Source organism: Lithobates pipiens, unplaced genomic scaffold (assembly GCF_037356315.1).
Source record: "Lithobates pipiens isolate NorthernLeopardFrog02 unplaced genomic scaffold, aLitPip1_a1.2 Scaffold_24, whole genome shotgun sequence".
Classification (NCBI taxonomy): domain Eukaryota; kingdom Metazoa; phylum Chordata; class Amphibia; order Anura; family Ranidae; genus Lithobates; species Lithobates pipiens.
This window is the reverse complement of record NW_027507786.1, coordinates 15,455,524-15,527,612: the sequence shown is the minus strand read 5'-3', so window position 1 is coordinate 15,527,612 and position 72,089 is coordinate 15,455,524. Positions and strand designations below refer to the sequence as shown.

Sequence of the window (72,089 nt, the reverse complement as noted above, 5' to 3'; positions counted from 1 at the left end):
ATAGATTCATGCTATGCATGAATCCATCCATTACATATAGGGGGGTGGTGCGGAGAAAGGGGTCAGAGTCTGGGGCACCCCCTAATGGATGGACCAATGGATGGACCACTGCCCCTGGCTGATATTCCGTGTATGACTACTGGCCTAGCTCCTGAATCTACTCTTGGCTGTCCCTTCCACCAAGTCTCATCTGCTACTTCCGAGGGACTCCTGCCCAGTAGTACACCCTGCTCATCAGCCATCATCCAGCAGACATCTCCTCTACTCTTCAGCCTGTCACAGCTGGCAACCCCTGGTTCTTTGAACATAGCACTCCATGTTACTGCCTTCAGGGGCGCTCTGCACTCAGCCACAAGGGGAGCCCTTTCAGCACTTCGGCCTCCGACCAGGTAAGTGGCAATATAACTTTGACATTGACTGTCCAATCATCACAAAATGGATTGACGTAGCTGTCAATAATTCTGATATTGTTCACATTGTTTTTTATGTTATGTTTTTATTATGTTTTGAACTTTTAAGAGCATCAGGTGAACAGAGACAAAAGAAACAGAACAAAGAAGTATAAAAAATAAAGAGAGCAAATAAAGCCTTTAGGACAGGCATGTCCAAAGTCCGGTCAGCGTGCCAATTAGTGATGGACGAACTTCCGATGGGACGTTTCGCAAAAGCGGATAGTTCGCAAACCGGAACGTTCGTGGTGGGCCCCATTGACTTCAATGGGAGGCAAACTTCGCAAACCTATAGGTCAAATTTGCAGCCACAAAATAATTATTAGCTGTGCAAACATAGTCCCACCACATGACCAATGACATAACACATGTATGAGGTGAATCTGGGATCGACAACTACAAGCATTCTTTTTTTATATGGGAAATTGTTCTGACAATTCAGGACTGTGGAGCGCATGAAGGCAATGGAGGACAGGAAAGGTCAGGGACCAGGGTTGGCAAAGAAGAGGGTGCAGGAGATGATCACCAGCAGCGTCACATACAGCAAAGACACCTGCACCATGATAGAGTCATCTGACAACAGCACCCCGTGATAGAGCACTGACATCAGCAGCGTGACATAAAGCACTCACACCAGCACCGTGATATACAGCACTGACAGCAGCACCGTGATAGAGAGCACTGACATCAGCAGCGTGACATAAAGCACTCACACCAGCACCGTGATATACAGCACTGACAGCAGCACTGTGACCGAGAGCACTGACATCAGCACCGTGATATACAGCACTGACACCTGCACCGTAAGCAGCCCCAGGAGGAAGTCAGCATAGCACAGGGATGGTGGGAGCCCCTCATAATGAGCATAGCACAGGGATGGTGGGAGCACCTCAAAATATGCACAGCAGAGGTACAGCCCCAGGAGGAAGTCAGCACAGCACAGGGATGGTGGGAGCCCCTTATAATGAGCATAGCACAGGGATGGTGGGAGCACCTCAAAATATGCACAGCAGAGGTACAGCCCCAGGAGAAAGTCAGCACAGCACAGGGATGGTGGGAGCCCCTCATAATATGCACAGCAGAGGTACAGCCCCAGGAGGATGTCAGCACAGCACAGGGATGGTGGGAGCCCCTCATAAAAAGCAGCCCCAGTAGAAATATGACACCACTCAACCTCTTCAAAGAGGAGGGTACGGGCATATAGTACGGTGTGCTTTTTTTGGACAAGGAAGTGAGCCAAATGAAGAAAGAAGGTCTGTGTGCTCGATTAAAAAAAATGTTTATAGACATATACATGGTCTACTGGTCACATGTGTTGAATTCCTCTGAGATCCATGCCTCATTCATTTTTAGAAATATGAGGTAGTTAACACTGTCGTGAGCTAGGCGAGTACGCTTATCGGTCACAATCCCCCCTGCTGCGCTGAACGTCCTTTCGGACAGGACACTGGATGAGGGGCAAGCCAACAGTTCCATTGCAAATTGGGCAAGCTCTGGCCAGAGGTCAAGCCTGCCCACCCAGTAGTCCAGGGGTTCATCACTCCTCAGAGCGTCCACATCAGCCGTTAACCCGATTTAGTCGGACACCTGACGGTCTAGGCGTTCCCTGATGCTGGATCCAGATGACACCTGTCGATGGGTTGGCTAAAAGAATGACCTCATATCCGAAGTCACCAACACATCTTCAAACCGGCCTCTTCTTGCAGGCGCTGTTGGATTGGTACCCGCAACTCCTTCTCTGGGAGTGGGAATTGCTCCTCTGCCAGCGCACGCAAAAGCAGAATGCAGCATTTCTCGAAGCAAGGCCTGGAAGTGCTGCATTCTGACAGCCCTCTGCGACGGCGGTAACAATTCCGCCATTTTGTGATTGTACCGGGGGTCTAAGTACGTTGCCACCCATTACTGGTCCTTGGCCCTTATGCTTTTTATACGGGGGTCCCTATTAAAACACTGATGCATGAAGGCCCCCATTTGCACTAAAGTGGAAGCGGTGTGCTGGCCTGGCTCCTGCTCATCATCCAGGATAATGTTGTCCTCTTCATTCTCCTCTCCCCATGCACGCACAACAGGGATCCCAGAAAGGTTTAAAGCATGCTCTTCTTGCTCCTCCTCATCCGCCCCGGCACCATCCTCCTCTGACTCCTCTTCAGAGTCCTGTTGTTGACTTGTCTCAGATAGAGTAGCCCCCCTGGGAATTCATCCAGCATTGCGACTTCCTCATCTTCCCGCTCCTGCTCCTCCACAGCTTGATCAATGACACGACGCAATGCATGCTCCATAAAGAAGGCATAGGGTACCATGTCACTAATGGCGCCATGGCTGCGACTGACCAGTTTGGTGATCTCCTCAAATGGCGCGGTGAAAAAAACCCCAGCTTCCCAGATCCGGTTCTGCCACAGAGTTCATACAGGTAGACGTTAACTGCACGTTTCTGCTGGAGCAGCCTATCAAGCATATAGAAGGTTGAGTTCCATTGCGTCGGGCAATCGCAAATAAGATGTCTGACCGGCAGATTGTGTCGCCGCTGAATGTCAGCAAGGCGAACCATGGTCGTGTAAGATCTTCTGAAATGGGCCGATATTTTTCTTGCCTGCCACAAGATGTCCTGGACCCCAGGGTATTTGACAATGAATCGCTGCACGACCAAGTTTAAGACGCGTGCCATGCATGGCACGTGCGTGATTTTGCCCTGTTTCAATGCGCTAAGCAGATTGGCACCGTTGTCACACACCACTTTTCCAACTGTCAAATTGAACGGTGTTAGCCACTAATCTGCCTGTGAATGCAAAGCTGAAAGGAGTGCCGGGCCAGTGTGGCTCTTGGCTTCCAGGCACAACAGACACAGCACGGCATGACAACGTCTCACCTGGCATGTCGAATAGGTTCTGGGGAGCTTGGGGGGCGCAGCGGAAGAGACGCTAGCAGCGGAAAAGGAGGAGTCAGCTAAGGAGGAGAGGGAGGAGGATGGAGTAGGAGGAGGAGGAGAAGAAGAGTCAGGCCTGCATGCAATCCATGGCGGTAAAACCAAATCTACACGGGTGCCACGGGTTACATGCTTGACGGCCGTCAGAAGGTTCACCCAGTGGGCAGTAAAAGTGATATACCTTCCCTGCCCGTGTTTGCTAGACCACGTGTCTGTGGTCAGATGTATCTTGGCACCGACACTGTGTGCCAGAGATACATTCACTTGCCGCTGAACATGGCCATATAGCTCTGGGATGCCCTTCTCTGAGAAATACTTCCTTCCTGGGACCTTCCATTGTGGTGTTCCAATGGCCACAAATTTGCGAAAGGCCCCCGAGTCCACCAGTTTATATGGCAGTAGTTGGCGGGCTATGAGTTCTGACAAGCCAGCCGTCAACCGTTGGGCAAGAGGGTTATCCGGCGTCATCATTTTTTTACGCTCGAACATTAGGCCCACGGAAGCCTGCCTTTTTGCAGAAAAACGTGAGCTTGGCGTGATGGAAGGTGGAGTGGAGGACAATTGTGAGGAGAGAGGAGAAGGAGAAGTAGAAGACGAGGCTGGACGGTGAGAGCCTTCAGTGTGGCTTTGTGTGTTCCGTTGCTCCCACTGGGCTCGGTGATGGCTGCTCATGTGCCTTCTTAAGGCGGTCGTCCCTAGGTGAGTGTTGGGCTTACCGCGACGAATGCGTTGACTGCAAAGATTACAGATGGCAACGCTATTGTCAGCAGCGGACACGTTAAAAAAAGCCCACACTGCGGAGCCATGTGCCGGTGTCCTGGGAGCACCAGATGTGACCGTACATGGTCGATGACTCGCTCCTGATACATTTGCAGTCTGCTTGGTCCCTCCTGTGCAATGTAAGTTATTCCTGCTTCTTCTCCCTATCTGCTGGTCCATATCTCCCTCTGAACTCCCCTCCTCTTCCTCTCTTGTGGGCACCCACGTGACATCACTAGACACGTCATCATCAACTTCACCTTCCCCACCGCTATAAGTAGAGATCTCAGAGTAGGAAGCAACACCGGGGACCAACCTCCTCCTTGGGCTGATCTGGGTACTGTCGTCAGACTGCTGAGTAGCGGTTGCTGCTACCTTCTCTTCCTGATCCAATACCAAGAGTGGCTGAGCATCAGAAATGTCCTCTTGATATGGATCGGAAAATAATTCCTGTGACTCAAGCGGAAGGTATGTGGTGGTGGTGGTGGTGTTGTTGGTGGTAGTGTCTTTGGGGGTGCACATAGCAGAGAGTGAAGAAGAGGGTGCAAATTGAGAGGATGAGGAGGGTGCAGAACAGTAAGGCTGAGAGAGCCACTCAACCAAGTCTGGTGCGTCCTTTAAAGTAATTGAACGCACCTTCTGCAACTTCCCAATTTGGTTCAAGCCTGTTGCTCCTGCCCTACCCCTACCACCCCTGCGGAAGGGCCTGCCTCTTCCTCTGCCTGTCATTTTTTAAATGACCCTGTGACAAAGCTCTCAGTCCCTATACCAATGAAGGACTGCTGCAGTATAGGGCAGCGGTCAGTCAGCAGTAGTGCACCTCAACCCTATGTATTGTGGACCGATAACAGTCCTTATAGAATAGCAGACTGTACCTCACTCAACCCTATGTACTGTAGCACCCTAGACCAAGTTACCAGTCCTTATAAGGACTTTTGTGCATAAAGTAGGTTGTGTGTGAGTGATTAGCAGACTGTACGTCAGTCCCTATACCAATGAAGATTGCTGCAGTATAGGGCAGCGGTCAGTACTAGTGCACCTCAACCCTATGTATTGTGGACCGATAACAGTCCTTATAGAATAGCAGACTGTACCTCACTCAACCCTATGTACTGTAGCACCCTAGACCAAGTTACCAGTCCTTATAAGGACTTTTGTGGATAAAGTAGGTTGTGTGTGAGTGATTAGCAGACTGTACGTCAGTCCCTATACCAATGAAGGACTGCTGCAGTATAGGGCAACGGTCAGCAGTAGTGCACCTCAACCCTATGTATTGTGGACCGATAACAGTCCTTATAGAATAGCAGACTGTACCTCACTCAACCCTATGCACTGTAGCACCCTAGACAGACCAAGTTACCAGTCCTTATTTATAAGGAGCTTTGTGGAACAAGTGAGTTGTGAATGATTAGCAGACTGCAGCAGAAGGGCAGCAGTCAAGTATAATATTCTTTCTATATTTGGAAGAAAGAATATTATACGTGTACAAGCCTATTACCATACCACTGATACCAGTCCTGAAAAGAACCTTTGTGGAACTAAAACTAACAGCTACTATTTAAACTGACCCTCACTGTCTGACACACTGCTTCCTGCCTGTCCCTATATAAACTGACAAAACAGAGGCTTCTGGAACAAAAACTGGAATAGTACTTTTGTGGACCTGATAGTAACAGCTAATGATGATGACTAAACTGACTGTCCCTACAGCAGACACAGCGTCCTGTCCCTTTCTCTAAACTGACAAAAGACACTCAGGCTGCTGCAGCAATCAGTAGCACAGCAAACCTATATACACCTAACACCTATACCAGTCCTGAAAAGAACTTTTGTGTACCAAATAGCTAGTGATTTATCTCGCCCTGCTCCACACAGCAACCTTTCCCTATAGTGACAGAAGAAAGAATGTAAAATGGCCGCCGGATCGGGTGTATTTATAGGTTAGGGGGAATGTCCAAGTGTCCATGTGCTGTAATATCTCAATTGGCTGTCCTGTACCCCATGATGGTTGTGTCATCATAGGTCAAATTTCTTTTACACAGTAAAAACACGGAAGTCCGCCGGGCGAACGGCGCCAATAGTCCGCCGAACGGGCGGACCGCGAACAGCCGAAATTTGCCGCGAAACGACCGCCGGGGCGAACCGTTCGGCCATCACTAGTGCCATTTGCGACCCACGTTCTGGTTCCAAATGGCCCCACTGGTAATTTGGCTATTTATGTCTTTTGTAGACCCTAACGAATCCCCGAGCACCGCGGGGGCCAAAAAATATATATACATGCATTTATGCATATATATGTGCCTCGGTGGGTGCGGAATGAGCGCCGACACAATACATACAGTGAGAATTTCCTATTTGCACGGCGGCCTCTATAATAGGAAGTCCCATCTCCTGGGCTGCCATTGGACGACTGTTCTGCCCATCATAGGAGGCAGGACTTTGTATTAAAGAGTAATCTGTTGGCACTCGTCCCACCCCCCCCTTTCTTCTCTGAGGCTGAAGATGGGCATCGATCATGTTGCACTGCTAATGGTGAGCAGTGGTCGACCCGCGCACTGTGGGTGCACAGGCGCCACCACCCATCCATGCACCCAGCCCCTTTCAGGACACCGGACACATGGATTCCTATGGTGGGGGTGAAAGAAGGTGGTACTTTTTGAAACACATGATTACAGCCAGAGGCTCTAATAGGCTTCAAAATAGGGTTGGCTAGGGGCACAGAGACTGCACCCTGATCCCACCCAAGTGTGTGATGATAGCCAATTAATTTTCGCTATTTTCACACTAACCTTCCCCTCCACCAATCAGAAGGCAGGACGGCAGACCTGTTTCCTGATTAGCCAAAGCACCAGGCCACCCTATTGGATGCCTGGTGCTTAAGAAGAGAAAAAGAGGAGACACACTGGAGGAGCTGCTGCGGTAAGTCCGCTCTGCCAGAGCCGCATGCAGGGGGGTTTGGTGCTGCCAGAGCCACGCATGCGGGGGGCGCTGCCAGAGATGCGCAGTGGGTGGGGGTTGGGTGCTGCCAGAGCCACGAGTGGGGGTCAGTGAGCACATTGGCTGCATATGATGGGAACAGGTGGTAGCAATTGATGGGCACAAGTGGCTGCATTTGATGGGCACAATGGCTGCATATGATGGGCACGGGTGGCTGCATTTGATGGGCACAAGTTGCTGCATTTGACGGGCACAAGTGCCTGCATTTGATGGGCACAAGTGGCTGCATTTGACGGGCACAAGTGGCTCCATATGATGGGCACAAGTGGCTGCATTTGACGGGCACAAGTGGCTGCATATATTATGGGCACAAGTGGCTGCATTTGATTGGCACAAGTGGCTGTATATGATGGGCACAAGTGGCTGTGTTTGATGAGCACAGTGGCTGCATATGATGTGCCCAATGGCTGCATATGATAGGCGCAGTGGCTGCATATGATGGGCACAAGTGGCTGAATTTGATTGGCACAAGTGGCTGTATATGATGGACACAAGTGGCTGTGTTTGATGAGCACAGTGGCTGAATATGATGGGCACACTGGCTGCATATGATGGGCACAGTGACTGCATATGATGGGCACAATGGCTGCATATGATGGGCACAGTGGCTGCATATGATGGGCACAGTGGCTGAATTTGATGGGCACAATGGCTGCAATTGATGGGCACAATAGCTGCATTTTATGGGCACAGTGAGGCTGCAATTGAAGGGGGGGTTAAGTATATTTCAGTTTGTTTGCACCCCCCAAAAATTGTGAGCACCAGCCACCACTGATGGTGAGGCTGAATTCATGCAATGGTGAGGCTACATTTATGCATTGGTGAGACTGCATTCATGTCAATGGTGAGGCTGCATCCATGCAATAGTAGGCTGCATTCAAGTCAATGGTGAGACTGCATTCATGCAATGGTATGGCTGCATTCATGCAGTGGTAAGGCTGCATGCATGCAATGGTGAGGCTGCATTTGATACTCCATTTATGTCAGTAGTGATCTGCATTTGAGGCTTCATTCATGTCAATGGTGAGGCTGCATTCATGTTAATGATGGGGCTGCATTCATACAATGATGCATTCATAAAATGGTGCATTCATACAATGGTGAGGCTGCAATGGTGAGGCTGCATTCATGGCAATGATGAGGCTGCATTCATGGCAATGGTGAGGCAGATTTTGAGGCAGCATTCATGCAATGGTGAAGCTGCATTCATGTCAATGGTGAGGCTGCATTCATGCATTGGTGAGGCTGCATTCATGTCAATGGTGAGGCTGCATTCATGCAATGGTGAGGCTGCATTCATGTCAATGGTGAGGCTGCATTCATGCAATGGTGAGGCTGCATTCATGTCAATGGTGAGGCTGCATTCATGCAATGGTGAGGCTGCATTCATGGCAATGGTGAGGCAGATTTTGAGGCAGCATTCATGCAATGGTGAGGCTGCATTCATGTCAATGGTGAGGCTGCATTCATGCAATGGTGAGGCTGCATTCATGGCAATGGTGAGGCTGCATTCATGCATTGGTGAGGCTGCATTCATGTCAATGGTGAGGCTGCATTCATGCAATGGTGAGGCTGCATTCATGTCAATGGTGAGGCTGCATTCATGCATTGGTGAGGCTGCATTCATGTCAATGGTGAGGCTGCATTCATGCAATGGTGAGGCTGCATTCATGTCAATGGTGAGGCTGCATTCATGCAATGGTGAGGCTGCATTCATGTCAATGGTGAGGCTGCATTCATGCATTGGTGAGGCTGCATTCATGTCAATGGTGAGGCTGCATTCATGCAATGGTGAGGCTGCATTCATGTCAATGGTGAGGCTGCATTCATGCATTGGTGAGGCTGCATTCATGTCAATGGTGAGGCTGCATTCATGCAATGGTGAGGCTGCATTCATGCAATGGTGAGGCTGCATTCATGCAGTGGTAAGGCTGCATTCATGCAGTGGTGAGGCTGCATTCATGGCACTGGTGAGGCTGCGGATGGCAACTGATTAGGCTGCATTGATAGGCACTGACCTTTATTTTTCTTCACAGTTCTTTATTTAAAATATTTTTTTTTTTCCTGAAACTCCCCTCTTAAAGTGAGGGTGCGTGTTTTACACTGATAAACAGTATATCCAAATAATACGCCCAAGCTCATCTGTACAGTAGTTCAAGTGATGCTCAGGAATTCATTGGGAGCCAGAAAAGATGTGTGTGTGTGTGTGTGTGTATATATATATATATATATATATATATATATATATATATATACGAATAACACGCCCAAGCTCATCTCTTCACCACACACCAACACAAAGGCAAGAGAATTCTTGTTGGGCAATGTATTAGTGCTCGGACGAACACACTTAGACCGAATTTTAATGGTTCAAAGAATGTCAGGCAAAATGGTCGGCCCTCAGGCATGTTCACTTCATCAAAACTGGCCCTCTTTAAAAAAAAGTTTGGACACCCCTGCTTTAGGACATTACGTATTTTAAACGAAAAAAAAAAAAAAAAAAAGCTTTAACTTATTTTATTATGGTAACTTTGAAGCAATTATGTGCTTTAATAAAACGGCCTATTTTCCTCTTTGCTACGGCTAAATAAACTTGAGGTTCTAAATCTCTGCACTTCACGTCTTTATAAACCGAGCACAGAGAGCTCCGACCTGCTGCACCGACAGACACGGCATCTCACACCATCCAGTGTCATGCACAGATTTATTGCTCTGCATTTGTTCAGATTTATGGAAATATTTCCTTTGATAAGAACTATATGGCTTATTTTACTTGTGTGCTTAATGTTATGCCCGATTGCTATCTGCAGTCCATCTCCAGCTTGTCACCTCCAGACTGTACCAGTGTATGAGGATTATGAATATGTTCAGGATGGAGACATCATCATCGGAGGAGTCTTCACCGTCAACTGTCTCATGGGAGGATGGAGCGTCCCTGAGAAGCCGAATGTCACCGGCATGCTCTGTTTAAAGTATGTAACTTAAACAAAAAAATAAAAGGCTATCGATACTCATACTTGTAATGCAATGTAACAAATAATGATAAACTGAACAATTACAATAACTCCTAACAAACAGATCACAGCTAGTAATAGCCGGATTAGTGAATGGTGGCTTCAGATCGATCATCATGTCATACATACTTTTTTTTTTATTCAAATAAATTAACTGTTTTGCTTTTACTGATATAAGTTGGTTGTAAATTCTATATATTCAGGAGCAACCACAATTGAAAGCGCTGATTGGGACAGTTTTGAAAGGACAAAACAGTCAAATAATTAAAACGTTCAATGAGATAAAAGCATGTGATTTAATAATAACATATGATTGGGTGAACAATTATCTAGACATCTCCTTGCATAGATGGAACAACTGCAAAGCATGCTCCTCACTGTGACAGTACCTTAACCACTACAATACAGGGCACTTTCGCCCCCCTTCCTTCCCAGCCCGATTTTCAGCTTTCATCGCTCTCGCACTTTCAATGACAATTGCGCGGTCGTGCTACACTGTACCCAAATGAAATTTTTATCATTTTGTTCGCACAAATAGAGCTTTATTTTGGTAGTATTTATTCACGACTCCGTTTTTTATTTTTTTGCGATATAAGCGAAATTTGGAAAAAAAAACAATATTTTCTTTTTTCTATTTTAAAAGAAATCCAATAAAATCAAAATTTTGCATAAATTTAAGCCAAAATGTATTCTGCTACATGTGTTTTCATACTCACTGATCACCAGCCGGCTGCAGCGATCTGCTCTCCTCTCCTCAGCGATGACTTCTGTGTGAGGAGAGGAGGAGCGATTGCCTAGCAACCGGTTGTTTGTTTACATCACATGACGGCCGTGATTGGACACGGCCGTCATGTGATCAGGAGGGCCAATCACAGAGCCCTCCTGCCGATCCGAGATGCACCGTGTCCGGGTGACACAAGCACATCGGGATCGCGCGCAATCCCCCTCCTTCTGAAGGATGTTCCTGAACGTCTTATCAGAAGTAGAGAGCTCCCACCCGGCCGTATATGTACATTGGCCGGGTGGGAAGTGGTTAAGCAGCAGTCGGTGGTGGGCTGACTCGGTGGGGCAGTGCTGCGATGGCATAACCTTCATGTGCTCCTGGATGTCACTAAGAAGAGGGAAGCTAGCATGTGCAGAGCCGGGTGGACAGTGTGGAGCCTCGATCGGATCCCCAATGATGTGTGGTGGAATGATGGGGCAGCCAGAAAGCAAAGGAGGGACCGAGAGGCAGCCGGAGCAGCCACAATGGCATGGCTGCGCAAATGGGCGTACCTGTACGTCCCCTTTAACCACTTAAGGACCGCCGTATTGCCAATGTACGTCATTGCAATGGCATGTAAAGGCACAAGCACGTACATGTACGTGCTTGTCTTCCAGCGGGTGGGGGTCCGATCGGACCCCCTCCCACTGGATACGGCGGTCCGTTCCGTCCCAGGAGTGATCCGGGATGAGGGGATGGCCGTTGGTTTCTGGCCAACCCCTCTCGATCGCTCCTGGCGAATGACGAACTTCCTCCCCTGTGTATTGTTTACACAGGAAGGAGGAAGTGATGTCATTCTCCTCGGGGCGGTCTTTTTGACCGGACTACGAGGAGAAGACAAACAGTAAGTGCACCAAAACACTACACTGACACATAGGTACACATAGGTACACAAACCCCCCCCCCCAGTCACAGTGTCACTGATTGCATTGGTCATATATTTACTGATCACTGCATTCAGTGTCAGTTGTAAAAGTAAAAACTGTCAGGGCAGTTAGTGTTAGGTCCAGGGTAGCCCCCTATCACCCCCCCAATAAAGATTTAACCCCCTGATTGCCCCTAGAGTTAATTTTTTTTTAGGTTCACCGCCAGGTTTTTATAGCGCTAGGTACCCCGATATACTACCCAATAATGGTTTTAACCCCCTGATTGCCCCTAGAGTTAACCCTTTCACCCGCTTTTGCCAGTGTCACTAAGCGATCATTTTTCTGATCGCTGCATTAGTGTAGCTATTGTCGCTAGGTAGCTAGTTATTTTTTTAGGTTCACCGCCAGGTTTTTATAGCGCTAGGTACCCCAATATACTACCCAATAATGGTTTTAACCCCCTGATTGCCCCTAGAGTTAACCCTTTCACCCCCTTTTGCCAGTGTCACTAAGCGATCATTTTTCTGATCGCTGCATTAGGGTCGCTATTGTCGCTAGGTAGCTAGTTATTTTTTTAGGTTCACCGCCAGGTTTTTATAGCGCTAGGTACCCCGTTATACTACCCAATAATGGTTTTAACCCCCTGATTGCCCCTAGAGTTAACCCTTTCACCCGTAGACTCCCAAAAAATCCCACATATTTGGTATCCCCGTACTCAGGAGAAGCAGCAGAATATATTTTGGGGTGCAATTCCACATATAACCATGGCATGTGTGAGCAATATATCATTTAGTGACAACTTTTTGTAATTTTTTTTGTCATTATTCAACCCCCTAGGACAAAAAAAATAAATATTCAATGGGCTCAACATACCCATCAGCAATTTCCTTGGGGTGTCTACTTTCCAAAATGGGGTCATTTGGGGGGGGGGGGGTTTGTACTGCCCTGCTATTTTAGCACCTCAAGAAATGAGATAGGCAGTCATAAATTAAAAGCTGTGTAAATTCCAGAAAATGTACTGTAATTTGTAGACGCTATAACTTTTGCGCAAACCAAAAAATATACGCTTATTGACATTTTTTTTACTAAAGACATGTGGCTGAATAAATTTCAAACAAATTTACAATCAAATACAATCAAAAGAAAGCTCTATTTGTGGGAAGATTTCATTTGGGTGCAATATTGCATGACCGCGCAATTACCAGTTAAAGCAGCGCAGTGCAAAATTGGAAAAAGACCTCTGGTCCTTAAGGTGTTTATTGGTCCGGGGCTGTAGTGGTTAAACCGCGGTCTAGTGGGCGCGGGCGCTGCCATGCGCCGTGTGAGCGTACCTGCGGGTCCCGTGGACTCGATGTCCACCAGTGGCCTGCGATCGTGACATGGAGAGGCAGAACGGGGAGATGCCTATTTAAGCAAGGCATTTCCCTCTTCTGCCTATCAACATGACAGGGATCTACTGCTCCTTGTCATCAGGAGTAGATATCTCAGTTATGTTCTAGGGAGCCCATCCCCCCTACAGTTAGAACACAGTGAGGGAACACACGTAACTTCTTGATCGCCCCCTAGTGTTTAACCCCTTCCCTGTCAGTGCCGTTTGCACAGTAATCAGTGCATTTTTATAGCACTGATCTCTGTATAAATGTCACTGGCGCCAAAATAGTGTCAAAAGTGTCCGATGTGTCTGCCGCAATGTCGCAGTCACTATAAAAGTAATAAAAATTATAAAATGAGAAAAATTGCAGATCGCCGCCACTACAAATAAAAAACTGAATAATAATAATGCGATAAATCTATCCCCTGTTTTGTAGACACTATAAATTTTGCGCAAACCAATCAATATATGCTTATTGCGATTTTTTTTTTACCAAAACTATGTAGAAGAATACATATCGGCCTAGGAAGAAATTCGTTTTTTTATATTTTTTAGGGGGGATATTTATTATAGCAAAAAGTTAAAAATATAGCTTTTTTTTCAAAATTGACGCTCTTTCTTTGTTTATAGCGCGACAACTAAAAACTGCAGAGGTGATCAAATACCACCAAAAGCTCTATTTGTAGGAAAAAAGGGCATACATTTTGTTTGGGTGCAACGTCGCACGACTGCGCAATTGTCAGTTAAAGCGACACAGTGCCATATCGCAAAAAGTGCTCTGGTCAGGAAGGGGGTAAATCCTTCCAGGGTTGAAGTGGTTAACAACAAACCTGTTATTCTTACCTTCTCCATGCATAGGTTATGCACAAAATTCCCCCATCCCTCCTCTTCATTGGGTGCCCTCACAGAGAGCCGATTTCGCGCGGGCGCTCCCCCGAGTCCGGCTGCTGCGTCCACAGGCAGCAGGACTTGGCCCCGCCCCCAGCTCCTGTGTCACTTGGATTTGATTGACAGCAGCCTGAGCCGACGGCTCCTACTGCTATCCATCTATCCAATGAGATGGCTCATGCTCGTCGCTGGAATGATTGGGTTCAGGTAAGTAAAAGGGGGGCTCTGGGGGGAGCTGCACTACAGAAGGTTTTTCACCTTAATGCATAGAATACATTAAGATAAAAACCATGAGACTTTACAACTCCTTTAATACTAAGTACGACATTAGAATTCCAGTGTCTAGGTATAATCGGGCCGTGGCAAAAATATAACATGTTAGGACATTTTTGGCCCCAGTTTTAATCTACTTTGACTCATATCCATTTGATCTGTTATGTATTGTTTATCTTGACTATGTACTACCTGTTCCCTAATTATATACAATATTAATGTCACCAGAAGGGTGACCATAGACAGGAAGATGAGTTGACACATACAAAGCAATGCTGGGACCAAACATGATCTGCTCTAAGCTTAGCCAACAAGAAAGTACAACCCAGACATGGAAACAAATGAATCCCCTTCCCTCCATAGAAAAGGGATCAGTGCCTGCTTATCTCTATCCAGATAAGAATCATAAATTTCACTATAGCTAACCTGGAAAATCAAAGAAAAACCCCCTTCTGCTAAAAACCGATTCAGTATTACATATGGTATATCATTACAATGTAATGTACACATTTTACAAATTATTGTTCTTAAAAATACAGCAGCTTGGGAAGAGCTTCAGGTTCGGGTCTACGGTGAGGTCAACCAAACTAGCTGTTTAAAGAGGAGGTCCACCCTAAAGTGGACCTTCAGCTCATTGGAATCCTCCCCCCCTCCGGCGCCACAATTGGCACCTTTCAGGGGGGAGGGGGGTGCAGGTACCTGTACAGTACAGGTATCTGCACCCACTTCCGGGATAGCTCTCTGCGGAAAGGGGCCTGAATCTAAGCCCCTTTCCGAAAGTCCCCCGCTGCCTGCTGGGAAACACACAGATCCCAGAGGCAGCGGGTCCACGCTTATTGCGCAGCGCGACTCACGCATGCGCAGTAGGGAACCGGGAAATGAAGCCGAACGGCTCCACTTCCTGATTCCCATACCCAAGATGGCGGCAGCAGCACCCGAGAGACGATCGAGAGATCGGCTTCGGGTGCCGACATCGCGGGCGCGCTGGACAGGTAAGTGTCACTATTTTAAAAGTCAGCAGCTGCAGTATTTGTAGCTGCTGGCTTTTAAAAAAAAAAAACGCGGACTCCCGGCGGACTCCCGCTTTAAGGTTCACTGAATGGGCAAGCTAAATGTTCAGATTTAGGCCAGTTTGCCCACCCACCCAAGCTTCTGGCTGCTGTTGCTGAAAGTCATTAATTTAATGGCAGCATCACTACAACCACTAAATAAAATGACTTCCCGCTTGACCACTGGCTTGTTTATGTCCTGGGAAGTTATTGACAATGAATAATCATACCATATATGGTCAATAACATCACTTCCCTGGCCGTTTTTTTTTTTTTTTGGACATTTGGCAGCTAGCTGGTGAAGTGTGATTTGCAACGAGAGTCTACACAGAGAGGATCATTGTGGGTTGTCACGCATTGTGATTGATGATGGATCTACACGGAGCTGAATTTCTAGGGACTTCCTTATTCTAGGGGCTTACCAATTCAGATAAGTCCTCTGCAGACCTCAGCATTCACCAATTTAGCATGGGGGGCCCTACGTCTTTTATTGGAGGAGTTGTGTAGGGCCTCCCCCCTAAAAAAATTGTCACAATACAAAGAGCTAGCAGAAGAAAGAAGATACAAGGCTGCATCCTTTATTGCAAGGCCTTGCATGTTATTAAAGTAGGGGGAGTTCCCTTGTAGTTCCCTTGTAGTTGTGTTCTACCTTATTTGTTATTTTCATTTCTGTAGTAACCAGAGTGTGCTGGAAGTGGGAAGGTGCCCAGAGTAAGGTGTAGTTGCTCTGAGCACTAGTCCCAATTGGAGACACATTCTCAGGGATTAAGGCAACTGTACATGTGCATACTGTTGTGTGTTCCTACTGTGCTGTCACATTATGTTGGCGTGACAGTGCAAATGCTGTAATTACTATTTCACACTAACCTCAGTAAAAATACATTTCTGGTTAAGCATTATTGGTGTGTAGTGATGGACGAACTTCCGACGGGACGTTTCGCGAAACCGAACGTTCGCGGCGGGCCCCATTGCCTTCAATGGGAGGCGAACTTCGCAAACCTACAGGTCAAATTTGCAGCCACAAAATAATTAATAGCTGTGCAAACATAGTCCCACCACATGGCCAATGACATAACACATGTATGTGGGGAATCTGGGATAGACAACTACAAGCATTCTTTTTTTATATGGGAAAATGTTGTGACAATTCAGGACTGTGGAGCGCATGAAGGCAATGAAGGAGAGGGAAGGTCAGGGACCAGGGTAGGCAAAGAAGAGGGTGCAGGAGATGATCACTAGCAGCGTGACATACAGCAATGACATCTGCACCGTGATAGAGTCATCTGACAGCACCACCGTGGTAGAGAGCACTGACATCAGCAGCGTGACATACAGCAATGACACCTGCACCGTGACATACAGCACTGACAGCAGCACCGTGATAGAGAACACTGACATCAGCAGCGTGACATAAAGCAGTCACACCAGCACCGTGATATACAGCATTGACAGCAACAATGTGATAGAGAGCACTGACATCAGCAGCGTGACATAAAGCACTCACACCAGCACCGTGATATACAGCACTGACAGCAGCACCGTGATAGAGAGCACTGACATTAGCACCGTGACATACAGCACGGACATCAGCACTGTGATATACAGCACTGACACCTGCACCTTAAGCAGCCCCAGGAGGAAGTCAGCATAGCACAGGGATGGTGGGAGCCCCTCATAATGAGCATAGCACAGGGATGGTGGGAGCACCTCAAAATATGCACAGCAGAGATACAGCCCCAGGAGGAAGTCAGCATAGCACAGGGATGGTGGGAGCCCCTCATAATTTGCACAACAGAGGTACAGCCCCAGGAGGATGTCAGCACAGCACAGGGATGGTGGGAGCCCCTCATAATAAGCAGCCCCAGTAGAAATATGACACTGCTCAACCTCTTCAAAGAGGAGGGTGCGGGCATATAGTACGGTGTGCTTTTTTGGACAAGGAAGTGAGCCAAATGAAGAAAGAAGGTCTCTGTGCTCGATTAAAAAAATTGTTTATAGACATATACATGGTCTACTGGTCACATGTGTTGAATTCCTCCGAGATCCATGCCTCATTCATTTTTAGAAATGTGAGGTAGTTAACACTGTCGTGAGCTAGGCGAGTACGCTTATCGGTCACGATCCCCCCTGCTGCGCTGAACGTCCTTTCGGACAGGACACTGGATGAAGGGCAAGCCAACAGTTCCATTGCAAATTGGGCAAGCTCTGGTCAGAGGTCAAGCCTGCCCACCCAGTAGTCCAGGAGTTCATCACTCCTCAGAGCGTCCACATCGGTCATTAACCCGATGTAGTCGGACACCTGGCGGTCTAGGCGTTCCCTGATGCTGGATACAGATGACACCTGTTGATGGGTGGGCTGAAAGAATGACCTCATATCCGAAGTCACCAGCACATCTTCAAACCGGCCTCTTCTTGCAGGCGCTGTTGGATTGGTACCCACAACTCCTTCCCTGGGAGTGGGAATTGCTCCTTTGCCAGCGCACGCAAAAGCAGAATGCAGCATTTCTTGAAGCAAGGCCTGGAAGTGCTGCATTCTGACAGCCCTCTGTGACGGCGGTAACATTTCTGCCATTTTGTGTTTGTACCGGGGGTCTAAGTACGTTGCCACCCAGTACTGGTCCTTGACCCTTATGCTTTTTATACAGGGGTCCCTATTAAAACACTGGAGCATGAAGGCCCCCATTTGCACTAAAGTGGAAGCGGTGTGGTGGCCTGGCTCCTGCTCATCATCCAGGATAATGTCATCCTCTTCATACTCCTCTCCCCATCCACGCACAACAGGGATCCCAGAAAGGTTTAAAGCATGCTCTTCTTGCTCCTCCTCATCCGCCCCGACACCATCCTCCTCTGACTCCTCTTCAGAATCCTGTTGTTGACTTGTCTCAGATAGAGTAGCCCCCCCTGGGAATTCATCCAGCATTGCGACTTCCTCATCTTCCCGCTCCTGCTCCGCCACAGCTTGATCAATGACACGACGCAATGCACGCTCCATAAAGAAGGCATAAGGTACCATGTCACTGATGGTGCCATGGCTGCGACTAACCAGTTTGGTGATCTCCTCAAATGGGTGCAGAAGTCTGCATGCATCGCACATGAGCAGCCACTGGCACAGTGAAAAAAACCCCAGCTCCCCAGAACCGGTTCTTCCGCAGAGTTCATACAGGTAGACGTTAACTGCATGTTTCTGCTGGAGCAGCCTATCAAGCATATAGAAGGTTGAGTTCCATCGCGTCGGGCAATCGCAAATAAGACGTCTGACCGGCAGATTGTGTCACCGCTGAATGTCAGCAAGGCGAGCCATGGCCGTGTAAGATCTTCTGAAATGGGCTGAGATTTTCCTTGCCTGCCGCAAGATGTCCTGGACCCCAGGGTATTTGACAAGGAATCGCTGCACGACTAAGTTTAAGACTAGTGATGGCTGAACGGTTCGCCCGGCGGTCATTTCGCGGCAAATTTCGGTCGTTCGCGGTCCGCTCATTCGGCGGACAATTGGCGTCGTTCGCCTCGGTGGACTTACGTGTTTAATGTGTAAAAGAACTTTGACCTATGATGACACATCCATCATGGGGTACAGCACAGCCAATTGAGACATGACAGCACATGGACACTTGGACATTCCCTCTAACTTATAAATACACCCGATCCGGCAGCCATTTTACATTCTTTCTTCTGTCACTATAGGGAAAGGTTGCTGTTTGGAGCAGGCACAGATAAACCACTAGCTATTTGGTACACAAAAGTTCTTTTCAGGACTGGTATAGGTGTTAGGTGTATATAGGTTTGCTGTGCTACTGATTGTTGCAGCAGCCTGAGTGTCTTTTGTCAGTTTAGAGAAAGGGACAGAGCGCTGTGTCTGCTGCTATTTTAGGGACAGCCAGATTAGTCATCATCATCATCATCATCATTAGCTGTTACTATCAGGTCCACAAAAGAGCTATTCGAGTAACCAGTAATTGTTCCAGTCTCCTCTGTTTTGCCAGTTTGTATAGGGACAGGAAGGAAGCAGTGTGTCAGGCAGTGAGGGTCAGTTTAAAGAGTTGCTGTTACTATTAGTTCCACAAAGGTTCTTTTCAGGACTGGTATCAGTGGTACGGTAATAGGCTTGTACACGTATAATATTCTTTCTTCCAAATATAGAAAGAATATTATACTTGACTGCTGCCCTTCTGCTGCAGTCTGCTAATCATTCACAACTCACTTGTTCCACAAAGCTCTTTATCAGGACTGGTAACTTGGTCTGTGTAGGGTGCTACAGTACATAGGGTTGAGTGTGGTACAGTCTGCTGTTCTGTAAGGACCGCTATCGGTCCACAATACATAGGGTTGAGGTGCACCACTGCTGACCGCTGCCCTATACTGCAGCAGTCCTTCAGCACAATAGGAACTGATGTACAATCTGCTAATCAGTCACACACAACCTACTTGGTCCACAAAGGTCCTTATAAGGACTGGTAACTTGGTTAAGGGTGCTACAGTACATAGGGTTGAGTGTGGTACAGTCTGCTGTTCTGTAAGGACCGCTATCGGTCCACAATACATAGGGTTGAGGTGCACCACTGCTGACCGCTGCCCTATACTACAGCAGTCCTTCATTGGTATAGGGACTAAGAGTTTTGTCACAGGGTGATTTAAAAAATGACAGGCAGAGGAAGAGACAGGCCCTTCCGCAGGGGTGGTAGGGGTAGGGCAGGAGCAACAGCCTTGAGCCAAAGTGGGAAGTTGCAGAAGGTGCGTTCAATTACTTTAAAGGACGCACCAGACTTGGTTGAGTGGCTCACTCAGCCTTACTCTTCTGCACCCTCCTCATCCTCTCGATCTGCACCCTCTTCTTCACTCTCTGCTATGTGCACCCCCAAAGACACTACCACCAACAACACCACCACCACCACATACCTTCCGCTTGAGTCACAGGAATTATTTTCCGATCCATATCAAGAGGACATTTCTGATGCGCAGCCACTCTTGGTATTGGATCAGGAAGAGGAGGTAGCAACAACCGCTACTCAGAAGTCTGACGACAGTACCCAGATCAGCCCAAGGAGGAGGTTGGTCCGCGGTGTTGCTGCCTACTCCGAGATCTCTACTTATAGCGGTGGGGAAGGTGACGTTGATGATGACGTGTCTAGTGATGTCACGTGGGTGCCCACAAGAGAGGAAGAGGAGGGGCGTTCAGAGGGAGATATGGACCAGCAGATAGGGAGGAGAAGCAGGACTAACTTACATTGCACAGGAGGGACAAAGCAGACTGCAAATGTATCAGGAGCGAGTCATCGACCATGTACGGTCACATCTGGCACTCCCAGGACACCGGCACATGGCTCCGCAGTGTGGGCTTTTTTTAACGTGTCCGCTGCTAACAATAGCGTTGCCATCTGCAATCTTTGCAGTCAACGCATTAGTCGCGGTAAGCCCAACACTCACCTAGGGACGACCGCCTTAAGAAGGCACATGGGCAGCCATCACCGAGCCGAGTGGGAGCAACGGAACACACAAAGCCACACTGCAGGCTCTCACCGTCCAGCCTCGTCTTCTACTTCTCCTTCTCCTCTCTCCTCACAATTGTCCTCCACTCCACCTTCCATCACGCCAAGCTCACATTTTCCTGCAAAAAGGCAGGCTTCCGTGGGCCTAATGTTCGAGCGTAAAAAAATGATGACGCCGGATAACCCTCTTGCCCAACGATTGACGGCTGGCTTGTCAGAACTCATAGCCCGCCAACTACTGCCATATAAACTGGTGGACACGGAGGCCTTTTGCAAATTTGTGGCCATTGGAACTCCACAATGGAAGGTCCCAGGAAGGAAGTATTTCTCAGAGAAGGGCATCCCAGAGCTATATGGCCATGTTCAGCGGCAAGTGAATGTATCTCTGGCACACAGTGTCGGTGCCAAGATACATCTGACCACAGACACGTGGTCTAGCAAACACGGGCAGGGAAGGTATATCACTTTTACTGCCCACTGGGTGAACCTTCTGACGGCCGTCAAGCATGTAACCCGTGGCACCCGCGTAGATTTGGTTTTACCGCCACGGATTGCATGCAGGCCTGACTCTTCTTCTCCTCCTCCTCCTACTCCATCCTCCTCCCTCTCCTCCTCAGCTGCCTCCTCCTTTTCCGCTGCTAGCGTCTCTTCCGCTGCACCACCCAAACTCCCCAGAACCTATTCCACATGCCAGGTGAGACGTTGCCATGCAGTGCTGCGTCTGTTGTGCCTGGAAGCCAAGAGCCACACTGGCCCGGCACTCCTTTCAGCTTTGCGTTCACAGGCAGATCAGTGGCTAACACCGCTCAATTTGACAGTTGGTAAAGTGGTGTGTGACAACGGTGCCAATCTGCTTAGCGAATTGAAACAGGGCAAAATCATGCACGTGCCATGCATGGCACACGTCTTAAACTTGGTTGTGCAGCGATTCCTTGTCAAAAACCCTGGGGTCCAGGACATCTTGCGGCAGGCAAGGAAAATCTCGGCCCATTTCAGAAGATCTTACACGGCCATGGCTCGCCTTGCTGACATTCAGCGGCGACACCATCTGCCGGTCAGACGTCTTATTTGCGATTGCCCGACGCGATGGAACTCAACCTTCTATATGCTTGATAGGCTGCTCCAGCAGAAACGTGCAGTTAACATCTACCTGTATGAACTCTGCGAAAGAAACGGTTCTGGAGAGCTGGGGTTTTTTTCACCGCGCCAGTGGCTGCTCATGTGCGACACATGCAGACTTCTGCGGCTATTTGAGGAGATCACCAAACTGGTCAGTCGCAGCCATGGCACCATCAGTGACATGGTACCTTATGCCTTCTTTATGGAGCGTTCATTGCGTCGTGTCATTGATCAGGCTGTGGAGGAGCAGGGGAGGGAAGATGAGGTAGTCGCAATGCAGGATGAATTCCCAGGGGGGGCTACTCTATCTGAGACAAGTCAACAACAGGATTCTGAAGAGGAGTCAGAGGAGGATGGTGCCGGGGCGGATGAGGAGGAGCAAGAAGAGCATGCTTTAAACCTTTCTGGGATCCCTGTTGTGCGTGGATGGGGAGAGGAGAATGAAGAGGATGACATTATCCTGGATGATGAGCAGGAGCCAGGCCACCACACCGCTTCCACTTTAGTGCAAATGGGGGCCTTCATGCTCCAGTGTTTTAATAGGGACCCCCGTATAAAAAGCATAAGGGTCAAGGACCAGTAATGGGTGGCAACGTACTTAGACCCCCGGTACAAACACAAAATGGTGGAAATGTTACCGCCGTCGCAGAGGGCTGTCAGAATGCAGCACTTCCAGGCCTTGCTTCGAGAAATGCTGCATTCTGCTTTTGCGTGCGCTGGCAGAGGAGCAATTCCCACTCCCAGAGAAGGATTTGCGGGTACCAATCCAACAGCGCCTGCAAGAAGAGGCCGGTTTGAAGATGTGTTGGTGACTTCGGATATGAGGTCATTCTTTCAGCCGACCCATCGACAGGTGTCATCCGGATCCAGCATCAGGGAACGCCTAGACCATCAGGTGTCCGACTACATTGGTTTCACGCCCGATGTTGACGCTCTGAGGAGTGATGAACCCCTGGACTACTAGGTGGGCAGGCTTGACCTCTGGCCAGAGCTTGCCCAATTTGCAATCGAACTGTTGGATTGCCCCTCATCCAGTGTCCTGTCCGAAAGGACATTCAGCGCAGCAGGGGGGATCGTGACCGATAAGCGTACTCGCCTAGCTCACGACAGTGTTAACTACCTCACATTTCAAAAAATGAATGAGGCATGGATCTCGGAGGAATTCAACACATGTGACCAGTAGACCATGTATATGTCAATAAACAATTTTTTTAATCAAGCACACAGACCTTATTTCTTCATTTGGCTCACTTCCTTGTCCCAAAAAAGCACACCGTACTATACGCCCCTACCCTCCTCTTTGAAGAGGTTGAGCAGTGTCATATTTCTACTGGGGCTGCTTATGAGGGGATCACACCATCCCTGTGCTGTGCTGACTTCCTCCTGGGGGTTCTTATTATGAGGGGATCACACCATCCCTGTGCTGTGCTGACTTCCTCCTGGGCCTGCTTATTATGAGGGGATCACACCATCCCTGTGCTGTGTTGACTTCCTCCTGGGGGTTCTTATTATGAGGGGATCACACCATCCCTGTGCTTTGCTGACTTACTCCTGGGCCTGCTTATTATGAGGGGATCACACCATCCCTGTGCTGTGCTGACTTCGTCCTGGGGGTTCTTACTATGAGGGGATCACACCATCCCTGTCCTGTGCTGAGTTTCTCCTGGGCCTGCTTATTATGAGGGGATCACACCATCCCTGTGCTGTGCTGACTTCCTCCTGGGGGTTCTTATTATGAGGGGATCACACCATCCTTGTGCTGTGCTGACTTCCTCCTGGGGGTTCTTATTATGAGGGGATCACACCATCCCTGTGCTGTGCTGACTTCCTCCTGGGGGTTCTTATTATGAGGGGATCACACCATCCCTGTGCTGTGCTGACTTCCTCCTGGGGCTGCTTACAGTGCTGCTGTCAGTGCTGTATATCATGGTGCTGGTGTGAGTGCTTAATGTCACGCTGATGATGTCACTGCTCTCTGTCACGGTGCTGCTGTCAGTGCTGTATATCACAGTGCTGATGTCAGTGCTGTATGTCACGCTTCTGATGTCAGTGCTCACTATCACGGTGCTGCTGTCAGTGCTGTATATCACGGTGCTGATGTCAGTGCTGTATGTCACGCTTCTGATGTCAGTGCTCTCTATCACAGTGTTGCTGTCAATGCTGTATGTCACAGTGCTGGTGTTAATGCTTTATGTCACGCTGCTGATGTCAGTGCCCTCTATCACAGTGCTGTTGTCAGATGACTCTATCATGGTGCAGGTGTCATTGCTGTATGTCACGCTTCTGATGTCAGTGCTCTCTATCACGGTGCTGCTGTCAGTGCTGTATATCACGGTGCTGGTGTGAGTGATTTATGTCACGCTGCTGATGTCAGTGCTCTCTATCACAGTGTTGCTGTCAATGCTGTATGTCACGGTGCTGGTGTTAATGCTTTATGTCACGCTGCTGATGTCAGTGCCCTCTATCACGGTGCTGTTGTCAGATGCCTCTATCACGGTGCATGTATCATTGCTTTATGTCACGCTGCTGGTGATCATCTCCTGCACCCTCTTCTTTGCCTACCCTGGTCCCTGACCTTCCCTCTCCTCCATTGCCTTCATGCGCTCCACAGTCCTGAATTGTCAGAACAATTTCCCATATAAAAAAAGAATGCTTGTAGTTGTCGATCCCAAATTACCTCATACATGTGTTATGTCGTTGGCCATGTGGTGGGACTATGTTTGCCCAGCTAATAATTATCTTGTGGCTGCAAATTTGACCTAAAGGTTTGCAAAGTTCGCCTCCCATCGAAGTCAATGGGGCCCGCCGCGAACGTTCGGTTTCAGGAACGGTCAGCCTCGTTCGCGGTCCGCGTTCGCAAAACGTCCCGTCGGAAGTTCATCCATCACTATTTAAGACGTGTGCCATGCATGGCACGTGCGTGATTTTGCCCTGTTTCAATGCGCTAAGCAGATTGGCACCGTTGTCACACACCACTTTACCAACTGTCAAATTGAGCGGTGTTAGCCACTGATCTTCCTGTGAACGCAAAGCTGAAAAGAGTGCCGGGCCAGTGTGGTTCTTGGCTTCCAGGCACAACAGACGCAGCACGGCATGGCAACGTCTCACCTGGCATGTGGAATAGGTTCTGGGGAGCTTGGCGGAGCAGCGGAAGAGACGCTAGCAGCAGAAAAGGAGGAGTCAGCCGAGGAGGAGAGGGAGGAGGATGGAGTAGGAGGAGGAGGAGAAGAAGAGTCAGGCCTGCATGCAATCCATGGCGGTAAAACCAAATCTACACAGGTGCCACGGGTTACATGCTTGACGGCCGTCAGAAGGTTCACCCAGTGGGCAGTAAAAGTGATATACCTTCCCTGCCCGTGTTTGCTAGACCACGTGTCTGTGGTCAGATGTATCTTGGCACCGACACTGTGTGCCAGAGATACATTCACTTGCCGCTGAACATGGCCATATAGCTCTGGGATGCCCTTCTCTGAGAAATACTTCCTTCCTGGGACCTTCCATTGTGGTGTTCCAATGGCCACAAATTTGAGAAAGGCCTCCGAGTCCACCAGTTTATATGGCAGTAGTTGGCGGGCTATGAGTTCTGACAAGCCAGCCGTCAACCGTTGGGCAAGAGGGTTATCCGGCGTCATCATTTTTTTACGCTCGAACATTAGGCCCACGGAAGCCTGCCTTTTTGCAGAAAAATGTGAGCTTGGCGTGATGGAAGGTGGAGTGGAGGACAATTGTGAGGAGAGGGAGAACTAGAAGACGAGGCTGGACGGTGAGAGCCTGCAGTGTGGCTTTGTGTGTTCCGTTGCTCCCACTGGGCTCGGTGATGGCTGCTCATGTGCCTTCTTAAGGCGGTCGTCCCTAGGTGAGTGTTGGGCTTACCGCGACTAATGCGTTGACTGCAATGATTGCAGATGGCAACGCTATTGTCAGCAGCAGACACCTTAAAAAAAGCCCACACTGCAGAGCCATGTGCCGGTGTCCTGGGAGCGCCAGATGTGACCATACATGGTCGATGACTCGCTCCTGATACATTTGCAGTCTGCTTTGTCCCTCCTGTGCAATGTAAGTTATTGCTGCTTATCCTCCCTATCTGCTGGTCCATATCTCCCTCTGAACTCCCCTCCTCTTCTTATCTTGTGGGCACCCACGTGACATCACTAGACACGTCATCATCAACGTCACCTTCCCCACCGCTATAAGTAGAGATCTCGGAGTAGGCAGCAACACTCCTTGGGCTGATCTGGGTACTGTCGTCAGACTGCTGAGTAGCGGTTGTTGCTACCTCCTCTTCCTGATCCAATGCCAAGAGTGGCTGCGCATCAGAAATGTCCTCTTGATATGGATCGGAAAATAATTCCTGTGACTCAAGCGGAAGGTATGTGGTGGTGGTGGTGGTGGTGTTGTTGGTGGTAGTGTCTTTGGGGGTGCACATAGCAGAGAGTGAAGAAGAGGGTGCAGATCGAGAGGATGAGGAGGGTGCAGAAGAGTAAGGCTGAGCGAGCCACTCAACCAAGTCTGGTGCGTCCTTTAAAGTAATTGAACGCACCTTCTGCAACTTCTCACTTTGGCTCAAGCCTGTTGCTCCTGCCCTACTCCTACCACCCGGAAGGGCCTGCCTCTTCCTCTGCCTGTCATTTTTTAAATGACCCTGTGACAAAACTCTCAGTCCCTATACCGATGAAGGACTGCTGCAGTATAGGGCAGCGGTCAGTTAGCAGTAGTGCACCTCAACCCTATGTATTGTGGACCTATACCAGGCCTTATAGAGTAGCAGACTGTACCTCACTCAACTCTATGTACTGTAGCACCCTATACCTTACCAGTCCTTATAAGAAATTTTGTGGACCAAGTAGGTTGTGTGTGAGTGATTAGCAGACTGTACGTTAGTCCCTATACCGATGAAGGACTGCTGCAGTAAAGGGCAACGGTCAGTTAGCAGTAGTGCACCTCAACCCTATGTATTGTGGACCTATACCAGTCCTTATAGAGTAGCAGACTGTACCTCACTCAACCCTATGTACTGTAGCACCCTATACCTTACCAGTCCTTATAAGAACTTTTGTGGACCAAGTAGGTTGTGTGTGAGTGATTAGCAGACTGTACGTCAGTCCCTATACCGATGAAGGACTGCTGCAGTGTAGGGCAGTGGTCAGTTATCAGTAGTGCACCTCAACCCTATGTATTGTGGACCTATACCAGTCCTTATAGAGTAGCAGACTGTACCTCATTCAACCCTATGTACTGTAGCACCCTATACTTTACCAGTCCTTATAAGAACTGTAGCACCCTATACCTTACCAGTCCTTATAATGCCCCGTACACACGAGCGGACTTTTCGACATCCAAACTCCGACGGACTGAGTCCGGCGGACTATCCGATCGTGTGTGGGCTGCAACGGACTTTAGCGAAGCTAAAGTCTGACGGACTTTAGAAATGAAGCATGCTTTAAATTTTCCCGACGGAACTCCGCCGGACCCGGTCCCCTTTGAAAAATCCGCTCGTGTGTGTGCTACTCCGACGGACTAAAACCGACGCTAGGGCAGCTATTGGCTACTGTCTATGAACTTCCTACGTCGAATCCAGTCGTACGTCATCACGTTCGACTCCGTCGGAGTTTGGTGTGATGGTGTGTGGTCAAGTCCGTTCGGTCGAAAAGTCCGCCAGAACTCCGGCGGAACTCCTTTGGAGGTCTGTCAGACTTAATTCCTCTCGTGTGTACGGGGCATAAGAACTTTTGTGGACCATGTATTTTGTGTGTGAGTGATTAGCAGACTGTACGTCAGTTCCTATACCGATGAAGGACTGCTGCAGTATAGGGCAGCGGTCAGTTAGCAAAAGTTATGGCACCCTATACCTTACCAGTCCTTATAAGAACTTTTGTGGACCAAGTAGGTTGTGTGTGAGTGATTAGCAGACTGTACGTCAGTCCCTATACCGATGAAGGACTGCTGCAGTATAGGGCAGCGGTCAGCAGTAGTGCACCTCAATCCTATGTATTGTGGACCTATACCAGTCCTTATAGAATGACAGACTGTTCCTCACTCAACCCTATGTACTGTAGTACCCTATACCTTACCAGTCCTTATAAGGATCTTTGTGGACCAAGTAGGTTGTGTGTGAGTGATTAGCAGACTGTACTTCAGTCCCTATACCGATGAAGGACTGCTGCAGTATAGGGCAGCGGTCAGTTAGCAGTAGTGCACCTCAACCCTATTTATTGTGGACCTATACCAGTCCTTATAGAGTAGCAGACTCTACCTTACTCAACCCTATGTACTGTAGCACCCTATACCTTACCAGTCCTTATAAGAACTTTTGTGGACCAAGTAGGTTGTGTGTGAGTGATTAGCAGACTGTACGTCAGTCCCCATACCGATGAAGGACTGCTGCAGTATAGGGCAGCGGTCAGTTAGCAGTAGTGCACCTCAACTCTATGTATTGTGGACCTATATCAGTCCTTATAGAGTAGCAGACTGTACCTCACTCAACCCTATGTACTGTAGCACCCTATACCTTACCAGTCCTTATAAGAACTTTTGTGGACCAAGTAGGTTGTGTGTGAATGATTAGCAGACTGTATGTCAGTCCCTATACCGATGAAGGACTGCTGCAGTATAGGGCAGCGGTCAGCAGTAGTGCGCCTCAACCCTATGTATTGTGGACTGATACCAGTCCTTCTAGAAAGGCAGACTGTACCTCACTCAACACTATGTACTGTAGCACCCTATACAGACCAAGTTACCAGTCCTTATTTATAAGGAGCTTTGTGGAACAAGTGGGTTGTGAATGATTAGCAGACTGCAGCAGAAGGGCAGCAGTCAAGTATAACATTCTTTCTATATTTGGAAGAAAGAATATTATACGTGTACAAGCCTATTACCATACCAGTCCTGAAAAGAACCCTTGTGGAACTAATAGTAACAGCTACTGATTAAATTGAACCTCACTGCCTGACACACTGCTTCCTGCCTGTCCCTATACAAACTGACAAAACAGAGGCTACTGGAACAAAAACTGTAATAGCACTTTTGTGGACCTGATAGTAACAGCTAATGACAATTACTAACTGACTCTCCCTGCAGCAGACACAGCGTCCTGTCCCTTTCTCTAAACTGACAAAAGACACTCAGGCTGCTGCAACAATCAGTAGCACAGCAAACCTATATACACCTAATGCCCCGTACACACGAGAGGGATTAAGTCTGACAGACCTCCAAAGGAGTTCCGCCGGAGTTCCGCCGGAGTTCCGCCGGAGTTCCGACGGAGTTCTGGCGGACTTTTCGACCGAACGGACTTGACCACACACCATCACACCAAACTCCGACGGAGTCGAATGTGATGACGTACGACTGGATTCGACGTAGGAAGTTCCTAGACAGTAGCCAATAGCTGCCCTAGCGTCGGTTTTAGTCCGTCGGAGTAGCACACACACGAGCGGATTTTTCAAAGGGGACCGGGTCCGGCGGAGTTCCGTCGGGAAAATTTAAAGCATGCTTCATTTCTAAAGTCCGTCAGACTTTAGCTTCGCTAAAGTCCGTTGCAGCCCACACACGATCGGATAGTCCGCCGGACTCAGTCCGTCGGAGTTTGGATGTCGAAAAGTCCGCTCGTGTGTACGGGGCATTACACCTATACCAGTCCTGAAAAGAACTTTTGTGTACCAAATAGCTATCGATTTATCTTTCCCTGCTCCACACAGCAACCTTTCCCTATAGTGACAGAAGTAAGAATGTAAAATGGCCGCCGGATCGGGTGTATTTATAGGTTAGGGGGAATGTCCAAGTGTCCATGTGCTGTAATGTCTCAATTGGCTGTCCTGTACCCCATGATGGATGTGTCATCATAGGTCAAAGTTCTTTTACACAGAAAATACGGAAGTCCACGGGGCGAACGGCGCCAATAGTCCGCCGAACGAGCGGACCGCGAACGGCCGAAATTCGCCGCAAAACAACAGCCGGGCGAACCGTTCGGCCATCACTATTGGTGTGGACTGTTGCTCCTTTTCCAGCAGGTGGAACATCAGATACCCAGATAATAATAAAGGTATACTGTTATTATATTGCATATCATGGGGTTATTCTTCACTAGTAGCTTCACACCAACATTGCACCACAGCTGTGTCAAGGGGACTGAGCCAAGGCAGTGGGGGTTCACTAGCAGAGTACAGGCCCAAACAAATTCAACAGCTCCTTTTTGGTCAGTGCTGCACATGGGAGCTCGTCCGGGATCCTGTCACTCTACAAGCAAGCCCACCCCCTTGGTGCCAGTATGGACCCCATCACAGTGGTCCAGTGGTGCGAAGCAGAAAGCGCACGCTCAGAAGGGAAGACTGGGAAGAAAAACAGGTTAAAGAAATTGTACAGGCATTGTCCCCAGACAAGAAGGCCTATGTGATCGCAGTGAGACCAGACTATGGAACCTCTCACACTTATGCCGCGTACACACGATCAAACAATCCGGTGGAAAAGTCCGGCAAACTCAAGTCCGCCAAACAATCCCCCCGTGTGTAGCCTCCGGCATACTTTTTTGACCCGACAGTACGGCGGACTTATGCCCCGTACACACGAGAGGGATTAAGTCTGACAGACCTCCAAAGGAGTTCCGCCGGAGTTCCGCCGGAGTTCCGACGGAGTTCTGGCGGACTTTTCGACCGAACGGACTTGACCACACACCATCACACCAAACTCCGACGGAGTCGAACGTGATGACGTACGACTGGATTCGACGTAGGAAGTTCCTAGACAGTAGCCAATAGCTGCCCTAGCGTCGGTTTTAGTCCATCGGAGTAGCACACACACGAGCGGATTTTTCAAAGGGGACCGGGTCCGGCGGAGTTCCGTCGGGAAAATTTAAAGCATGCTTCATTTCTAAAGTCCGTCAGACTTTAGCTTCGCTAAAGTCCGTTGCAGCCCACACACGATCGGATAGTCCGCCGGACTCAGTCCGTCGGAGTTTGGATGTCGAAAAGTCCGCTCGTGTGTACGGGGCATTAGAATTTCGGTTTGCACATCAATCTGCCTGCTGTACTCGCATTTCGACAGAAAATCCGGCCGTGTGTGTGCCAGTCCGCCGTACTTTTGAAATGAGCGGACTTTTCCCGCCCGGAGAAAAGTCCGCTCATTTCGAGCGGGTCTCCAGGTAGGCGGGGCCCACAAAGGAGACGTCGCTGGCCCCGCCGCCTGGTATGGACTTAAAGGGGAACTCCCAACGCCGAAAAAAATCGGCGTGGGGTCCCCCTCAAGTCCACAAGAGACCCTTGTCCGAGCACGCTACCCGTCCGGCCAGGAAAGGGGGGCGAGCGAGCGCCCCCCCCCTCCTGAGCCGTACCAGGCCGCGTGCCCTCAACATGGGGGGTGCCTTGGGGAAGGGGGGGGGCGCGGCCCCCCCACCCCAAAGCACCTTGTCCCCATGTTGATGAGGACAAGGGCCTCTTCCCGACAACCCTGGCCGTTGGTTGTCGGGGTCTGCGGGCGGGGGGCTTATCAGAATACGGGAGCCCCTTTAATAAGGGGGCCCCGGATACCGGCCCCCCACCCTATGTGAATGAGTATGGGGTACAATGTACCCCTACCCAGGGCAGGACTTAGGGTGGTGGGGGCCCCTGGGCTTGAGTCACTTTCGGGCCCTACCTTCTATACATTACCGTATTTATCGACGTATAACACATGCCGGCGTATAACACGCACCCCAAGTTTAGGAGGGAATTTTAAGGAAAATACCCATCAATGCAGCCTTGTCAGTGTCCATCTGCAGACTTGCCCATCCATCTGCAGCCTTGTCCAGTGTCATTGCAGCCTTGTCATTGCAGTCTTGAAGTTTAAAAATGACGCTGTGCTGTGTATCTCGGGGGCTCTCGGGTCCTCTTGGCGGGTCTCAGGTCCTCTCGCAGTCCCGGGCAGAGCCCAGAGGAGTCGAGTGTACTCGGTTTGGCTCACAGTCATGCCTAGTCCCTGTGTTTTGTCCATCATAGGGTGGGACTGGGCATGACTGTGAGCAGAGCAGAGCTGAGTACACTCGGCTATGTATCTTGGCGGGGCCTGCGGGGCCCCCTATTGGGTGGGGCCCATGGGCTTGAGCCCAGTCAAGCCCAATGGTAAGTCCTGCCCTGCCCCTACCCATTCACCTGTAAAATAAAAGTATAAAAAAAAACACAACACACGAGATAAAATACTATACTACATGTTGAGGGCACGTGGCCTGGTATAGCTCAGGAGGGGGTGCGCTCGCTCGCCCCCCTTTCCTGGCCGGCCGGGTTGCATGCGCGGACAAGGGTCTGTTGTGGACTTGGGGGGGACCCGCACGCCGATTTTTTTCGGCGTTGGGGGTTTCCCTTTAAGTCCATACCAGGCAGCGGGGCCAGCGACGTCTCCTTCACGGGCCCCGCCTACCTGGAGAGGCGCTCGAAATGAGCGGACTTTCCTCTGCGTGTGTGGGCGAGTCCGTTCATTTCGAAAGTATGGCGGATAGTACGGCGGACTTAGTACGCCGTATTAGTCCGCTGAAAAAGTGCCGTGTGTGGGCAAGTAGCCCGTTCGAAAATTCCAACGGACAGTTTGGCGGACGTCCGTCAAACTAAGTACGTCGGACAGACGGCTACGTGTGTACGTGGCTTTATGCACTACTAGAGTGGAGGAAAGGTGTCCCTAAGAATTTCCAAGGTACCAGCGTGAAGCTGTCTGGCAGAACCAAATTTTGCCTAAATACTACTGTAACACAACTCAGATTGTACAGGAGGGTCTACCCAAACTATCTAAAAAGGATCTCAGGAGAGATCAGCAGGAAGACTCAATTTGTGGACTAGTACTGAAGGCTTTGGAGAGTCAACAACCTGATCTGCTGCTCAAGAGCACCCAGAGAGAAGCTCACCTGCTCCACAAAGAATGGGATCTGTTGCAGTTACAACAGGGGGTGGTCTACCAAAGGGGCCCCTCTGAAGATCCCAAAGAGAAGTGGCAACTGTTTATGCCAGAGAAACATAGGGAGAGAGTACTGATCTCCTTGCATGATCACAATGGTCATCTGGGATCAGAAAGGACTTGTAAGGGACAGGTTCTAATGGCCTTACATGAGGACTGAAGTGGAGAGCTACTGTCATTCCTGTCTCAGGTGCATACAGCGGAAAATCTTGCCTCAGCGAGCCGCCCCAATGGCCCACTTAGAGAGCCAAGGGCTGATGGATCTGGTCTGTATAGACTTCCTATGTTTGGAATCTGACCTGAGTGGACAAGGAAACATCTTAGTGGTCACCGATCACTTCACCCGCTATGCTCAGGCGTTCCCTACTAAACATCAGCAAGCAGCCACAGTAGCAAAGACTCTTGTGTATAAATTCTTCGTCCATTATGGTCTACCTCAACGGATACATTCAGACCAGGGAAGAGACTTTGAGAGCACACTGATAAAAAGGCGGTTAGATCTACTAGGCATCCAGAAGTCTAGAACTACTCCCTATCCCCCACAAGGGGACCCTCAACCGGAGAGGTTTAACAGAACAACCCTCAACATGCTGGGGACTTTGACTTCCACACATTGGAGCAAGCACATCACTGCTTTGGTACATGCCTACAACAGCACCAAGAGTGATGCTACCGGATATTCACCCTACAGGCTAATGTTTGGGCATGAAGACAGACTGCCGATAGCCTTAGCCTTCGTTACCTCTCTGGATCATACATCCGAGATCTCTCACCGCGGATATATGGATAGGTTGCGGAAGCATTTGAAGATTGCCAATGAACAGGCCCAAGCCACGTCAAACACCAGAGGAAGTAGGAACAAGAGAAATTTTGACTTGAGAGTACGAATTCAGGACCTACAACCCGGTGACCGAGTCCTACTGAGAAATCTGGGCCAGTAAAGACCTGGCATTGAAACCACCTTCTACCCATCACAGAATCAGTCAGGATAAACTCAGAGGAGGAACTACCTTCCACATCAACTGCCATACATCGACCAGCAACTAGGTCTAAGGTGTCCAGAGTAAGGTGTAGTCGCTCTGAGCACTAGTCCCAATTGGAGACATATTCTCAGGGATTAAGGCAACTGTACATGTGCATACTGTTGTGTGTTCCTACTGTGCTGTCACATTATGTTGGCGTGACAGTGCAAATGCTGTAATTACTATTTCACACTAACCTCAGTAAAAATACATTTCTGGTTAAGTATTTTTTCCCCTGATGAAGCACGTTTGTGATGAAACATTGGGTGAAAGAGGGACCTGTGACATGTGAAGGAGCACGAGAGTGGTTTCCATCCTTTATGCCGGATGTTGCTAGTATCTATATGCTGTTTGTGTTTCATCTGAAATGTGAGTGTAATTTTATTGGGATTTTTTTATTAAAGAATAATTGACTTATCATGAAGTCTGCGCAATGAAACCATTCTTTTCATTTTTTTATGTGGCCATTGGGGAAATTAACTTTTCTGAGGACACATTAGAAGAAGTCTTGAGAAGTGCAAAGAATTTTTTTTTGCTTATGGATGGTTCCCCCTATGTGGATTAATCATATTGTGATAAGGAGGAGTCTGGAAATCTGATCTTTTACAATTCGATCCTATGTGCATTTATTATGTGCACTGACGGTAAGAGTCAGTAATATCGGGTGTTGGTGGTGGTTCCTCCTGTCCCTTTCATGGATTGAAGAATAACGATTCTATTTTGACCGTTTTTCTGGAATTCATCCATCAATATTATGAACTTTTCATTTATTAATTGTTAAAGCGCTACACCATACTTTATATCCGTTTTCATATTGTATCCAGCAATATTTGTGTTAGCTGCTGTATTTTCTTTGTTTATTTTCTTTTGCTTTTAGCGCAACAAAATTTCTTTTTAAGTATTTTTGGGTCTGAACTATTGTTCCTTTTCTAGCAGGTGGAACATCGGATGCCCAGGTAATATTAAAGGTATACTGTTATTATATTGCATATTGTGGGGTTATCCTTCACTATCAGCTTCACACCAATATTGCAAAACAGCTGTGTCAAGGGGACTGAGTGGGGACTCAGTGGGGGTTCATTAGCAGAGTACAGGCCCAAACAAATTCAGCAGCTCCTTCGGGGGACAGTGCTACAGACACAATTGGTTGACTTGTGTAATACACACGACACAATGTCCTGTACATAACCAGTCCAGATAGTGGTATTTTTATACTCGGTAGTGTAGTAGAATGTGTTTTGTAGTAGAATGATTATGTATATTCTGTGTGTAAGCAATATCCTATTAAATTGACAACTTTGAGTAAAAAAAATAATTTTCCTTTTCTTTTTGCATTGAAGTCTTTAAAAGACTCACTATGCCTCCTAAAAAATAAACGGAGGTGTTACCTTTCCAAAATTTGGTCACTTTGTGGGTGCTTTAACTGTCTTGGTTCTACAGGGCCTCTAGAAATGTGGAAGGTAGTCAAGAAATTAGGTGCGTAATTAATATCCCTAGAACACCTGAAGGTGCTACTTGGATTTTGGGCCCCTCTATGTGGCTAAGCTGTGAAAAAAACCTCTGTCATGTAGTATCCCCATACTAAGAAGGAGTAGAAGAGTGTATTTTGGGGTGCAATTCTAAGTATGCCTATATTGTGTGTTAGAAATATCTTATTGATAGACAACTTTGGGTAATAAGGGTAATAAGGCAGGAGGGGAACAAGTGTGCTCCCCCACTCCTGAACCCTACAAGGAAAACATGCTCTAAATAAAACCTTAAAAAACGGTGTGTTTCTTCTTAAGTGTCTAGTATTTATTTTTTTTTTTTGAGGGAGACATTGTGTAAAATAAAACAAATGGCACTGGGTACCCACAAAGTCTATAACAAACCCTTGTGAAGACATGCAGTCAGGCTTGCCATTAATGAGGGCGCAGCAAGCATGCACCCACCTCCCCTGAACCATACAAGGCCACACACTCTTAACACCGAAAAAGACCTTAAAAACGTTCTCCTTCATGGCAAGGCACCTTGTTCCCATGTCTCTGACCTAGTGGATGTGGGGTATGTGGGGGAGGCAGACGTATCAGAATCTGAAAGTGCTCTTTAACTAAAGGGGCTTCCAGATATCCATTGACAATCACAATGAACGATGACCCACGGACACGTCTACATGGTCCACAGTGATCCTCTCCTACAGATATTCTGTTGCAGATGACACTTCCCCAGCCACCTTCTAAACAGTGCTGGGGCAAGGTCATCTAGAGCTCAGGGTTAGCATGCCAAATTGCGCCCCCCCCAGGATGTATGATTATGTGTCAGCAAAACCCCCCCACCAAAAAAATTGAGCACTAATCTGCATGCTTACCCCCTAACCTAAGCATAAATTCCCCCTTCCTCCCAGTACAAAACTGCCCCCCCGCTGAAATGCCTCTTCTGGCACAAATCTTCCCCCAAAAAAACTTTCCTCTCCTAGCACAAGTCCTCTACACCTCAAATCTTCCCTCCAAGCACAAATCCCGACCACCCCCCTCTCCTAGCAAATTTTCCATCCTAGCACAGATACCCCCATTTGTACCTACTAACACAAATTCCCCACCCCCCAAAAAAAATTCCCCTCCTACTACAAATCCCCTCTACCATATTACCTTTTCTAGCACCCCCCCAAATCCCCCCTCCTAGCACAATTTTTCATCCCCCACCCCCCCTTCTCACACAAATCCCCCCAAATCACCACTTCTAGTACACCTCCCAAAATTTGCCCTCCTAGAACAATTTTTATCCAGTACCTCCCCCCCATATTCACCCTGCAAACACAAATTCCCTCCCCCCCAATCTCCTTGTGGTGCTCTACCACCTCAAATGATGCCAGAGTGCCCAGGGCAGCCGCTTCTCCTAACCCCCTCCCCCTTGTCCCAGCCCTGCTTCTGAATGTCAACAAACTGGCTGGGGAAGCTGGCTGAAGTAATTCATCATATATGGCCACATACGGTATGTGGTCAATGATGTTGCCCGAGATGCCTGGCAGCTTGCTGAATATTTCAAAGGTGGCAGGAAACTGTCACCATTTAGTGATGGTGGTGATACCGCCATTGATTGAATGATCCCTGGCTGTGGAAGCCATAGGTTGGGAAAGCTGGGTAAAGTGGCCAAATCTGGCCTTTATTTTGCACATTCGTCAAACTGTGAACAGCTTGGGTTCTGATGGACGAACGTATGCTGGACCCAAAAGATCACTATTGGTAAACCAGTTCAGGAGTTAATGACAAATACAATTTTTTTTTTAATAAAAATTTTCAAAGGTGAAATGTGATTGGTTGTTATAAGATTTTGTTATTTACATTTTGTCACTAAACTGCTAGGTGAACCTGCTGACCACTTGTATTAAACGTATCAACATATATTGACAGACCCCTGCATCATTACTACAAGAATCTTCAAATGTTCCTTTTTGCCATTGACCAAATGAACAAAAACCCAACAATCCTGCCTAATGTGACCCTAGGATATCATCTTTATGACTCGTGTTCTGGCCCAAAAAAAGCAGTTAAAAGTGTTCTACAGATTTTATCCGGACCGGGAGAGACTATCCCAAATTATTCCTGCCGAGACCACCAGAAATTAGCTGGTTTTATTGGAGACCAGAGTTCAACCACATCCCTAACTATAGCCCAACTATTATCTGTATATAAACACGTGCAAGTGAGTATAATAACATGAATGATGTCTCAGGTCTGGTGTGTCATGCCTGTTCTCTCAGTATGTCTTCATCTGAGTCTCACCTGTTCTGTGCCTGTGAATATTGAGGGACACCATTGTCACTGGCCAGTGCTGCATCTGTACTGTATGTCCTAATATGATCTGTATCGCCTTTGCTTGTTTTCTTTTCTTGTATTTGTATTGGTTGCTTCTGATTACCATAATAATGTGTGCATTGCAGCAGGCAGACCAAGTATGGAACATTTTCCATTCCAGGAGATGTTCTCAAGGGGTCAGCCCCTTGAGAACATCTTCTGGGATAAAACGTGTCAGGGCGGAGCCTGTGTTGACACATAATGCTGCAAGACTGAGCAGTGGGTGGGTGGTTTGTTTCATTTGTACGACCGTGGCCAACTACACAAATGTTCGTTTTCACAAAGTCTGCTACTTCAGTGTTTTTGGATCTTTTTGTCAGTGGGAGTGGAGGAACTGGCTGCAGCTGACCAAGTATGGAACATTTTCCATTCCAGGAGATGTTCTCAAGGGGTTATCCCCTTGAGAACATCTTCTGAGACAAAACGTGTCAGGGTGGAGCCTGTGTTGACACATAATGCTGCAAGACTGAGCAGTGGTTGGGTGGTTTGTTTCATTTGTACAACCGTGGCCAACTACACAAATGTTAATTTTCACAAAGTCTGCTGCTTCAGTGTTTTTAGATCTTTTTGTCAGTGGGAGTGGAGGAACTGGCTGCAGCTGACCAAGTATGGAACATTTTCCATTCCAGGAGATGTTCTCAAGGGGTCAGCCCCTTCAGAACATCTTCTGGGACAAAACGTGTCAGGGTGGAGCCTGTGTTGACGCATAATGCTGCAAGACTGAACAGTGGCCAACTACACAAATGTTCATTTTCACAAAGTCTGCTGCTTCAGTGTTTTTAGATCTTTTTGTCAGTGGGAGTGGAGGAACTGGCTGCAGCTGACCAAGTATGGAACATTTTCCATTCCAGGAGATGTTCTCAAGGGGTCAGCCCCTTGAGAACATCTTCTGGGACAAAACGTGTCAGGGTGGAGCCTGTGTTGACACATAATGCTGCAAGGCTGAGCAGTGGGTGGGTGGTTTGTTTCATTTGTACAACCGTGGCCAACTGCACAAATGTTCATTTTCACAAAGTCTGCTGCTTCAGTGTTTTTAGATCTTTTTGTCAGTGGGAGTGGAGGAACTGGCTGCAGCTGACCAAGTATGGAACATTTTCCATTCCAGGAGATGTTCTCAAGGGGTCAGCCCCTTGAGAACATCTTCTGGGACAAAACGTGTCAGGGTGGAGCCTGTGTTGACACATAATGCTGCAAGACTGAACAGTGGGTGGGTGGTTTGTTTCATTTGTACGACCATGGCCAACTACACAAATGTTCGTTTTCACAAAGTCTGCCGCTTCAGGGTTTTTAGATCTTTTTGTCAGTGGGAGTGGAGGAACTGGCTGCGGCTGACCAAGTATGGAACATTTTCCATTCCAGGAGATGTTCTCAAGGGGTCATCCCCTTGAGAACATCTTCTGGGACAAAACATGTCAGGGTGGAGCCTGTGTTGACACATAATGCTGCAAGACTGAGCAGTGGTTGGGTGGTTTGTTTCATTTGTACAACCATGGCCAACTGCACAAATGTTCATTTTCACAAAGTCTGCTGCTTCAGTGTTTTTAGATCTTTTTGTCAGTGGGAGTGGAGGAACTGGCTGCAGCTGACCAAGTATGGAACATTTTCCATTCCAGGAGATGTTCTCAAGGGGTCAGCCCCTTGAGAACATCTTCTGGGACAAAACGTGTCAGGGTGGAGCCTGTGTTGACGCATAATGCTGCAAGACTGAACAGTGGCCAACTACACAAATGTTCATTTTCACAAAGTCTGCTGCTTCAGTGTTTTTAGATCTTTTTGTCAGTGGGAGTGGAGGAACTGGCTGCAGCTGACCAAGTATGGAACATTTTCCATTCCAGGAGATGTTCTCAAGGGGTCATCCCCTTGAGAACATCTTCTGGGACAAAACGTGTCAGGGTGGAGCCTGTGTTGACACATAATGCTGCAAGACTGAGCAGTGGGTGGGTGGTTTGTTTCATTTGTACAACCGTGGTCAACTGCACAAATGTTCATTTTCACAAAGTCTGCTGCTTCAGTGTTTTTAGATCTTTTTGTCAGTGGGAGTGGAGGAACTGGCTGCAGCTGACCAAGTATGGAACATTTTCCATTCCAGGAGATGTTCTCAAGGAGTCAGCCCCTTGAGAACATCTTCTGGGACAAAACGTGTCAGGATGGAGCCTGTGTTGACACATAATGCTGCAAGACTGAGCAGTGGGTGGGTGGTTTGTTTCATTTGTACAACCGTGGCCAACTGCACAAATGTTCATTTTCACAAAGTCTGCTGCTTCAGTGTTTTTAGATCTTTTTGTCAGTGGGAGTGGAGGAACTGGCTGCAGCTGACCAAGTATGGAACATTTTCCATTCCAGGAGATGTTCTCAAGGGGTCAGCCCCTTGAGAACATCTTCTGGGACAAAACGTGTCAGGGTGGAGCCTGTGTTGACACATAATGCTGCAAGACTGAGCAGTGGCCAACTGCACAAATGTTCATTTTCACAAAGTCTGCTGCTTCAGTGTTTTTAGATCTTTTTGTCAGTGGGAGTGGAGGAACTGGCTGCAGCAGACCAAGTATGGAACATTTTCCATTCCAGGAGATGTTCTCAAGGGGTCAGCCCCTTGAGAACATCTTTTGGGACAAAACGTGTCAGGGTGGAGCCAGTGTTGACACATAATGCTGCAAGACTGAGCAGTGGCCAACTACACAAATGTTCATTTTCACAAAGTCTGCTGCTTCAGTGTTTTTAGATCTTTTTGTCAGTGGGAGTGGAGGAACTGGCTGCAGCTGACCAAGTATGGAACATTTTCCATTCCAGGAGATGTTCTCAAGGGGTCAGCCCCTTGAGAACATCTTCTGGGACAAAACGTGTCAGGGTGGAGCCTGTGTTGACACATAATGCTGCAAGACTGAGCAGTGGGTGGGTGGTTTGTTTCGTTTGTATGACCGTGGCCAACTACACAAATGTTCGTTGCTTCAGTGTTTTTAGATCTTTTTGTCAGTGGGAGTGGAGGAACTGGCTGCAGCTGACCAAGTATGGAACATTTTCCATTCCAGGAGATGTTCTCAAGGGGTCAGCCCCTTGAGAACATCTTCTGGGACAAAACGTGTCAGGGTGGAGCCTGTGTTGACACATAATGCTGCAAGACTGAGCAGTGGGTGGGTGGTTTGTTTCGTTTGTATGACCGTGGCCAACTACACAAATGTTCGTTGCTTCAGTGTTTTTAGATCTTTTTGTCAGTGGGAGTGGAGGAACTGGCTGCAGCTGACCAAGTATGGAACATTTTCCATTCCAGGAGATGTTCTCAAGGGGTCAGCCCCTTGAAAACATCTTCTGGGACAAAACGTGTCAGGGTGGAGCCAGTGTTGACACATAGTGCTGCAAGACTGAGCAGTGGCTGGGTGGTTTCTTGTTTCATTTGTACGACAGTGGCCAGCTACACAAATGTTCGTTTTCACAAAGTCTGCTGCTTCAGTGTTTTTAGATCTTTTTGTCAGTGGGAGTGGAGGAACTGGCTGCAGCTGACCAAGTATGGAACATTTTCCATTCCAGGAGATGTTCTCAAGGGGATGACCCCTTGAGAACATCTTCTGGGACAAAACGTGTCAGGGTGGAGCCAGTGTTGACACATAGTGCTGCAAGACTGAGCAGTGGGTGGGTGGTTTCTTGTTTCATTTGTACGACCGTGGCCAGCTACACAAATGTTTGTTTTCACAAAGTCTGCTGCTTCAGTGTTTTTAGATCTTTTTGTCAGAGGGAGTGGAGGAACTGGCTGCAGCTGACCAAGTATTGAACATTTTCCATTCCAGGAGATGTTCTCAAGGGGTCAGCCCCTTGAAAACATCTTCTGGGACAAAACGTGTCAGGGTGGAGCCTGTGTTGACACATAATGCTGCAAGACTGAGCAGTGGGTGGGTGGTTTGTCTCGTTTGTACAACCGTGGCCAACTACACAAATGTTCATTTTCACAAAGTCTGCTGCTTCAGTGTTTTTAGATGTTTTTGTCAGTGGGAGTGGAGGAACTGGCTGCAGCTGACCAAGTATGGAACATTTTCCATGCCAGGAGATGTTCTCAAGGGGTCAGCCCCTTGAGAACATCTTCTGGGACAAAACGTGTCAGGGTGGAGCCTGTGTTGACACATAATGCTGCAAGACTGAGCAGTGGGTGGGTGGTTTGTTTCATTTGTACGACCGTGGCCAGCTACACAAATGTTCGTTTTCACAAAGTCTGCTGCTTCAGTGTTTTTTAGATCTTTTTGTCAGTGGGAGTGGAGGAACTGGCTGCAGCTGACCAAGTATTGAACATTTTCCATTCCAGGAGCTGTTCTCAAGGGGTCAGCCCCTTGAAAACATCTTCTGGGACAAAACGTGTCAGGGTGGAGCCTATGTTGGCACATAATGCTACAAGACGGAGAAGTGGGTGGGTGGGTGGTTTGTTTCGTTTGTACAACCGTGGCCAACTACACAAATGTTTGTTTTCACAAAGTCTGCTGCTTCAGTGTTTTTAAATCTTTTTGTCAGTGGGAGTGGAGGAACTGGCTGCAGCTGACCAAGTATGGAACATTTTCCATTCCAGGAGATGTTCTCAAGGGGTCAGCCCCTTGAGAACATCTTCTGGGACAAAACATGTCAGGGTGGAGCCTGTGTTGACACATAATGCTGCAAGACTGAGCAGTGGGTGGGTGATTTGTTTCGTTTGTATGACTGTGGCCAACTACACAAATGTTCGTTGCTTCAGTGTTTTTAGATCTTTTTGTCAGTGGGAGTGGAGGAACTGGCTGCAGCTGACCAAGTATGGAACATTTTCCATTCCAGGAGATGTTCTCAAGGGGTCAGCCCCTTGAAAACATCTTCTGGGACAAAACGTGTCAGGGTGGAGCCTGTGTTGACACATAATGCTGCAAGACTGAGCAGTGGGTGGGTGGTTTGTCTCGTTTGTACAACCGTGGCCAACTACACAAATGTTCATTTTCACAAAGTCTGCTGCTTCAGTGTTTTTAGATGTTTTTGTCAGTGGGAGTGGAGGAACTGGCTGCAGCTGACCAAGTATGGAACATTTTCCATGCCAGGAGATGTTCTCAAGGGGTCAGCCCCTTGAGAACATTTTCTGAGGCAAAACGTGTCAGGATGGAGCCTGTGTTGACACAAAATGCTGCAAGATTGAGCAGTGGCTGGGTGGTTTGTTTCATTTGTACAACCGTGGCCAACTGCACAAATGTTCATTTTCACAAATTCTGCTGCTTCAGTGTTTTTAGATCTTTTTGTCAGTGGGAGTGGAGGAACTGGCTGCAGCTGACCAAGTATGGAACATTTTCCATTCCAGGAGATGTTCTGAAGGGGTCAGCCCCTTCAGAACATCTTCTGGGACAAAACGTGTCAGGGTGGAGCCTGTGTTGACACATAGTGCTGCAAGACTGAGCAGTGGCCAACTGCACAAATGTTCATTTTCACAAAGTCTGCTGCTTCAGTGTTTTTAGATCTTTTTGTCAGTGGGAGTGGAGGAACTGGCTGCAGCTGACCAAGTATGGAACATTTTCCATTCCAGGAGATGTTCTCAAGGGGTCAGCCCCTTGAGAACATCTTCTGGGACAAAACGTGTCAGGGTGGAGCCTGTGTTGACACATAATGCTGCAAGACTGAGCAGTGGGTGGGTGGTTTGTTTCATTTGTACGACCGTGGCCAGCTACACAAATGTTCGTTTTCACAAAGTCTGCTGCTTCAGTGTTTTTTAGATCTTTTTGTCAGTGGGAGTGGAGGAACTGGCTGCAGCTGACCAAGTATTGAACATTTTCCATTCCAGGAGCTGTTCTCAAGGGGTCAGCCCCTTGAAAACATCTTCTGGGACAAAACGTGTCAGGGTGGAGCCTATGTTGGCACATAATGCTACAAGACGGAGAAGTGGGTGGGTGGTTTGTTTCGTTTGTACAACCGTGGCCAACTACACAAATGTTTGTTTTCACAAAGTCTGCTGCTTCAGTGTTTTTAGATCTTTTTGTCAGTGGGAGTGGAGGAACTGGCTGCAGCTGACCAAGTATGGAACATTTTCCATTCCAGGAGATGTTCTCAAGGGGTCATCCCCTTGAGAACATCTTCTGGGACAAAACGTGTCAGGGTGGAGCCTGTGTTGACACATAATGCTGCAAGACTGAGCAGTGGCCAACTGCACAAATGTTCATTTTCACAAAGTCTGCTGCTTCAGTGTTTTTAGATCTTTTTGTCAGTGGGAGTGGAGGAACTGGCTGCAGCTGACCAAGTATGGAACATTTTCCATTCCAGGAGATGTTCTCAAGGGGTCAGCCCCTTGAGAACATCTTCTGGGACAAAACATGTCAGGGTGGAGCCTGTGTTGACACATAATGCTGCAAGACTGAGCAGTGGGTGGGTGATTTGTTTCGTTTGTATGACTGTGGCCAACTACACAAATGTTCGTTGCTTCAGTGTTTTTAGATCTTTTTGTCAGTGGGAGTGGAGGAACTGGCTGCAGCTGACCAAGTATGGAACATTTTCCATTCCAGGAGATGTTCTCAAGGGGTCAGCCCCTTGAAAACATCTTCTGGGACAAAACGTGTCAGGGTGGAGCCTGTGTTGACACATAATGCTGCAAGACTGAGCAGTGGGTGGGTGGTTTGTTTCATTTGTACGACCGTAGCCAGCTACACAAATGTTCGTTTTCACAAAGTCTGCTGCTTCAGTGTTTTTAGATCTTTTTGTCAGTGGGAGTGGAGGAACTGGCTGCAGCTGACCAAGTATGGAACATTTTCCATTCCAGGAGATGTTCTCAAGGGGATGACCCCTTGAGAACATCTTCTGGGACAAAACGTGTCAGGGTGGAGCCTGTGTTGACACATAGTGCTGCAAGACTGAGCAGTGGCTGGGTGGTTTCTTGTTTCATTTGTACGACCGTGGCCAGCTAACAAATGTTCGTTTTCACAAAGTCTGCTGCTTCAGTGTTTTTAGATCTTTTTGTCAGTGGGAGTGGAGGAACTGGCTGCAGCTGACCAAGTATGGAACATTTTCCATTCCAGGAGATGTTCTCAAGGGGGTGACCCCTTGAGAACATCTTCTGGGACAAAACGTGTCAGGGTGGAGCCAGTGTTGACACATAGTGCTGCAAGACTGAGCAGTGGGTGGGTGGTTTCTTGTTTCATTTGTACGACCGTGGCCAGCTACACAAATGTTTGTTTTCACAAAGTCTGCTGCTTCAGTGTTTTTAGATCTTTTTGTCAGAGGGAGTGGAGGAACTGGCTGCAGCTGACCAAGTATTGAACATTTTCCATTCCAGGAGATGTTCTCAAGGGGTCAGCCCCTTGAAAACATCTTCTGGGACAAAACGTGTCAGGGTGGAGCCAGTGTTGACATATAGTGCTGCAAGACTGAGCAGTGGGTGGGTGGTTTCTTGTTTAATTTGTGCGACCGTGGCCAGCTACACAAATGTTCGTTTTCACAAAGTCTGCTGCTTCAGTGTTTTTAGATCTTTTTGTCAGTGGGAGTGGAGGAACTGGCTGCAGCTGACCAAGTATGGAACATTTTCCATTCCAGGAGATGTTCTCAAGGGGATGACCCCTTGAGAACATCTTCTGGGACAAAACGTGTCAGGGTGGAGCCAGTGTTGACACATAATGCTGCAAGACTGAGCAGTGGCCAACTACACAAATGTTCATTTTCATAAAGTCTGCTGCTTCAGTATTTTTAGATCTTTTTGTCAGTGGGAGTGGAGGAACTGTCTGCAGCTGACCAAGTATGGAACATTTTCCATTCCAGGAGATGTTCTCAAGGGGTCATCCCCTTGAGAACATCTTCTGGGACAAAACGTGTCAGGGTGGAGCCTGTGTTGACACATAATGCTGCAAGACTGAGCAGTGGGTGGGTGGTTTGTTTCGTTTTTACGACCGTGGGCAACTACACAAATGTTCGTTTTCACAAAGTCTGCTGCTTCAGTGTTTTTAGATCTTTTTGTCAGTGGGAGTGGAGGAACTGGCTGCAGCTGACCAAGTATGGAACATTTTCCATTCCAGGAGATGTTCTCAAGGGGTCAGCCCCTTGAGAACATCTTCTGGGACAAAACGTGTCAGGGTGGAGCCTGTGTTGACACATAATGCTGCAAGACTGAGTAGTGTGTGGGTGGTTTGTTTAGTTTGTACGACCGTGGGCAACTACACAAATATTAATTTTCACAAAATCTGCTGCTTCAGTGTTTTTAGATCTTTTTGTCAGTGGGAGTGGAGGAACTGGCTGCAGCTGACCAAGTATTGAACATTTTCCATTCCAGGAGATGTTCTCAAGGGGTCAGCCCCTTGAAAACATCTTCTGGGACAAAACGTGTCAGGGTGGAGCCAGTGTTGACACATAGTGCTGCAAGACTGAGCAGTGGGTGGGTGGTTTCTTGTTTCATTTGTACGACCGTGGCCAGCTACACAAATGTTCGTTTTCACAAAGTCTGCTGCTTCAGTGTTTTTAGATCTTTTTGTCAGTGGGAGTGGAGGAACTGGCTGCAGCTGACCAAGTATGGAACATTTTCCATTCCAGGAGATGTTCTCAAGGGGTCATCCCCTTGAGAACATCTTCTGGGACAAAACGTGTCAGGGTGGAGCCTGTGGCAGTCCACTGTGGGAGTGGAGGAACTGGCTGCAGCTGAATTCCTTTGATCCCTGCTGGTGTGCTGTGTGGTTCCGAAGCATCCCAAGGCATTTGCATTGTGTGTGAACTGACCTCTGAAGATTTGAGGTGTGTTCATCCGGTAAGAGGCTAACATTTTATTTATTGGTCGTGAAGTCTCAAGTAGACATGTGCAGAACTAAACAATTTTTTTTGTTTCGGATCAATTTGTCGAGTTACTAATTTTGTTTTGTTGCTTTCGTAACAAAATTCATTTAGTTTAGTTTAGTTTTGTTTATCTGTTTTCAACCAGATTACATTTTTTCTACTGGATTAGATGTATTTGAAACAAATTTGAATCAAATTCAAATAGAAAATTTTTAATCGATCTAAATTCATTGTGTAGAATCGTTTTTTTTTCTATTCTGTTCGAAATTTGAATTTCGGGAAATGGTTATATTCTTTCTATTTTATTCTGTTGTATTCTATTCTTTTTTTTTTTCTATTCAAGAAATAGCAAGTATCGCCTCAGATAAGAATAATTATAAAAATTGTCCAGTACCATCATCCACAAATTTTAAGATGTAAAGGGGTTTGGTGTGGGGGTATTGGGGCAGCCATCCAACGCTAACCTCCCATAACTCACCCAAACCAATAAATAAAGGTTGGACTATACCGGTACTTTTTGTAACAAAAAAAGGAAAAAAAGGGGTAAAATTTAAAAATGCATCAATGTTTAATGAAATACAAAAAAAGAAAAAAAAAGAAAAGAAAAACAATACAAAAGACATCAATAATAAAATATAATACACCCCAGAATATTTAGCATGTACAAATGCTCAAAAGAGAGGATTTGGTTCTGGTGGCGTACAGGGGTCTCCTCTACTAGTTTCGCGGGCCAACCGCTTCCTCAGGAGGATATCTAAACAGATTGTAACAAATAGCGTACAAATCATTAACAAATAATCAATTGATATATAAAAGGAATGAAAACACCGTTTAAACAAGGACACATAATCACCTAAAGAGAGTATGGAAATCAACTCACCCAATATTCAATGAAAGACAAAATTAAGAAAATAACAGGTTGATGGAAACCCTATATTCCCCCTACGGCGGACGTGGGGGATTGGTGAACCAGGCTCTAGTAAAAAAGGATAAAAAAAAAAATTAGCAAAAGAAAAAAAAAAAGAAAAAACCAAATCCTCCACCACCACTAATTGGCAATAACTTACCAATTTTCATAAATTTATATATATATTTCCAATGATAATCTATATTGCTCGAACGGTTTCCGCAAAGTACAGTTATAAATAAAGTGGTCAGTATTGCAGTAAAGGGCAAAGCATGATTGCATCTAAGGATAAGGAGGAAAAAAAAAAAAAAAAAAATCATAAATAATTTTTCTATTCGATTCTATTCTTTTCTATTCTAGTCATTTATTTTCTATTCTATTCTTTTCTATTCTGTTTTACGCTTTTATTTTATTTTCTATTATATTCTGTTCTGTTTTACTGTATTCTTTTCTTTTCCAAATTCAAATTTAAGAAGACAGCTCTATTCTTTCTATTCGATACAAATCAATTCAATTTTTTCTATTCTATTCCACTTTATTCTATTCATTTTTTTTAGAAACTCAAATTTCAGAAAACAGCTACAATCTTTCTATTCTAAACAAATTGATTACATTTTTTCAGGGACGTGATCTGGACCCAGTCTGAGATGGCTGCTTAGTCTCACAGCTCCGAGACCTTCTAGTCCTGCTGTCAGTTCATCCGAGATGACAACCTATCACAATATGAGGAAAACGTAACCCGAATGCCCCAGCAACCCGCTCACCCTGAGACCAAGGGACACAGCTGAGCGACAACATACCGGAGTTATTCCAGACACAACGGCAACTTCACAGGCCTCTTACAGGAGATCCCGCTCGCTCAGTGGAAGCCCGATCCCTCCACAGGACTGTGTCCCCACCACTTCGGGCACACCAGCGGCACCTACCCAGAGCCTGAATGACATCCAAGAAGTGGGTGCTGACATTAAAAATATCCTGCCAGCAGCTATCTTGGATCTAAGAGCAGACATATGGGCCATATCTAATAGAGTGGTGGAGAAGATGACAGCCCGCCATGATGCCTCACTATGCCATGTGCAGCAGGTCACCGAATCCCACGCAATACATCTAAGCCCTTGTACACACGGTCGGAGATTCCGACAACCAAATCCATCGGATTTTGTCCGACGGATTTTGTCCGAAACTGTGGCATACACACGGTCGGACGAAGTTGTCGGAAAATCCGATCGTTCAGAACGTGATGACGTTATTTCGTTACGACGGGACTACATTCAGGCAAGTAGCCAATAGCTTTGGTGTAGGAATTTGATCTGAGCATGCGTGGCACTTTGTCCGATCGGAATTCTCTACACATGATCGGAGTATGTCCGATCGGAGCATTTTGTCGGAAAATATTTCCGGCAAATTGGAAAATTTGGTCCGACGGATATTCCGACGGAAACAGTCCGATGCAGACCACACACAGTCGGAATATCCGACAAAACGCTCCGATCGGACACATTCCGTCGGAATCTCCGACCATGTGTACAAGGGCTTAGGGAACTCCAGCACCAATTGGAAGACCTCAACAACAGGGGAAGAAGCCATAACCTAAGGGTAAGAGGTCTACCTGAATCCATAGAGCCCAACCACCTATCGCAAACTATGATAACTCTCTTTAATAGCCTTCTAGAGAGACTGCAAGATGCACCCATAGAGATGGAATACATACACAGAGCGTTGAGACCTAGAGGCAGGGACACAGACCCGCCAAGGGAAGTTGTCTGCTGTCTTGTCAAATTTCCCTTGAAGGAAGAAATTCTCTGAAAATCATGTAACCGAAACCAACTCATGTACCAAGGCTCTGAAGTGAAAATCTTCCAGGATCTTTCCACTATCACCCTGCAGTGTAGACGGGAGCTAAGACTCTTTCTGGATCTGCTTCACTTCAGTTCCATCACATATGGATGGAAATTTCCATCGTGCCTGTCTGCCTCTGCCCAAGGCCACACAGCCAATCTAATACCCTGTACACACGGTCAGATTTTCCCGATGGAAAATGTGCGATCGGAGCTTGTTGTCGGAAATTCTGACCGTGAGTAGGCTCCACCAGACTTTTTCCATCGGAATTTCTGACACACAAAATTTGAGATCTGGATCTCAAATTTTCCGACAACAAAACCAGTTTGCCTAAATTCGGATCGGGTGTTCACAATTCCCGAAACACAAAGCGCCACGCATGCTCAGAATCAAGCAGAAGAGCAGCACTGGATATTGAACGTCATTCCTCTCGGCTCATCGTACATATTGTACGTCACCACGTTCTTGACGTTCGGAATTTCCGACCAACTTTGTGTGACCGTGTGTATGCAAGACAAGTCTGAGCCAACATCCATTGGAGAAAAAACATGGATTTTGTTGTCAGAATGTCCGAACGTGTGTACTGGGCATAAGGGTTACGGAAGAATTGGAGCACTCTTTCAACTTCTTGGATATCCCCCTTGATTCAATTGTTTTCTATTCTATGCTATTCCTTTATTTTCTATTCTATTCATTTATTTTGTATTCTATTATGTTTTTTTTTCTATTCCATTCTTTTCAAAATTAGAATTTTAGAAGAAAGCTATATTCTAACACTAAGCCCTTGTACACACGGTCGGAGATTCCGTCGGAATGTGTCCGATCGGAGCGGTTTGTCGGATATTCCGACTGTGTGTGGTATGCATCGGACTGTTTCCGTCGGAATATCGGTGGGACCAAATTTTCCAACTTGCTGGAAATATTTTCCGCCAAACTGCTCCGATTGGACATACTCCGATCATGTGTAGAGAATTCCGATCGGACAAAGTGCCACGCATGCTCAGATCAAATTCCCACATCAAAGCTATTGGCTACTAGCCTGAACGTAGTCCCGTCATCACGTTCTGAACGATCGGATTTTCCGACAACTTTGTCTGACCGTGTGTATGCAACAGTTTCGGACAAGATCCGTCGGACAAAATCCGACGGATTTGGTTGTCGGAATCTCCGACCGTGTGTACAAGGGCTAATACACAATGGGTTTGATTTACTAAAACTGGAAAATGAAAAATCTGGTGCAGCTCTGCATAGAAACCAATCAGCTTAAATGTTTTTTGTTAAAGCTAAATCGAACAAGGTGAAGTTAGAAGCTGATTGGCTGCCATACACATCTGCACCAGATTTTGCACTCTCCATAGTCTTTAAAGCTTTCATATGGCTGGATCATAATTATATTTGATAGAAATTATTGCTTTTGGATGTATTACACGGTTGTTTCTATGTGTTTTTGGGTGTGGCTGAGCATTTATTTTCTCCCCCCAGTTAATATTATTTCATATTTTTTTGCACCAAACACAGTTTTTTCTTTTAGACCCATTTCACACTGGGGCGTTTTTCAGGCGCTTTAACGTTAAAAAAAAAAGCGCATGTGAAGCGCTTGAAAGAAGCCTCATCTGCAGTCCCAATGTGAAAGCCCGAGTGCTTTAAGAGCCCTTTCACAATTTCAGTGCCCCAAAAGCTCTCGTAAAGCGCCACTTAAACTAGCAGCGCTTTACCAGCGTTTTTCAAGCACTATTGGGGTGCTTTTAACCCCTGCTAGTGGCCAAATAAAGGTTTAAAAGTGCCCACAAACCTCTGCTGCCAAAAGCATTTTTCGGGCGCTTTTAGACCGCTTTCACACTGGGGCGTTTTTCAGGCGTTTTTCAGGTTCTTTAGCGTTAAAAAAAGCACCTGTAAAGCGCTTGAAAGAAGCCTCATCTGCAGTCCCAATGTGAAAGCCTGAGTGCTTTAAGAGCCCTTTCACAATGTCAGCGCCCGAAAAACACTTGTAAAGCGCCGCTTAAACTAGCAGCGCTTTACCAGCGTTTTTCGAGCATTATTGGGGCGCTTTTAACCCCTGCTAGTGGCCAAATAAAGGGTTAAAAGCGCCCACAAAACGCTGCTGCCAATAAAGTTTTTCAGGCGTTTTTCAGGCGTTTTACAGGTGCTTCCCATTGATTTCAATGAGAAGGGCCGCTTTAGGAGCGTTGTATTCACCGCTTCAAAAGCACTGCAAAGAAGCTGCTTGCAGGACTTTTTTTGACGCCCTGCCAGCGCAGCGCCTTGGTGTGAAAGCACTCGGGCTTTTACATTGGGATTGCAGTTGCAGCTTCTTTCAGGCGCTTTTTTTAACGCTAAAGCGCCTGAAAAATGCCCCAGTGTGAAAGGAATCTCGGTGTGAAAGCACTCGGGCTTTTACATTGGGATTGCAGTTGCGGCTTCTTTCAGGCGCTTTTTTTAACGCTAAATCGCATGAAAAACGCCTGAAAAACGCCCCATTGTGAAAGGGGTCTTAAAGCGTTTTTCGGGCGCTTCCCATTGATTTCAATGGGAAGGGGGCGCTTTAGGAGCGGTGTATTCACCGCTCCCAAAAGCACTGCAAAGAAGCTGCTTGCAGGACTTTTTTTGACGCCCCTGCCAGTGCAGCGCCTCAGTGTGAAAGCACTCGGGGCTTTTACATTTGGGATTGCAGTTGCAGCTTCTTTCAGGCGCTTTTTCTAACGCTAAAGCGCCTGAAAAACACCCCAGTGTGCCTGAAAGAAGCCGCAACTGCAATCCCAATGTAAAAGCCTGAGTGCTTTCTCACTGAGATCCCTTTCACACTGGGGCGTTTTTCAGGCGCTTTAACGTTAGAAAAAGCGCCAGAAAAACGCCCCAGTGTGAAAGGGATCTCAGTAAGAAAGCACTCGGGGCTTTTACATTGGGATTGCAGTTGCGGCTTCTTTCAGTCATTATTTTTAATGCTAAAGCGCCTGAAAAACACCTGAAAAATGCCCCAGTGTGAAAGGGGTCTTAAATTTGTTCACGTAACACATATGCCCTTAGAATCTATATTCAGAAAAAAAACACGTCTGCAGAAAAACCTTTGAAGCTTAGCCACATTGTCTAAGTTTCTTGCCTCAATGTTGCTCTGTTTTAGATCAGTTACGGGGCAACGGATAAGTCTTTGACTGACATTGCCGCTTTTCCCACTTTTTACCGATCCGTCTACGACGACTTCCTGATTTATCGTTATATATCAGAATTAATGGGACATTTTGGATGGACTTGGGTTGGAATAATAACATCTGTGGATGAGAGTGGGGAGAGAGAATCGTCTTGCTTAATGCAATTTATGACCCGTCTACAAATTTGTGTGGCCTTTGTACTAAGAACTGGTATCGGTGTATTTGCTGACCGACTTACCTTGGAAAGTTATTACAGAGCCATTCAGAGATTATCGGTAAATGTGATCATACTCTGTGGAACGTATCATGATGTCATATTTCAATCCTCACTGAGAAGATTATTCAGGGACGTAACATTGATCCTCAGTCCCAACTGGGCCTCAAATATTGCTCTTATAGAAAAGTATCCAGAGGTTCTGAATTGTAGCTTATCCATGAACTTTCGGTATGAAGCTGATAAGAATTTTAAGAATTTTCTTGATGGTTTCCATCCAATGATCCGCCCAAAAGACAAGTTACTTGAAAACCTGTGGATGACAACACTTTTCTGCTTGTCAGGGAACAAAGAAAAAGATACTTTCTTTGAAAAGCTTTATTATATTTCTCTTCACAATTGTACTGGCCAGGAACATTTACCCGACTTTGGAGATTACTCATCTAACAGAACCTTAGATCCTGTATATTACATGGTGCAACTCATGGTCAATGCTCTGCATGTTCTGCATTCATCCCAAAATGGTTCTTGTCTAAAAGGTCAGGCAGATGACCGAGCAAAATTTAAACAGAAGGTGAGCACGAATGTGGCCAGAAAATAGAGTAGGCTTACATTAGAATTCTACAGAAGACATAGACACGGAAGTCATGTGTCAGGTCACCTTGAGGCGAGGTGACAGATACACACTGCAGGGATCAGGAGTGCACCGCAAGGTTGTGGACCCTACGGCTGACTGCTGCAGACGGGAGACAGATCCCACTGGGGTTAGAGCGTAAGATTCCCTGGGGTGTGGAGTCTTAAGCCCCATACACACTATCAGTTTTTCTGCTGAGTTTTTCCTTCAGGTTTACCAAAACCATGTAGTGGAAGGGCCTGCCTGATTGCATACAAACTGAAACTCCTAAGGTTTGTCCTCATATTATATGGTTTTGGTAAATCTGAAGGAAAACCTCAGCAGAAAAACTGATAGTGTGTATGGGGCTTAAGAGCCAGCAGGTGTTCACCAGCGCCTCTAGTGGTGAGGATGGACTTGGCTGCAACTGGCTCCAGGTCGCGACCCCCAGGGTCCCCCAGCTCACACCCACAGTAGGCAACAGGAGGGTAGGGATAGTGAGGGACAAAGCCAAGGTCGGGGCCACAAGCAGACAGGAATAGTCAGGGACACGCCAAAAGGTCAGGATCACAGGCAAACAGGGATAGTCAAGGACACGCCAAAGTCGGTAACGGAACAACAGAAGAGCACACGGAAGGTAACAGGAAGCTAACACACAAAGGTTGATCAGCAGGATTGGCTAGCAGTGCACAGGTTAATATAGAGTTCTCTGATAGGAGCTAGGGTGGAGTCATACCAGAGGATGGATTACAAAAGCAGACAGGTGAGGGTCGGCTGGTCTCTAGAGATGAACACATGGAGACAGGTAAGCAGACAAACTCTATTGCAAAACCATGACATCATGATTTTGTGGCAGGTGGCCAACTTGTAACTTACTATAATACCAGGTATAGCAGATAGCTAGTCCAAGGGCCAACTAAAGAAACCAGAACAGCAGGTTGACAATGGCCCTGCTATTTGAGAAACATCAGCTTAGTATTGGCACCTAGCAAAAAGAAAGTTAAAATGCTGGGTCGTGAGACAGCTGCTGCCCCGGCCGGGAGGAAAACAGTTAGCCACTTTCCCGTATTTTATGATGGGCTTTGCCTCTCTCCTTGTATTATATAAAAGGGGGAGGGCTCTGCCCCAAACTTGTTCAGCCTAGCCTGCTGCATGGGAGAGATGACACAGCAAGATGTAACCTCCAATTGCTGCTTCTCTGAGAGTCCCTGCTTCTTCAAGGGACAGTGATTCTGAGCCAGGGGGTCACACACACATGTGTATGCCATAGGGTTATCTCTCTCTATGTTTTTATTTATATTTGTTATTTTAATTTTCTCACCCCACCAAAGCAGCATCCATGTCTTCCCCAAAGATGTGAATTTTTTGGGGGTGGGTTAAAGGAGCACCCAATATCCAATTAGAAGCAAAATGAAGGTGAATATGTAGTTGTTTTATTGAAAGTATTAAAACGTAATAAAGCAAATGCGTTAAGGGGGAACAAAGACCCACCCCCCTTCTTCAGCGCTGCTGCTGTATGTTAATGGTGAGTAGGGATGGGCGAACGCTTCAGCTCAAGCATGAGTTCGTACATTTAACTGTTCAGACATTCGTGGAACATCTGAATTTGCAGGGTGTTCCCCCAGACGAACACCCTGCAATGCACTGAGCGCTGCACAGTTCATTATGTGCTCTGATTGGGCAAAGTATCAATATATATTTTTTCAAAACAATTGCTTTTTCAGGAGCAGTGATTTTAATGATGAGCACAATAATGAAAATGAAAAATTCCTTTAAATATAGTGCCGGGGGGGGGGGGGTCCCCTTAATGTGCCTGTAAAGTGGTGCATTTTTAGCATATACAGAACATGCTACAGCAAAACTGACGTTTCTAAAGAAAACAATCCCATTTAAAATGACTTGCAGTTACAATTGCCGACACCCGACTATTAAAAAAAAAAAAAAGAAAAAAAGTTGTGGGGTCCTCCCCCAGACAATACCAGGCCCTTCAAGGCTGGTATGGATTTTAAGGGGAGCCAAAATTTTAAAAACAATTATTGTGGGGTCCCCCCCCAAAATCCATACCAGACCCCTATCTGAGCATGCAGCCTGGCAGGTCAGGAAAAGGCAGGGGACGAGTGAGACCCATCACAGAGCCCCCCCCTGCCCCAAAGCATCCACCTCCCTCATGTTGAGGGCATGTGGTCTGGTACGGTTCAGGAGGGGCTCTGTGATGGGGACAAGATCCTCTTCCCGACAACCCTGGGCTGTGGTTGTTGGGTCTGCGGGTGGGGGGCTTATTGGAATATGGAAGCCCCCTTTAAAAAGGGGGTCTCCAGATCCCACCCTCCCTATGTGAATGGGTACCTGTACCCATTCACCAAAAAAGTGTCAAAAATAAGAACCACATGAGACAGTTTTTTGACAAATCCTTTATTAAAACAGAAAAAAAAATGCCCCTCGATGTTAAATTCACCATCAATCATGACGCCCAACGGACCCGAAAAATAGAAAGGATAAAAAAAGGCTTCCGCTTCCTGGAGGCCACCAGCCTAGGGAGGGGCGAGGCCCCCTGGTTATGTCACCTGGTGGCATGGCCCCTTCTGACATCACTCAATGTGATTTCCATTGTCATGTGATTCTTTGTGATCCAAGTCGCATCTGAAATTGCACTTGTGTGAACCAGGCCATAGTACTGCTGATCTGAAGCAGCCTCGCTGCAAAAGTTTCCTGTCTACATGAACTCCAGCAAGGGTTGCATTATATTTCTCAGGGCAGGTTTCTTGATGATGACAACCCTGGACCCTGCCTGGATAATGTGCATTGAAAAGGCCACTTGTAGTCACTGGTGAAATCTCATGGGACAAGGTGACAATGCAGGAACCTATAACATGAACCTATAACAGGAAGTACCTGAACAAGGATCTTCATAACTGAATTGGCAGGGATTATTTACATGAAATGTGCAGATAAAACTCTTGGCGCCGATAACACGCAAATATGTTTTCTTTCATTGGGTGGGCCTTGGCACCGAGCATCCGCCTATTTGAGTACCACATTGCAAACACAGCTGGAGAGTGCATTCTATTGGTGACCAACGGAAAGCTCACAATTGTTGCTTGCTATTGGGAGCTTTCTGATCATGTGACCTCCATGACAGCCAATCACATAGGTCACATGATCATAGACCCCCACCTCCCAGCATCTGAAAACCCTTAAAGGACCAGGAGGCACCGATTCCACATGGATTTGACATTAACATCCAAACATATTTTAGTAATTGGGTTTATAGTTACGTAAATGTAGTAATTTATTTAACAGTGATAGGTAATATAATACGCATTATTTTTACTTTGCAGTTAAACCAGTACTTAAAAATTACATTACATAAGGACATCAGTACAGCTAAAAAAAATTTTTTACTTTTTACTATTCAGAACCATGTTGTTGTTAATAGGACTTTGTTTACAAGAACTGTTGGACGTTTCCTAACTGATGCGGTTGGTCATCGGCAATTTACAATTAACTCTTCGCTTATTAAATGGAAAACTAAGGATAATCAGGTGAGGCTATTTAAGATCTTGGGGTACTGTGATGTTCTACAGACTAAAGGTCCTTCATATACCATAATCATAACTATCAACTATCATAATTATTGCCTACACAGTGAGGACTCTTTTTGCCCTAGGGTAAAGCAAGAATGATGTAACAAATCCTTTCTTCTCTATCTCTCTCTCTCTCTCGCTAATACATAGGGTTGAGATCAGAGTTCCACACAGGCCACTTGAGTTCCTCTAAATCAAGGTTCATAAAATCAAACTATACAGGATCGGAAAAGTGTCTTCCTGGACTCACTCATTTAGAAGGATGTCTAGATGCAGTACTTTATGGCCATATATTATATGATTTTTCTTAACCTCTTTATGGGTTAAGGTAGACGTAGTCGCAGCTGTTGGCGGTGTTGATGGCCATAAGAAGTCTATATGCAATAGACAGGCCTACATTGAATGGAAGAAAGCAATGTCCAAAGTCTTTATCTACTGAATCATGGAGGTGTAGAACTCAACCTCATTCCTTTCTTTATATCATCATCATCATCATCATCATCATCATTTTGTTATTATTCTTATTACCTTCCTTTAAAGTGTTCCACCCATCCTAACTATTACTTCACCCTTAGATTTTTGTCCCTTTTCCACCACCAAATGCTGAATGAGACAGAACATTTAATAATGAGACAGAATATTATGGTGGAACATTTTAAAACGTGGTGTACTTTTCCCACCTTCTCTTAGCCCCTGTACACACGGTCGGACATTCTGGCAACCAAATCCGTCGGATTTTGTCTGTCGGATTCTGTCCGTCGGATCTTGTCCGAAACTGTTGCATATACACGGTCGGACTAAGTTGTCGAAAAAAATCCGATCTTTCAGAACGTGATGACGTAATTTCGTTACGATGGGACTTACGTTCAGGCTAGTAGCCAATAGCTTTGATGTAGGAATTTGATCTGAGCATGCGTGGCACTTGGTCCGATCAAAATTCTCTACACATGATCGGAGTATGTCCGATCGAACCAGTTGGTCGGAAAATATTTCCAACAAGTTGGAAAATTGGGTCCGACGGATATTCGGACCGAATCAGTCCGATGCAGACCACACACAGTCGGATTATCTGACAACACGGTCCAATAGGACACATTCCGACGGATTCTCCGACCGTGTGTACAAGGGCTTAGGCCAGATGTAAAAGCTCAGGTAGTAGTGTTGTGTCTCTGATGGGGTTGGAAAGCAAGGCGAGTCCTGTAATCCACAAATAAGAAAATAAAGAGCTAAAGGGTTTGTCCAAACAGGTTCAGACTGAACTTTGCTTGTTCTGGCTTTCTTCCAAACCTGTTGTGAGGGAGGGGAATATCATATACAGTATAGTAGCATTTTCTTTTGCTACTATATATGACAGCGTCCTCTGGTAATTATTACACTCAACAGAAACTGCTCTTTTAAAACTCACAAATGACCTACTAACTGCAAAAACCAACGGACGCTATTCTGTAGTCCTACTTCTGGACCTTTCAGCTGCCTTTGACAAGGTTGACCACCCTCTCCTCCTCAAAAAACTTTACTCCCTCGGTCTCCGTGACTGCGCTCTTCAGTGGCTCTCATCCTACTTATCCCAACGCACCTTCAGTGTCACTTACAATTCTACTTCCTCCCCTCCTCTTCCCTTCTCTGTTGGAGTCCCCCAATGTTCTGTTCTTGGACCTCTTTTATTTTCAATCTACACCTCTTCCCTGGGTCAGCTGATTGCCTCTCACGGCTTTCAATATCATTTCTACGCTGACGACACCCACAAATCTATCTCTCCACCCCTCAACTCACTAAATCAGTCTCCTCACACATCACCAACTTACTAACAGACATATCTGTATGGATGTCACAACACTTCCTTAAACTCAACTTGTCCAAAACCGAACTTATAATATTTCCTCCCCCACGTGCCTCTTCCCCTGACTTCTCTGTCAAGAGTAATGACACAACCATCCACCCATCCCCACATGTCAGGGTGCTCGGTGTTATCCTGGACTCTGAAGTCTCCTTTCAGCCCCACATCCAATCACTTTCCAAAGCTTGCCGCCTCAACCTCCGAAACATCTCTAAACTACACCCCTTTCTAACCAATGAAACCACAAAGCTCCTGATTCACTCCCTGGTTATCTCTCGCCTCGACTACTGCAACTCCCTCCTCATTGGCTCACCTTTAAATAGACTATCTCCCCTTCAGTCCATCATGAATGCTGCTGCCAGACTCATCCACTTTACAAACCGCACAGTGTCTGCTACCCCTCTCTGCCAATCCCTCCATTGGCTGCCACTTGCCCAACGAATTAAATTCAAAATACTAACACTTACTTACAAAGCCATCCACAACTCTGCCCCCAGCTACATCACTAGCCTAGTCTCCAAATACCAACCTAATTGCCTACTTCGTTCCTCCCAAGACCTCCTGCTCTCTAGCTCCCTCATCACCTCCTCCCATATCTGCCTCCAGGACTTCTCACTCATCCTCTGGAATTCTCTACCTCAATCTGTCAGACTGTCTCCAAATTTATCCACTTTTAGGCGATCCCTGAAAACTTTCCTCTTCAGAGAAGCCTATCCTGCCTCCATCTAACAACTGCACTTTTGTCTCCATTAGCTTCTCCCCCACAGCTATTACCCTTTTGTATAACTTGACCCTCCCTCCTAGAGTGTAAGCTCTACTGAGCAGGGCCCTCTGATTCCCCTTGTCTTGAATTGTATTGTATTGTAATATCTACCCCAATGTTGTAAAGCGCTGCATAAACTGTCGGCGCTATATAAATCCTGTATTATAATAATAATAATAATATATGACAGCATCCTCTGGTAATTATTGTTAGGGTCCGTTCACACAGGGGAAACTCAGATCCAACTTCAGGTCGCGCCTAGTCGGACAACATTTAAAAATAAATGTAAGTGAATGAGAGCCGTATTAATGCACACTACTGAAGTTGCTCCGACTTCAGAAAAGGTTCCTGATGTCACATGGTATCACGATGTCACAGTCCCGGAGGATGCTGGGACTGTGACATCGTAAGGGGGCGGGGTCACCATGTGACATCAACCGGCGACCCCGCCCCTTGTCCCTATATAAGTCGCCGCGCACCGCGTCCCTGGCATTGTGGCCGGAGAGAGCATCGAGTCAGCATCTCCAGGAGAAGAAGAAGAAGAAGATCGGAAGGCGGCGGCGACGGCGGCGACAGAAGACCGGGCCACCGCTAGTAAAAGAGCTGAAAGAAGAAGCTGTGGCCCGGCAAGAGGAACCGAAAAGGGGGACAAGACCCCCGAAGTCGGAAGAAGAGGCCGGCGGCGACGAAGAAGAAAGCCGGGCTTCTCCGCTAGCAAAAGAGCTAGCAGAAGATAGTGGAGGAGTCTGGCGATAAGACCCCCGAAGACGGAAGACCCCTGGAGCTGTGCAATAAACTATTTTAACCCTGTGTTGTGTTTTTTTTTTACATTTTTTTTCACAGGTGAATGGGTAGGGGTACGTTGTACCCCATACTCATTCACATAGGGTGGGGGGCCGGCATCCGGGGGCCCCCTTATTAAAAGGGGCTCCCGGATTCCGATAAGCCCCCCGCCCGCAGACCCCGACAACCAACGGCCAAGGTTGTCGGGAAGAGGCCCTTGTCCTCATCAACATGGGGACAAGGTGCTTTGGGGTGGGGGGGGCCGCGCGGCCCCCCCTTCCCCAAGGCACCCCCCCATGTTGAGGGCACGCTGCCTGGTATGGCTCAGGAGGGGGGGCGCACGCTCGTCCCCGCCCCCTTTCCTGGCCGGCCGGGTAGCGTACTCGGATAAGGGTCTGGTATGTATCTGGGGGGGATCCCACGCCATTTTTTCGGTGTAGGGGTTCCCCTTAATATCCATACCAGACCTAAGGGCCTGGTATGCTCTCGGAGGGGGAACCCACGCCAAATTTTTTTCATAAATTTGGTGTGGAGTTCCCTCTTGAGAGCTCATTCTCTGATTGGCCGCGGCAAAATTCACCTGGCCTGGGGCGACTTAGTCGTGTTGTAAGTCGCCCCAAGTCGTGTTCAGGTCGTGTCCAAGTTGCCTCCAAAAGTCGTGTTGAACGTCGTGTTGCCCCTGTGTGAACGGACCCTTAAGGAAACAGCGGTTATTGACATCTGCTACACCCTTAGCAATAAGTGACCTCACCCAGCCCCATTCATTCCCTTGCAGGGAATCCTGACCATGAACAAAAGGGGGAAGAATACTGTCTGGCATCATTGCCTAAATATGTTCACCAGGCCTTGTTTGTGCAATGTCATTGACCATTTACTATCCTTTTTTGGTCAATGATATCACTACATATATCCCATACCTTTGTGTACATTTAGTGGCCGAGACTGAGCCTGGCGCTGTCTTTCAGGGATGGATGTGTCATTTGGCAGTTTTTATTTCTTTTTTTTTTTAAATACAAATGTTTATTGGGTATAACAAAGGATCAATAAACCATTACAGACTTTTGTTAGGATGCGACATATAGAGAAACATAGGTCATGAATCATTTAACTGCATCTCATAGGATATACATATCGGTGTACATTAGATGAAGTACAAAGGATAACTGTAATACAGATCATCAAATAGTGCTACTGCTATAATCCGAGCATTCAAAAAAAAAAAAAAAAAATCTTATAATATAAACCATAAAGCCTAAACTTATAACTCTGAGAAGTATAGTGTCTTAGCTTTATGTATATGGCAGCCAGAATCTACTTTGTTAAGTTTTTAAATTGAAAATAAAAGAAAGAGCAGAAAGTACAGTAAATCGTTAGTATAGCAGATTTGGTTACCACAAGATCTCTCACCTAGCTTGTCCTTTTACCTGAGCTGGAAATCAACCATACCTCTATCAAGGAGGGGGGGGGGGAGGTTCTAGGCTATAAGACCCCAGGTGGGGAAGCCACTTGGCCCATTTGTTGGTATATATCTGCATAGTATCCATGATTGTATGATAGATTCATTCCATGAGGCGAATGGTATCCATCCTCTGAAGAACCTGGGTCCAGGGGACTGATTGTGAGCGCCAGTTCAGGGCAATAGCCCACTGAATAGCACAAAACAGAGTGTTGATCAATCTTTGGGAGGAAGAGGGGATCTCCGGGATCAGAGCGAACAGCAGGCATCTTGAAGCCGTTAAGTCAATACTAGAACTTGTGATTATGGCTACCCTGGCTGAGGTCTGGTCCCAAATGTGTTGGAGATGTGGGCAGCTCCAAAAGATGTGGAGTAGGGTGCCTGTTGTTGGGCAGCCCCTGAAACATTGATCGAAAACCATAAAATTTGTGGACCCTATCGGGTATGAGGTACCAATGAGTGTGCAATTTCACAATCGTTTCTTTGATAGACACTGAACGGGAAATTTTATGCATATTTAAAAGCATGTCTTGCCATTCTTCAGTGGAGAACTCCGTGGCCAGGTCAAATTCCCAGCGACTCATCGCCACGGACTTCTCCGGCTGGTGCAATTCAACCAAATATCTATACATGGCAGAAATTATGCCCCTTTCTCTAGATTGATTGCAACATACCGACTCGAAATGAGTTCCTGCCATCATGCGATGGTTTATAGCATGTTTAAAAAAAAAATCGAATTTGGAGGAATTTATGAAGTTCTACTCTTGGGATGTTAAATTGTGTCTGTAGGTGTGAAAAGGAGAAGAATCCCGTTCCATCAGAGAGTGATTTTAGTGTAATAAGGGATTGTTGTTCCCACCAGTGGAAAGTTCTAGGTGCCTCAAAAGCAAGGGGGAATCTCCTATCTCCTAAGAAGGATTGTCAATAGGGGTCTGTTGGGACGTAACTTGAATTTCCGGTGGTATAGGTACCAGAGGTGTAGAGACTGTCTGACTATGCTATTAAGTGTAGCTAATTCCCTAGATCGCAAGCCTTCCTGCCATAGGATGCCTGGGATATAGAATGGGCGTATCGACTGGATTTCAAACTGTAGCCAGGGATTCCCCCCCCCAAGGGGCATGCCACTGAGCTGTCTGGGCCAGCCTGGCTGTGAGGTAGTGTAGCCAAATATCAGGCAAGCCCAGCCCACGGCAGTTTTTATTTCTTTTGGTTGAGCCTGGAGCATTGTTCATCATGACTGATGAAGATCTGCATTGCTGGATGATGTGATGGATGTTTTCCGTGAGATATTCTTGAGTTCTTTCCTATTTTTTTTTTTTTAAATAAAGGATTTGTCAAAAATTGTGGTGTCTAATATTTATATTTTTTGTGTAGGAGTTCTAATGTATGTACCCTTTTATCATTCATATGAGGAGGCAGCATTTGGGGGATCCCTTAATTTTAAGCACTGTATGCCCACAGACCCCCACAATCACCAAGCCAGTGTTAGGAGAAGAGGACGGTGTCATCTTCAAAGTAGGGCCTGGAGGGAGAAGTTGTTAAAGTCCACATTCAGCAGATGTTTTACAAGTTGAAGAATCTTGGTGTCAGGGGTGTGTAAAACTCCTGTTCTATGGCAGCTGTAGGCCTCATTCCAGCATCCTGGTTTTGGTTGAGCTGCACACTCCCTGTCTGACTGTCCACCTGCAGGGTTATTGATGTAGACACAGCCTCTGGGTGGAGAACAAACTTGTTTTAAGCGTGCAAAGCCCTTAGTGTCATGCTTGTGGTAGTGTTTGCAACACGTTCTTCAAGCTCCTGCCTTGTTCCCGTGCCTTGACCTTTGCATTTGCCTGATACCCACCCTGTCAGCTAGTTTATATTTCCTTGTTATCGACCCTGGATTGGACGTTGGATTACTCTCTGAACTCTGCCTGCCTTTTGACCACAGGTTTGACCTGACTATTCTCTGAATGTTGCCTGCCCTGAACTCAGACTGCCATTAAACCAGAGTGCCTGACAGCCAACCGCAAGTACCTGTTTGTTGTGCTTAGTTCACACCTGCCTCAGCATGGTAGCCATGCACTATAACATTGTGAATAGGACCTGGGGGCAACCGAGTACCAGGTGGCCTACTTGCCTTATTGAAAGGAGGCTGCCAGTGGCGTAACTAGAACCTTCATGGCCCCGATGCAAGAAACCATGAAGGGCCCCCCTTGAACCCCAGCCAGGGCCCTTCCCTCCGAGTCCGGCGGTGGAACTCCAGTGCGTGGTCACAGATATGACCTTTGTGAGCCTTTTAGTTCCAACACTGGCATCAGTAGTTTTTTTTATTAGTTTTTTTTTTATTTTTAGGTGCCCCATTGGGCGACTGTCCCTAGACAGGATGGGGTCTCCGTCCCCAGAAGAGATGAGGTCCTTTTCTCCAGGGCAGATGAAGTTACTGCCCCCAGGTGAGAAGGGGTCCCTGTCCCCAGGGAAGGTTGGGGTCCCTGTCCCCACGTGAGAAGGGGTTCCTGTCCACAGGGCGAGATGGAGGGGGTATGTAATGGTGTGTGGGATGGGGTCCTCTCACTCACCATGACCAAGCTGTAGACAACGCACTGATCCACGTTGGCCTGGGCTCCATCCAGTGTGCTGGACGGGCGATCAGCATATCTCCCAGAAAGACCTTTTATCATCTGTGTATGACGGGGAGGAGGAAGGCTGGCAGACAAGCCTGCAATGTCCTCCGGCGAGCCGGCTCTCATAGGGCTGCACTGCATCTGTGTGCTTAAAGTTTGTTTACCCGGGAGAAGTTTGCAGTGCAGAGTGGGCCGGCCTGGGGGGGGGGGGGGGTTGAGACTCTGGCTGGGGAGAACAGACATCGCACTGAGTGGCAATGCATGGAGCAGGAGAGGGGTACTCTGATTAGCCGACCGAGGACACAGGTCATGCAGGGAATGCACAACTAAAGAGCAGCCAGTGCGATAGTCGAGCATGGAGCTCTGCTAGTCACCCTTCACCTCCAGCCCCCCGTGTGCATGGTGCACTGGTACCCCTAGCTGCCTATGCTGCTGCCGGCCATATGTAGAGGGGGCTGCATGGGCCCCTTCATTACACGGCCCGGTTGCGGTCGCGACTGCTGCCCCCCCTATAGTTACGCCCCTGGAGGCTGCTATAGGTGAAGAACACAGAGCCAGCTATAGTGTCTGACTACCAATGCTAGGGGTAGGTGTGATACTCAGAATCATGATTGTTATTCATAGAGGGAGAAGTTTTATCTGAACCAGTAGGATAGAGGTGAGGCCACATCACTTGTAAAGTGTCCACCATAGATGAGAAAACTTGGTTTTATAGATACATTTAGTGAACTTCCATATATAATACAACATGTTTCTCTCTGTTAGGTTCCAAAATCTCAGTGCTCAGAAAGTTGCTACCCAGGATACCGGAAAGTTCCCGGCTCTTCCATACAACCTTGTTGTCATAGCTGTGTCCTGTGTTCATATGGAGAAATATCAAATGTTACAGGTAATGGTTTTCAAATATTAATTAGGGTGTTTTGTGTTATGTATAGGGATGTGTGGCAAATTTCAGGAACTTGATTCTGTGTTGAAATTACCAACCGCACATTTACCAAACTTTCAGCAAAATTGGACTTTAATAAAAAAAATTATTTAAGTTTGCCCCCTAAAGACTCAATGTGATCACTATCACACAAGAATCCGGTTGCGATTACAAAAAGGACATAGAAAGACCAAAATAGCTCCCCAAAAAGGACTATCTCGGTACACAAGGAAGGGTTCACACCACATGTTAAAAATGAAAACGGTTTTCATTACAATACATAAGAACACATAGCACAGACATAATAAAAATAATATGAATGAGTGACAGTATTGCTAATTTGATCTCATATTTGGTCATATTTGGTCGCAATATGGGGTGTATTATAGGGCAATATACGGCCGTCCCTCTACATGTTTTGCAACCTCCATCACTTCCTACAATAGAACACAGAAAAATATTTGTACAATATAAACAACAACAACTAGGTAATGGTGGTGGTCACTGAATCACTTACCAACAGAGCTTGAAGGCCTGAAGGCAAATGCCTCAAAGAGGATGTCAGGTCGGAGTGCCAACAACTTCCCCTGGGGTGGGCATGGGGGACACAAATGGAGAAAAAAGTGGGGAAGAGGTATAGGGACTTGAAAGGGAAAGGATGCAGAAGGGAGGAATGCAAGAGAGTTGCTGTATACTCCCAAGATTTGTTATTATATTTTTACCCTCCGGTGCATGTATTAGTTCAACATTTTCAGCAAGGTCAGTAGTCGACTTTTCTATCTTCAGGCTTCTTGGGGGTTATCCCCATATTTTTTCCTCTTCCTCTCTTCTTTCCCTTTCTAGTCCCTTTCTATTGTCCCTCCTTTTCTTTCCTTCCACCTTTTCTTTTCTCCCACCCCCCTTTTCCCCCCCTTCTCGCTCCTCTTCGCCTCCCTCTTCCCTCTTTTCCTTTCCCCCCTCCCTAACATTTTCCCCCTTTTTTTCTTCTGTTCTTCTATTTTTCTTTTGCTTCACCTAACCTTTCCTTTTATTGTTTCCATAGTCTCTCCCTTCCCCCTTGTTCCTCACTTTATTCCTTCCCTTTCCTCCCTTTTCCTCCCCTCCCCCACTTTCCTTCACCCCTCTCACCCTCTCTTGTCTCTTTTTCTTCTTACCTCTCCCCTCTGCCTCCTTTTCTTCACCCTCTCCCCTTCCTCCAACCCCTTTCCTCCCCTTATTGTATTATATTTTTTTCATTTTTTTTTTTTTAATCCCTGATTGGGGCATCGGTGGATCTCCATTTGTGCCCCCCATGCCTGCCCCAGGGGAGGTTGTTGGCAGTCTAACCTGCCTTCTGCTTTGAGTAATTTGACTCTGGCTCTGTTGGGTAAGCTAGCCAGTGAACGCCACCATTACCTAAAGTTGTAAATTGTATTGAATCTTATGTACCTAATATGGTACAAATATTTTTCTGTGTTCTATTGTAGACCGTTTTTGGCTCATTTCTCTTCCTGAGGAAGCAACAGAGGTCACAAAACATGTAGAGGTTTGGCTGCAGATTATATTCCCCCCTATTCCCCCCTATTACCATCTGGAACCTTTACTTTTAACCCAAGTGGTCATGGATTAATACAGGGAACATGTGCAGCCAAATTTACAATACTGTCACGTATTAATTTTTTATTTCATTTTTTATTTCTGTGTCATGTGTTTTTATGGACTGTCATGAAAACGTTTTTCATTTTTAACATGTTGTGTGAACTCTATGTTCCTTCAGTACTGAGATACTCTTTTTTTTAAACTATTTTGACTTCGGTATGTCCTTTTTTGTAATCAGCCATTGGATGATGGTACCCCCTTACCATGCAATTAAAGTATTTACCTTTGGCATATCATTTGCCCTGTGGTTTTGATTACAATACAGAAAAGTCACATGGTCGTAATGAAAAAACTGTGAAGATCACCAAACCAAGTGGGGACAAGAAACTCTGGAAAAGGAGGGAAGATGCTTCCAGTACTGCAGTATGCCCACATCTTTACAAAAACTCAAAATATCTCAAAAACACTAATGCCCTGTACACGCGATAGGATTGTCCAACAGAAAATGTTCGATGGGAGCTTGTTGTCGGAAATTCCCACCGTGTGTATGCTCCATTGGACATTTTCCATTGGAATTTCCGACACACAAAAATTGAGATCTGGATCTCAAATTTTCCGACAACAAAATGCGTTGTCGTAAATTCCGATCGTGTGTACACAATTCCGATGCACAAAGTTCTACGCATGCTCGGAATCAAGCAGAAGAGCAGCACTGGCTATTGAACTTAATTTTTCCCAGCTTGTCGTACGTGTTGTACGACACCACGTTTTTTGACGTTTGGAATTTCCGACAAGATTTGTGTGTATGCAAGACAAGTTTGAGCCAACATCCGTCAGAAAAAAAAATCATAGATTTTGTTGTCGGAAAATCCTGTCGTGTGTACAGGGCATTAGGCTGGGTTCACACTATACAGTATTTATATCTGATTACACCCATACAAGTAAAGCAAACAAGATATCCTGTAAGTGATCACAGTGTTCATTGATTTTATTTTGTTTTTCAGATAGTGAAAACTGCATGAAATGCCCCGATCATGAATGGCCAAATAGGAACAAAACTTGCTGTATTGCCAAGCAATCAGAATTTCTTTCCTTCACTGAAGACACGCTCTCACTAGTATTTATAGTCCTCTCACTGTTGTGTTTTGGGAAGACTCTTCTAGTACTCGTCATTTTTATTTTACACCAGGACACACCAGTTGTGAAAGCCAATAACAAGAGCCTCAGCTTTGTCCTCCTGGTCGCCATCATGTTGGGTTTCCTCTGTGTCTTCCTCTTCCTGGGTCGTCCTGTGGATGTAACCTGCTTGTTACGCCAAATTTCTTTTGGAATCCTCTTTACAATAGCCGTATCTTCTGTATTGGCCAAGACTATTATGGTTTGCATTGCCTTCAAAGCCACCAAACCCAACAGTGCGTGGAAGAAATGGATCGGAGTAAAACTGCCCATCTGTATAGTCTTAGCTTGTTCTTCTGTTCAGGTTGTAATCTGTGTTAGTTGGTTGACCATCTCTCCTCCCTTCCAGGAATTGGACACACACTCCTACCAGGAGAAGATCATCATTCAGTGTAATGAAGGGTCAGTTATCGGGTTCTACTCTGTCCTGGGTTATATGGGGATCCTGGCTGCTGTCAGTTTTATTATAGCTTTTTTTGCCAGGACATTACCGGACAGTTATAATGAAGCCAAATACATCACCTTCAGCATGCTGGTGTTCTGCAGTGTCTGGATTGCCATGATCCCGGCCTATCTGAGCACCAGAGGGAAATACACAGTGGCTGTGGAGATATTCGCCATCCTGATTTCCAATAATGGTCTCTTATATTGTATATTTTTTATAAAATGCTTTATAATTCTCTGTAGGCCGGAGCTGAATACAAAATGCTATCTGCACAGTAAAGGAAATATATGAACTTTATTTGATATAAAGACGTCAAAAAATTTAGACAGCTATGCAAATGTTACATTATTTTTTTTTTAATTAGTTGTAAAAAGTAATATACGCTATTTGAATCCTACTTATAGTGTAAGAGAACATCATTCAAAAACAAAAAAAATGATATACAAATATGTCAACTAAATATCAAATATTTAATAAAGAATCCAATCATCAAGAAACTGCATGTTTTCTCATTTTTAAAACACACAAAAACAAATAAACACAAAAATAGCCATGAGGCTCCTTTCACACAAGCCAATTCCAAAGTTGTGTGATTTTCAGCGGGAAGTGTAGAATCTCTTGGTCCATTGTAACTTTCACTTGTATCTGTAGACCATCAACAGGGTAGAGGAATGGATGAGGCAACTGGATGGACGGATGGCTGGACAGGAGAATGGACCGAGACTGGAACCTCTGCAGCTCCTGCAGAAGATCTGGGTAGGATCACCTCAATGTCGTAGAAAATGAACAGCAGAGAGCTGAGGTCAATATCAAATAAAAATCACTTTATTAAAATAGGCAGCACACTTACATTGAAGTTAGCATCAAACAACATAGATAGGGAACACCTGAGACCAAGCAGCTGTGATCAGTGCGAGGCTGTAGACATCCCTGAGCAAACAGAGACCAAGGATGGCAGGGAGCCAGACAGCTCCCAGTATGGATATTGGCGTCAGCGTTCTAAGCCGTATACAAGGATGACAGCTGTCAAAATGCCTGGTGGTTGTTGGGAGAGGGGGTGTGCATGACGTGTTTCCAGGGACTTTGTTCTCTTTTTTCAAATGCATGTGCCCCATAAGACCTTATGCGCTTTTACTATTGTTGTGATGTGAACTATTTATTACCACTTGCTGCATGCTTGGTATTGTTATAAATTGTTATCTGCTGTTATTTAAAGTTGATCGAGGTCGCACTGTATCACATCTGGGACAGCTTGTGAAAAATGGGTAGGCATGCGTAAGCAAGTTGAAACTGTTTAGTAAGCTAGGTACTGACCCAGGCTGGGTTGGGAAGGGGTTAAGATCATTGACTCTGATGGCAAGGCTTTTTGGAGCTTCAGCCAGCCCCCCGTGACATACAATGAAGGAAGGCTGAGTTCCAAGAGCCCTGCAGAGAGCCCTCTGAGCATCCCTGTATGCTTCAGTTTGCTGCTGTTCCCATTTCCAAAAGTCCAAGTTGTCTTTCTTCTATATATGGATACCGCCATCTATGGATTGTGCCATCATCTATGGCAGTGATGGTGAACCTTGGCACCCCAGATGTTTTGGAACTACATTTCCCATGATGCTCATGCACTCTGCAGTGTAGTTGAGCATCATGGTATGCATGAATCTATCCATTAACCATATGGGGGGTGGCGAGGATAGAGGGGTCGGCGTCTGTTTGCCCTTAATGGACGGGCCCTCCCTGATTAAGGGGTTAAGTTAGGGGTGCTCTGGCTGCCGCTGTGGCCACCAATAGGCAGGCTGTTATCCACTAAAACATTACTGAGGTATTTGCAGGTAACAAGTAAACATTTTTAAAATACACCCCCCACACCTTTTCCTATACATAGTTCTCTAGTGCTTCTGAATAGGGCCCCCCTGAGGATACCTTTGGCAGATGGCTAAATCCATAAAGGGTCCTTCTCAAGGCAAGAGTCTATAATAGGAAGTAAATCTACAAGAGGCAGGAATAATCCAAAACCGAGTCCAGTTAAGGTAACACAAGTTCAGATATGTCCATAGGTTCCAGACCACATTAGGAACTCCAAATGCCCCCCCCCCCCAAGCAGTAGTCACTTTTTACCACTGAAAAACTTACTTTTACTGTATGTGATGTGGATGTGTTTAATAAATGCAGTGTAAGAGTCAATGATGGATGTTGTGGATGTTTGGTGAATTTGTAGTCAATGTGGCATTTCCCACTTAAAGTGTTACTAAACCCAAGACTCTGCATTCACTATATCTGATCTCCCCAGGACCCTGCATTCACTATATCTGCTCTCCCCAGGACTCTGCATTCACTATATCTGATCTCCCCAGGACCCTGCATTCACTATATCTGCTCTCCCCAGGAGCCTGCATTCACTATATCTGGTCTCCCCAGGACTCTGCATTCACTATATCTGCTCTCCCCAGGACTCTGCATTCACTATATCTGATCTCCCCAGGACCCTGCATTCACTATATCTGCTCTCCCCAGGAGCCTGCATTCACTATATCTGGTCTCCCCAGGACTCTGCATTCACTATATCTGCTCTCCCCAGGACTCTGCATTCACTATATCTGATCTCCCCAGGACCCTGCATTCACTATATCTGCTCTCCCCAGGAGCCTGCATTCACTATATCTGGTCTCCCCAGGACTCTGCATTCACTATATCTGCTCTCCCCAGGACTCTGCATTCACTATATCTGATCTCCCCAGGACTCTGCATTCACTATATCTGCTCTCCCCAGGACTCTGCATTCACTATATCTGATCTCCCCAGGACCCTGCATTCACTATATCTGCTCTCCCCAGGACTCTGCACTCACTATATCTGCTCTCCCCAGGACTCTCCACTCACTATATCTGGTCTCCCCAGGACTCTGCATTCACTATATCTGATCTCCCCAGGACTCTGCATTCACTATATCTGATCTCCCCAGGACTCTGCATTCACTATATCTGTTCTCCCAAGGACTCTGCATTCACTATATCTGCTCTCCCCAGGACTCTGCATTCACTATATCTGCTCTACCCAGGACTCTGCATTCACTATATCTGCTCTCCCCAGGACTCTGCATTCACTATATCTGCTCTCCCCAGGACTCTGCATTCACTATATCTGCTCTCCCCAGGACTCTGCACTCACTATATCTGCTCTCCCCAGGACTCTGCATTCACTATATCTGCTCTCCCCAGGACTCTGCATTCACTATATCTGCTCTCCCCAGGACTCTGCATTCACTATATCTGCTCTCCCCAGGACTCTGCATTCACTATATCTGATCTCCCCAGGACTCTGCATTCACTATATCTGTTCTCCCAAGGACTCTGCATTCACTATATCTGCTCTCCCCAGGACTCTGCATTCACTATATCTGCTCTACCCAGGACTCTGCATTCACTCTATCTGCTCTCCCCAGGACTCTGCATTCACTATATCTGCTCTCCCCAGGACTCTGCATTCACTATATCTGTTCTCCCAAGGACTCTGCATTCACTATACCTGGTCTCCCCAGGACTCTGCATTCACTATATCTGCTCTACCCAGGACTCTGCATTCACTCTATCTGCTCTCCCCAGGACTCTGCATTCACTATATCTGCTCTCCCCAGGACTCTGCATTCACTATATCTGTTCTCCCCAGGACTCTGCATTCACTATATCTGCTCTCCCCAGGACTCTGCATTCACTATATCTGCTCTCCCCAGGACTCTGCATTCACTATATCTGCTCTCCCCAGGACTCTGCATTCACTA

At 46.7% G+C, this 72,089-nt stretch overlaps 1 protein-coding gene across 1 annotated transcript; it reads left to right on the top strand.

Moving 5' to 3' along the window:
* The first annotated feature begins 37,332 nt into the window (after window positions 1-37,332).
* LOC143929567 (vomeronasal type-2 receptor 26-like) lies at window positions 37,333-68,651 on the top strand. The gene is made up of 5 exons (XM_077453445.1): window positions 37,333-37,569; window positions 52,319-53,134; window positions 56,512-56,715; window positions 64,965-65,088; window positions 67,707-68,651. The coding sequence occupies exons 1-5, from the start codon at window positions 37,333-37,335 to the stop codon at window positions 68,612-68,614; spliced, it is 2,289 nt and encodes a 762-aa protein (XP_077309571.1). The 3' UTR covers window positions 68,615-68,651.
* Window positions 68,652-72,089: the final 3,438 nt, after the last annotated feature.

What these genes read in the sequence shown, in the direction of transcription:
- LOC143929567 (XM_077453445.1), top strand. Translation starts at nt 37,333, where the DNA reads ATGAACAAAAACCCAACAATCCTGCCTAATGTGACCCTAGGATATCAT. An exon ending in GGAAAACTAAGGATAATCAG is followed by an intron (nt 56,716 to 64,964) that starts GTGAGGCTATTT and finishes TCTCTCTGTTAG; the next exon opens with GTTCCAAAATCTCAGTGCTC. An exon ending in AGAAATATCAAATGTTACAG is followed by an intron (nt 65,089 to 67,706) that starts GTAATGGTTTTC and finishes TTTGTTTTTCAG; the next exon opens with ATAGTGAAAACTGCATGAAA.